Here is a 72,089-nt window from a genome sequence, read left to right as displayed (position 1 = left end):
GATCTGGATTTGGAACAGAATAGCTTCTGGGCTGTCACCCGAGTGTTTTCCAAACTTCGACATGTATTCAACTTCCTCCTGCAATATGAAGCGGGGAGCCAAATGTGAAATATTTTGAGGCTGTGCTCCAATGCTACTTTATACATTAGAGTTGTGGATATCACCCCCTCCCCCATTCCACTTACAAGGTAATGTGTGAGGTCAGTGTTCTGTGCACATATCTGTCTACATTCAATGCACATGCCTCACAAATTGATTCTTCTCCCTCACAAGCGATGGTGTAAATCAGTTGCCAAGAGCCAGGCTAATGCAGCACTCATGCTACTAGCCCTGTCCTCGTCCTGGGGTGGGGGATGGGCGCTGTGCATCAATTTCCCCTACTACCCTCTGAAGCCAACTGTGCCTGCCAAAAATAAGTCCCTGAGGGCTGTTCAGCCTCCAGGGATATATTTTTGGGAGTCACAGTCAGCTTCAGAGTGAAGGGAAGATTAACAAAAATCACCCCTTCCCCATAACATATGCATGACATTGCTGTGTTAGCACTTTGTTAGCCAATGGCTGATATAAGCAACTTGCTTGCAGGAAAACTTTCTGCAGCAAATTGCTTGCAGGAAAACTTTCTGCGGGCACAAAGTTGTTGCGCAAGCTGGTTGCACTAAGGCTGGAGCTTGGATTCCAGACTAGTGTTGGGCTACTGCAAGCATGCTTGCAATTGTACAAAAGTTGTGAAAGTGCAGCATGCCTCATTTATTTCAGTGGGAATGTTTGTGCAAGAGTGCTATAGAGCTATAGCACAATAGCACTCCAGCCCAATCACCAGTTTTAGTGCAACTAAGTTTATTTCTTGTGGCACTGAGAATTGGCTCATTCCACAAACATTTCATTGCTCTGCATGTTGACCACTATGTATAAGCTTAAATATGGAGTGCATGCCACACACCTTTCCGTATATGGTGGGGCACCACTTGTTTATCTGCAATGCAAAGAGGATCCCCACCTAGGTTAGCATTAAGAGCCATATTAGGAGCTTATAAAATCATTAAGCTGGATAGAACGGATCCTTCGAAGTATCTACCTGGTCAGCGACTCATGCTTTAGTGCTCAAGAGAAAGATGAGACTGCAGGAAGCTGCTAGGGAAAAAAATGGATGAGCCCCAATTATTTATTGATATGTTACAAAAATAACTCATAGATATTATCTTGAAATGTCTAAAACTATGAACGAAAATAAAATAAAATAAAATAAGAGCTTCTTTATGGAGAGCAGTTTTACATAAATTTATTTCATGCATCTCTATTTGCCAGTATTCTAAAGATCCTGCAAAAGCTAGTTAGTAAGCTGCCCAAACATTCAAGGAATCAATAAATTATGATAAAACAAAACAACAAAAAAAGAATATTGGCCCATAGAAAGCTATAATTCAAACTTGGAGTCAGGCAATAGACAAATCTTGATTTATTTGTCTATCTGAGTTTAGCTATAATTAAGAATAATGGTTCTGCTCCTAGAAATTAGAAGATCTAAGGTGACATTGGGAGGAAAGAGGAAACCTTTGGAATAACACGATCATTCCTGTAAAGATTTTACACAGTGACATGTGTGTTTGGTTGCTATGTACAGCTGTGAAGTGTGGGATTCTAATCAGAAAATAATGTGTACATGTGGCTTCCCAACTCACTCCAGTCATCTGTTCCTTACTGGCCCAGCGGTTTAGCCTCAGAGGACATGAAGTTGGTCTAACAATTACCCCCAGGTGCTCAAATACTCACCTAGCTGGAGAATATTTCTTTTATTGGGGCTGCTTCAATTGTATTACACTATTGTACCTGCAAGTAATATGGATGTTGGCTGCGCGGGCAGGCACAGTACCCAGCCATTCACTCCCACATTCCCAAAAAAATAATTGGGGTCAAGTGTCCACTCAGATTCAGTCTTCTGGAATGGGCCAAAGAAGAGGATGGTTCTACTTCTGCGGCTGCTAACACTGGTACTTTCTTCCTCTTCTAGTCTGGGCATGTTTCCTTCTGATTGAGCCAGCCCAAATAAGAAGATGTCACATGGTCCTAGCAGCTGTGGCATCTCACAGTAAACGGAATACTACATGAAAACAGTAAAAATATCCATGGTTAGTATGGGGGGGAAATGTTTTCCCCCGCTGATTGATGACTGATTCTTGCTTTCATAAACCAAGTCAGATTGAATAATATTGTTCTATATTGCATGACATGTCTTGCAAACAATGCACCTTAAAACAAAATAGACATTTTTTAATAATAATAATAATAATAATAATAATAATAATAATAATAATAATGGAAACAGTTGGTTCTTCAAGGGCTTTCTGTAGATAGATATACAAAATGTGAGGGATAATGCTCAGAGTATATGTTTTCACACAGAGGCTGCATCCGCACGTAACATGGAACCACAGTTGAATAGGCCTGCAGTTCTGCGGATGTTATGTCCGAATGTGGGGAACCAGAGTTGGGTGTGGTGACGAAACTGAGAGTTCAGAATTAGAACTCCAATCTGAACCCTCAGGTTGTAGTGAGTTTCATTACCACAACCCAAGGTTCCAGGCAGCCTGTGCTACATCCGAATTTAGAACTTCAGGCTGCTGCCTTTGGAACCGGAGTAGAGGGAGGAAGCTCCTCCTTCAACTGTGGCTTGATTGGCTGTGTGGGCTGTACTTGAGTAAAGAAGGAAGCCCACACAGCTATCTCACTGACTGCAGAGAGACTGATCTCCTGAACATCCAAATTTGGATGGGAGAGCAGGGGGAGGGGGGTGCAGAACCATGGGTACATTGGACCCACGGATCTGCATTACATGCGAATGTGGCCAAAAGAACCCATCCCAGTTTCTATCTTGACATCTCCTGTTAAAGGGTCTCAGAGTTGTACTTATAGTTGGACAAACTGGAAAGGGGAGAAAAATGTCCCTGGACCACTGAAGGAGGGTAGCCCACCAGCTGGGCATCAGCTTGCTCTTTGCTCCCCCTCCCAGCAATCTGCAGTCAGTGGGAGGGACTGGGACCCATCTTCAGTTTTTGTCCCAGAGCCTACTCCAACCTTGCTATCCTCCTCAGTTGGATATTCAAATTCATACTTATAGTAAAGTGTCCTTCATACATTACAGACATGTAATCATTTCCTGTCCCTTCCCATAGCAACCCCCTGAAAAGCCTCTCTTGATGTTTGTGGGGGGCTGAGAACTGGGTCAGATGTGGGGTACCTGGAGGTGCTGCGGAAGGAGGGACAGGGAAGTTCCCTTCCATGTGCTATTCTCAGTATCCAACCCTAAATTTCTAGGCTTCCCTGCTCTTCCTTAAAATAAAGCAAAATATAGATGAGGTTACTTATGCACTTTAGAGTAAGGAAAACTATTTCTTCTAATATCATGTTGTGCTGTAATAATAAATAACCTAAACAAATGGGAAAGACGTCCTCATGTTGTAGGTTTAGCAGGAAAGCATATGCAGAAAGGAAAAACATAGTGAGGCTACTCACACAATGGGGCGAAATCGGCCTAGCGGAAGCTAGCCCGCTTTCACCCCATCATGTGAACCACTGGGATTGGCTGCGACCCAGTGGTTCCTAGGTGGGTAATCCACCTAACTACCCCTGCCCTAAAACCAGGTTTGCGGAGTGAGTGCTCTGCAAACCTGGTTTTAAAGATCATGAGTTGCCGTGGCACAGCTCCGTGCTGCAGTTACTCACTAGTAGACCCCTGGAGGGGAGGCGAAAAGCTGCCTCCTGGCTCTGGGGCTCTCCCCAGTATGCCCTGTGCACTTGCACAGGGCATACTGGGGCTTCCAGGGGCCGCGCAGCCCCTGAGCTCCCCAGCCCCCGCCCACTCGGTCATGGAACCGGCAACCGTGTGGGCGGCCGATCCGGCCATCCAGGGCTTCCGCCCTGATTGTCTGCAGGGAGAGCAGGCTAAGCCTCTTAGTATCTTGTGCAGATACTGCTGCACAAACTGGGTTTCACTGATCGTGAGACCCGGCTCATAGGCTGATGCTAACCAAAATGTCTGTCATTCTTGAAGAACAAATTGTATCCGTCTAACTTGAATTGGAATCATATGAAAACTAACAATAGGTGTAGGAGCTCTGAATGGAGATTCCTCCAGCCAAAAAGACTGCCTCATTCATTCCAATGCAGGGGCCCGGTCCCCAAATCTATTGCATGTGGCTGTGCAGAGCTGCTTCTTCACTTAAGGGAGTGAGGCAAAACATACGTGCTGAAACCCTGTGTGTGTGCACTGGATCAGGAGGCATGTTGCCTTAAGAATAATTCCGCAGACTTTCGCACACTGCTATGGCCAGCTAATGCAAATCAGTGAACGATAGGATTTCAGTTTTGTTGGAAGGAATTAGTCTGCCAAGCAACGGGGTGCAAAGCCTTTCCTAGAATAATAATAACTTTTTAAAAGATATTGCTGTATTCAGGGTGACATCTGTTAGCAAATTATTATCTACTGCAGTGCTTTCTTTTAGACCACTTGGGACACACTTGCTGGATTATTTCATCATTTACATAGTTTCTGTTTATAATGGCCAACACAACATTAAGCCACCTACCACTCTGCTAGAATTCCTTGTTACTTGATCGGTTTCCAAGGAGATAACTTTTGGCATATTATACCCCAGATCAAGTTTATGACCCCTTTTTACCTACACTTCATTAGAACATATTACACCAACTACATATCAGCAAGAGAAATAATGGAGGTCAGGTCCAGGAAATTATGTAACTAATATGAGAACTAGAGGGAATGCAGATGGAAAGGATACATTCAAGTGACCTGCTGAGAGAATAATCTTTCTGTTATAAAAATTATCCTTAGCAAAGTAACTCAGAAAGGCTTTAAATTCTGATTTCCAAATATGCTAAGAATATCATTTCCCCAAATGGCTCAGTTTCCAAAAAAGCAAAACAGATGATATGGCACCAAACGCTAATCAACTTGTAATGTCAACTGGTAATCCGAGTGCTATTTATATTCCAAAAATTGTATCCTTAGTGGGTTTTTAAAGAAATAAAATATCTTCATCAGGGCTCCGTGGGCAGCATCCTTCTCCACACTAGTCTCAAAGAGGACTAGTCATGTGTTTTAACTAATCTGAAAATGACAACAATAATTTGAAAACTACAGTTAGTAACTGCAACAGCTCTTAGGCAACTCTTATCATTTAATGGGATTAAAGAGGACACATTCCTTGTATTTCATGTCCATTGGCTTGCACTCCCTAAATTAATTTTGGAAAGGGAAAACTGAATGCTCACTCAATTCAGTGGGTACAGTCCAGAGAAAATTAGACATGCTTAAATTCTATCAAAAACAATGGGATATAGGTGCACAGTTATGTACTTTTAAAGAAATGTGTGGCAGTTCATAAGTTTCACAGTATCATTGCAAGATGTGTATTGTGGCGGGGAGGGGGGTAGCATAGTGCTGAGATAGGAGATAGTGTCACCTGACCAACAGGGGTGTTAGTGGCGCAGCAGGGAAATGCTTGACTAACAAGCGGAAGGATGCCGGTTCAAATCCCCGCTGGTACTATATCGGGCAGCAGCGATATAGAAAGATGCTGAAAGGCATCAGCTCATACTGCATGGGAGGAGGCAATGGTAACCCCCTCCTGTATTCTACCAAAGAAAACCACAGGGTTCTGTGGGCGCCAGGAGTCAAAATCAACATGACTGCACACTTAAATACTTTACTTTATATTTGTTAAAGAGAGAGAAAGATGTTTTGAGAGGAATGACAACAGCAGCCTACAGCGACAGAGCTCAAGAACTCAGTAGGTATATTTTCACAGAAGCATTTCATGTTCCTGGTTCTAGAAATGCAAGAAACAGAAAGAGCAGCTGCATCTGGAAAGCAGGCTACCAATGCACTCACTGGATGCACCCCTTGGACATCTGCAAATTTGTTATTTGACTGAAAATGGCAATGAATTTTCCTCTGTGCAGTTTGGAACCTTTCCAAATCCCCCTCCCCACACACACACATTCATCAGGACTTCCAGACTGAACTATTTATTCCACTGTGGCAGCATTCAGCAGAGAACATTTACTAGGGGAACTGGCTCTTACTAATTCGTTGCATTTGCTCCAGTTGGGATTTTTCATTGTGTGAACCAGTTCTGTGCCCTGAGCCAGAATCATGCTATTCTTTAGAGTAGATGTAGCTTGCTTATTTCTTTCTTTACTTCATTTATATCTCACCTTTCCTGAAACTCAAAGCATTGTGCATGGAGTTCCAGGCAGACAGCCACACATCCAGGTTCTGACCAGAGTCCAGATTTGATTAGCTTTAGGAAGGTGGTTGTATCATGTGCCTTCAAACCACACCTACGGACCCTGTAGTTTGCATAGTAGTTTACTATGTTTACTATGTAAACTACTGATAGCTATGGGTATGACTTTGTAACAGCAAGAATCCTGAAACAATCTTAAATACATGTAGGGGGCGGCCTGTTTTCAGCCACTTCAGAGTTTAAAATTGCACTTTAGGGTTATTCAAGACACTGAAAAAGTGAAATACACATAGATGATGAAGGGGCTGCCAATCTAGTAACAGCCTCTCTTGTCTGCCTAAGGCACAGTTAAGAGGATTAGTTTGTGGACTGTGAATTCACGTGTTTACTTTGGCTATTATTGACTGAAGATCAAATTGACTGAAGATCATTCCCAACAGAGAGCTGGCAGGAGACACCAGTATGAGGAGAACTGAGTTTGTGCTTTAAGGGTTATCTAAAATTTAAGGATCGTTACAATCTCTTTAACATTCTTAGAGGCAGCCAAACAAAATTTAAATTCAAAGGAAGGTTGTGCCTTGCATCCAATGAAGTGGAAAACAAATAGAGATGTTATTCCATAGAGTTTATACCATGAAAGCCACATGATCTTTAAAATAATTTTGATGGAGATCCCCAGGCTGAATGATGAGGAACAAAGCCTGATATGTGACATGCTACCCTTTCTCTCTCCACAGTAAACTAATATATGGACTATACATTTATCTTTTCTGTATCAAAGGGCATGATACCAGAGCTGTTGAAAACTCTCCTGATCTCTTTACCAGCTTTGGCTGGCTATTTTTCTTATGGGTCTCCACATTCCAGTAGACTAATCTACTACCATTTTAGGATCACTTTTTTGTCTTGTTCATTAATTTTCCTCTTTTCCATAACACTTTCTCTCAATGTGGGGTGGGGATTTATTGGCCCCAGTTAAGGAGTGGGGCACCACTTATATTTATATTTATAGATGTTCACCAAAAAAAGTGTAACCTAAAAAGCAATGTGTGAATGCAACAAACACATTTCATATGCAAACATGTGTGATATGCATCTGTAAACATGCAGATCATGCTCCTTGAGGACCCAGGGTTGGTTTGGCTCCCTGCTGAGTGTACATGCTGTCAAACCCAGAACTCTGAAACAGACTGTATTTCATGGATCTTCTGCTTTGTCATTCAAAGTAGTGGCACTGACTCTTTGAGATGGAGTAAGATCTAAATAGAAAACAATATTATATCACCATTGACATTGTATCGTCGTCATCCTCATGGAGCAGTTGGGGGGGAATGAACAATGTGTGCCCAAGGGAGCCGACTTAGAGGTAGGAACATGAAATTGCTCTGTCTTGTCCCCATTCTCAGACACCTCCCATAATGATTTATGTAGAGAAGAGGCTCAGATTCCTTAAGCAAGCATAAGAACATAAGAACAGCGCTGCTGCATCAGGCTCAAGGCCCCTCTAGTCCAGCATCCTGTTTCACACCATGGCCCACCAGATGCCGCTGGAAGCCACAGGCAGGAGTTGAGGGCTAAAGAGTAAAATTCTGATTCTTTGACTGTCTCTCTTAGTCTCCTGTTCCTTAAATCCAGCCTGCTGTTTGCTCCTGTCTCTGTAAGAAATGCGTTCCTTTCTATTGTGTTAGCAGACTGTGAGGCTCTACACACAATCTGTATTCTACCAAAGAAATCTGTGTGTAGAGCCCGCTCTTCCCACAGATGAGCAGGGAGTCGTCCCTGGGTGGCTGGATCGGCCGCCCACACGATTACCAGCTCAGTGATGAAGCCAGTAGGGGCAGTGGGGATCGGAGGCCACCTGGCCCCTGGAAGTGCCAGAATGACCCACACAAGTGAGCAGGGCATTCTGGGGAGATCCCCAAGCCCGGGAGGCTTGTTGGAGCCTCCCGGTTGGGGGTCTATTCATGAGTCACCATGGAGCCGTGCTGTGGCATTTCACAGCACATGCCCACGCAGAACTGGGCTGGCCTCCCTTTGCCCAGTTCCCTTAGCCTGGTCATGAGAATAGCCTCTGTGAGTCATCTCTATACTGTAGCTATGATAAGCAGGCTTCCTGCCTTTCGAGTGCCTGAATTCATTGCAGTTGGAACAACCTTTCTTTTGTTTGCTGCAAAAGGCAGCAGCATTGTCACCATGCTTTGCAGAAATTGCCTCTCACTGTTTAATGTTAAAAATCTCACAATGTGTTTAATGTTAAAATCTTGCAGTGAACCTGACCTGTGGCAGAGGCTTGCAGAATTCCTGGAAGGGGGTGGGCAAGGCCAAGCAAGCCAAGCCTTACCCTGTGGTGGAACAGTGCAGGCGGGGGAGTGGCATTCGGCAGAAATTGGGAGTTTACACTGGTGAAAATCCTGGGGCTATTTAAGTCAGTGGAGTGTGCAATCTGACCTTAGAGGCTTCACAGCTCAGGGGCTACATCTCACACTCGCATCTGCTTTGAGGACTTCACAACTTCAAAGGCTGTGCGGCTTAGGGGTGTGAAGTCCACGAAAGGGCCCCGACACTTTGGGCTGGCAATGAGGGACAGGTAACAGCACTACTCAGATGCCACGTTCTGAGCCAGGGTGTGTCGCTCATCAGGATGGGGAAGGCCTACGTGGCTATGTTGTCCAGCCTCAACATAGGTTAGTCCTGCACTGCCTGGGGATGGTTTTTTCCAGCAGCAAAAATCTAGTTTTGAATTTATCAATAAAGTTGTGGCCTTTTCTCCCAAGTCTTACTTTCAGTGTATGTTTTGGGGCACTTTTTTGGTGGTGTGGGGACAAAGAAGGAGGAAACGAAAGAGGGAGAGAGAAAGGGGGGGAGCAAAAAGAAAAGGAGGGGGAAAGAGAATCTGCAAATCTGAGGCTTGTATTGGAAGTAGATGAATTGTGCTCTCTCTCTCTCTCCACACACACACACACACACACACACACACACACACCCATCCACACCCATCCCTTGACTCATTGGAAGAGGTGGCCAGCTGCTGCCAGCGCAAACACTGAGAGCCAGCATGGTGTAGTGGTTAGAGTGCTGGACTAGGACTGAGGAGACCCGAGTTCAAATCCCCATTCAGCCATGAAACTAGCTGGGTGACTCTGGGCCAGTCACTCTCTCTCAGCCTAACCTACTTCACAGGGTTGTTGTTGTGAAGAGAAACTCAAGTATGTAGTACACCGCTCTGGGCTCCTTGGAGGAAGAGCGGGATATAAATGTAAAAATAACAACACTTCCAAGTCCTCTTGATTTTGAGTCCCAGGCAGGGAGGTTCTCCTCCCTGACCCTGGCCAAGCATGAGCTTGGTGCTTGCGAGTTTGGCCATGCTCCCCTCTATCGTCAGCTGAGCACAAGTCCCCAGCCAAGTGTGAGTCCCTGGCCAAGCATGACTCCTCCCCATCCCTGGCTGGCCACAAGTTGTGGTGGTGGCCACCAACCAGCTGATACTTGGCATTGGGAGTGATGGGTGGCAGGGGTCTCCCATAGAGTGTGTGGGATGATGATGCCTGGACTTGGGTCCTGAGGTCTGGTAAGAATGGTGCCACTGCTTGTTGAACAGGTGCATGCATCTTTGCACTAGGAAGCATTAATCTTCTGTATGAAAAGTGGATGTTCTCTACCACTGAGTTATACCCCCATCAACACAGTGCATACATGTTTTTAGGTCCAACACCTGTGTTCATTAGTCAGGATGTTCGACATAAAAACTGTCTGGAGTTTCTGTCATACCAATATGAAGTCCTCTCTTTTGTCTGTTCTGAATTTATTGTCAGAGCATTTCATTTGATGATCCCAGAATCTAGTATTATGGGAAAGGGAGGAAAACCTCTCTGTCTACTTTTTCCACACCGTGCATAATGTTATAAACCATCCTGTCCTACCCATTTTTGCTCTCTTAAAAACAGCGGAAGATTAAAACCTCAGATATTTTACACTTTTAGTGTAGGGAAGGTGATCCAGCCTCTTCATCATTTTTGCTGCCCTTTTCCAGCTCAGTCATACTGTAGCTCTTTGGAGGATGGTGCCTGACTAGAATGCTACAACATATTCCAAGTACAGCTGCACCAGAGATTTACACTGAGGCATGATGATACTCGCAGTTTTATTTTCAGTCTCGTTCCTAATCACCAGTAGCATGGTATTTGCCTTTTGCACAGCTGCGACATGCTGATTTCATGTTTTCCTTGAGCTAGCCACTGTGACTTCAAAATGGCTTTTCTGGCTGGTTGCTATTGGATCAGACTTCAAGTTTATATGTGGTTATTATGTTTTGCACCAAAACACATCATTTCAGAGTTACTTACATGGAAACCCATTTGCCATTTTGTTGCCTGCTCTGCCAGTTTAGAGAGTTTAGAGAGATTCTTAATCTTTTGGAGTTCTCTGCAGTCTGCTTTTCACCACCCTGATTAACTTGGTATCATCTGCCAATGTGGTCACTTTATTATTTATTTATTAATTTGATTTCTATACCGCCCTTCCAAAAATGGCTCATGGCTCAAAGAATGGCTCAGAGAATTGTCCCTGCTAACTGGGCAAAGAGGCACCTTTTAACGTGGTGATTCTCTTTATTTAGCAGGGGGAGAGTAACTGGCCCCATCCACCCCCAGCACAGTACCTCCAGTGACTGTTGTTGGTGTGTGTCTTATATTTCTTTTTAGAATGTGAGCCCTTTGGGGACAGGGAGCCATCTTATTTGTTTATTTCTCTTTGTAAACCACCCTGAGCCATTTTTGGAAGGGCGGTATAGAAATCAAATTATTATTATTATTATTATTATTATTATTATTATTATATAACAAACAAATAAGATGGAACCCTGTCCCCAAAGGGCTCACGTTCTAAAAAGAAACATAAGATAGACACCAGCAACAGTCACTGGAGGTACTGTGCTGGGGTGGATAGGGCCAATTACTCTCCACCTGCTAAATAAAAAGAACCACCACTTTAAAAGGTGCCTCTTTGCCAAGCTAGATCTATACTTTAGATCTTTTATCCTTTAGATCCTTTATATATATAAAGTATATATCTAAAGATCTATACTTTAAATCTTTTATCCTTGATACCAGGGCATCCTTGGGAGACACATTTGGTTGGTTGCATGCTTCCAGTATAAGAACTGTCATTTTATTCCTATTCTCAGCTCCCAGTTCTTTAATGATTACTAAGCCATAATTGGACCCTGTTCTCTTAAACCATTACTGCTAAGACATAGGAGCCTTTGGTGAGGGACTTTATCAAAGGTTTTTTTGAAGTTCAAGTATATAAAGTCCATCAGGCAAGAGCCTTTACCATCCCTACCTGGCAATACTAGGGATTGAACCTGGGACTTTCTGATTCAAAGCAGATGCTCCGCCACGGAGCTATGACCCCATCCTACCAGATCATTCCCATCAACATGTTTCCCATGCAGAGAATTCCAAATGATTTCCAAGAACTTGCCTTTGAATAATCTATGCTGATCCTCCCCCCGCCCAAAAGCAGTATATAAATATTTGCTGTATTCGTATTCATATGCCTGAGCCCTGCTCCCCAATCTGAGACCCCTGATCTGTCCCCATTCTGAAACCCCTCATACTTAGCACACACACACACACGCACACACACACACACACACACACACTTATGTATGTGTGTATATATGTTTGTGTATGTATATATGTAGATAGATAGATATAGATATAGATATATACACATTTATCAGTAATGATTTTGTCAATGTATCCCACCAAAACCAGATTTCAAATTAAGAGACTTTAATTTTCTGGATCTCCATGGATCTTTTAATATTTTTTTGGATGTGTGCTATCTAGACATGCTGGCTTGCTAATTTTTATATCAGACATTTGCTCAAAATCTTTGAGGCGGTTCCCACGATCAGTGGGAGCCGCCTGGGGCGGATTTGTGGGGAGAGTGGGCTTAGTCATGAAGCTGGTAGGGGCTGGGGAGTTGGTGGTCTCCTTGTGAGTTGCTGCGCTTCGAAGCCACGCCGCAGGAACTCATGATTGCAAAAACCGAGTTTGCGGAGTGCTTGCTCTGCAAACCTGGTTTAAGCACTGGGCTACTTAAGCGGGTGACCCGCTTAAGAACCACCGGGCTCACAGCCGAGCCTGGTGGTTCTCACAATGGTAGAAAATCAGGCTAGCGGAGGCTAGCCCGATTTTCTACCATCGTGTGAATAGCCTCTCTATCTCATATAACCTCTATTTCACTCAGACACTCCTCTGTCCCTGAAAAAATGGTCTTAGATATGGGTCATCTTCTGCACATCTTCTGCAGTGAAGACCAATGCAAAGTATTCATTCATCTTCTCTGCAGTCTCCTGAGGCGACATTTGCCATAACTGACAGTTTGCATCCTCCTCTATCTTCTCTTGATACAAAGGGCCTGATTAAGCACAATTATTTTTTTTGACCCAACAGTTTCAAGTTTAAATCAACCCATCGTGACCTAACATCAGAAACATCCATTTCCCAAAAGCTTTTGCCTTGTTCAGACCTTGCTTTTGATCCTAGTGCAGCATTCCCAACCTTATGTTTATTCTCCTCGACAAATACAGGAAAAAGCTCTCTTGCTCCCTTTGACCTTTCTGCTCGACAACTGACAATTACCTTCCTTAGCCCAAAGGGCTAAGGGGCATTAGGGAATTTAAAGAGGAGCCTTGTTTGGGAAACGTGGCCCTCCATCCAGAGCTTAGCAGCTGCATTTAGTGTCACCAAATATTTATTTATATTATATAAAATTGAAAAAGTGAAGGAGCATGTGTCGTAAGCGGCAACCACATTCTGCTTGTTCCAAACTCCACTAATATAAATATTTTAGAATGTCAGCGTTCATGTGTATGCTAGGGCTAAGGCTCCTGGACAGTCAATCATTATAGTGAAGGTTTTAACCTAACAAAAAAATATATCAAACTGCTTTCTTATACATTGAAGCACCCCATTTATAGAACAGCCTCCCCAGAGAGCCTCACCTGGCATCATCACTTTGTTCTTTTAGACAAAATACCTTTCTGCTTACCCAGGCCTTAAAAAAAATTAAAATTGTTTTTGTATTGTAAGTTTTTAAAAAATGTGTTTTAAATTGTACTTTTTATTCAAGTGTTATTTTTATTATTTTACTTTGGGAGCTGCCCAAGGAACAATTGTTGTGGGACAGCCAACAAATACATTTGATGATGATGATGATGATGATGATGATGATGATGATGATGGTGAAATGAACTATGTATATTGTTGTATTCTATCTAGTAATCTTTTATGCTTTGCTGTTGAGAAGTTTGTCCCAGTGGGGATCCTGTAGAGAGTGTAGGGGTGGAGTCAGAAAGGAAAAGGGAGGGAAAGGAGAAGGAGAAAATAGAGTTGTTTTTGAATAAACTCTTAATTAATATAAGATTACTTTGTGTTTATGAGGAAAGCAGCTATCAGACATGTACCTTTGTCCATTCCATTTATTGAGCTCAGTCTATGATAAAATGGGGAAACCTGTGGAAGCGCTGCTTACGCAATCCTTATTTTGTACAGCCACAGTACTGCCTTTGAAGGATGCAGCCATCCTACAGTGCCGTGTTATGTACCAGTCAATAATATGCTCCATATTAAGTCTAGTTTAACCCCCTGTGTCCTGTCTTATCAATGCTAGATGAAATCAGACTTTCTGGAACAGGCACAATGAAATCCATCTTTTAGAAATATTGCACACCAAAAAGTAAATGTTATTATTTTACATCTGGGGTAGGGTTTTCAATGCACAAAGAAAATTAATCCATGAGAAAACACTGCCCACTATACTAAGTAAGTATGAAGTTCTGCCTACTACTTAACAATAAAATAACCCTGGTTTTTTGTATGTTTGTAACTGAGTAAGAGGGAACAACTTGGTTATGCACCTCTAATGCACCTCTTTGAAACTAATGCACCTCTTTGAAATATTTGAAAATGAGAAATTGGGAAAGAGTCTGTGTCATGCTTCGGAGTGTTTTAAAGTGTCCCTATGTGACTACTGAACATCATGTAAAACCACTTTGACTCTTGAACTGCCATGATTCTCAAACATGACCTGATGTGACCTTTCTACTGATGCGACACTACTGATATCAATTAGGTTCTCATACGTTTTTGATATCGTTGCATTTCTTTCTCTCTTTCTTTCTTTCTCTCTGTCTTTCTGCTAAGATTTCCTGTCAATTGTTAAAACTCCTACTTTATGCGCTGTTCTTTATTGGGATTCACTTGGAATTCAACACCATGAAGGAAGACAGAGTGAGGTGTTTTGAAATGTGTGTGATACCTTTTGGACAATTTGCTTTTAAAAGTGTTCTTTTTCCAGCAAGAGTTGAGAAAATTCAGTCTGAAATAATTTTAAAGGTTCATAAAATGCTGTAAGCTTGCATTCTCTGTCTCTATAAAGCCCCGGGTTTTATTTAACATAAATTCAGCAAATTCTCTAATGAAGCCACAGTGAAATCACATGAGATATTCTTTAATTTTTTGTTTCTGTGTGAAATATAATAGTCTAAGACTAGTTTAGTCAGACTGAACATTATCTGCAACCTGTCCATTTTAGACAGTGCATTTACCACATGATAATGTTCAGCCATTTTCAAATGCTACAGTTTCTTTCCATGCTCAAATTCCCAGGAGTGGCTGAAATTTCTGTCATTCCTAAAGAGACATCTGCTCTGCTTTACTTTGGCATATAATATCCACTTTCCACCTATACCCTTGCTTTATTTAACCTTCAGAGACAAATTAAAATTATTGGAACTTTGATGTCTGTCAATAATCAGGGGCGGCGAGGAGCGGGGGTGGATCTATGTAGCCAGAATATTTAGTTCTAGTTTTTTCAGACATGTGAATAGATTCATGGCCTTTAGCTTTATGTTAATCTACAAATATTTTTTTAAAAAAATTAAAAAAGAATTTTTTATATTTTAAGCAAAGAAAGTAGTGCATGTCATCCAGTGAAGTACTCAGATACAGGCCATTCTTAAAAATCTAGTAGTCACACATATTGGCCACCATGGGAAGTTTCTCTAAATAACTTCTGTTCTTCTGGCATATACTTTCTAGCTTCTCTTGGCATCACCATTGCAATGCCACTACCTACCCTTCATATGAATTCTACAAACGGCCCTTGAATGCATTTTCCTGCTCATCATATATTCAGGAAATGATTTATTTATTTTTTTGTTGCACTAATTTTGCTACCCAGTGAGTGGTCTGGGAGCATCCAGTGGTGTTTCATTGGGTATGGAGCTAATTTGTGCTTGGACAGGAAACAACTGGACAGTCTATATAGGCTGCTTTGAGGAAATGAAGGGTCTTAATACTGTATAATACATCTACCACTGTATTACATCTACCAATATGTACCAGGCTTTAAAAAGCTATTATAGAACTAGAAACAAGATAGTTGGAGGAATGTACCTATGTACACATATATGATATAATGCCTCTCCCCTCTAAATCTTTTTCAAATATTTGAAGCATCAAGGGCTGACTGTTTTTCAATGCTATTGTCTTTCAAGGAGGTTAGTGCTCAGATTAATGGCTCTCCAATGATCAACGGCAGGTGAAGACCTCTGTGTGCCTATGGCTGGTTGGGAGGAAAGGCCGTCACCTAGCAAACCTCCGACCCCTGCATCCACTACACTGGTGCTACCAGACCCGTTCTCAGCTGAGCCTTCAGCACTGGCTCCGATAGGTGAGAGAGATGGTGAACCTGCAAGAGATGGGGTGGTCCCTTGGCCTATGTACCCTTGGTCCATGTCGCCTTTTGGAGGTTGGGGCTACAGCCCCTTTTGACCTGCAACAACACACTCTTGGGCTGCTAGGGCAAGAATGTTGGACTGCTGGGCATCCAGGGTGGGCCTCTGTCCACACAAGGAGTAGCTGAAAAGGTTTGGAAAGGCATAGCTCCACAGGGTACCATGTGCGGAGGGTGGAGGGGAAGGACTACAGGGGTGGAGGGCAGATATCCCAAGGGTGTGGTTCCATCACCCAAGCATTCACCCTACAGGGCTTTGGGTCTTCCACTTGGGAATCACATGTTGCCAGCCACAAAGGAGAAGATATTAAGAGGTGAATGTGTGGATATGTTTAGTTTATTATTTTGCGAACCTGAGGTAAAACACAAAGAGAGTGACTCTGGTAAGGAGCAGGAAGTTTCCAAGCACAAGTCTGTGGAACGAACATAGAACAACTGGCTTGCCCCAGTCCAATTAAGCTAGAGGTTTTGTCCAGGCTGCTTACAAGCTACCCAGATTACCAAGTGGTTGGTTACTTGTTGCAGGGTTTTATGGAAGGTTTCAAGATTCCATCGTCTTCATGGTATTGTCCTTGTTTCAGGAGGAGGAATTTTCTAAACAACCTTTCCTCTCGTTTGAAGTTATAGGCATGGGCATTGCCTCAGAGTTGTGGGAGGAGGGAAGTATAGTCACTCCAGTCCTTCACCTATCAGCGGGAGCCAAAAGTCTGAGCTCCGCTCTGGGAGTCCACCAAACCAACAAACCCCATCCCTGCTGATCCTCTCATCTTTGGCAGCCCCTACCTTAAATAAAGCCCTACATTTAGGACACACCTCCCCTGTTCCAGCTTGCTCTTTCTTCCCTGGCCAGGCAGGTGGATTGGCCACTCAATCCCTGGCCTCCAAAGGAGATTTGTTCTCCAACTCCACCCCATTCATCAGCGTTTCTACACCCATTTGCAGCTGTGGAGCTGATATCATAGCTATTCCATCTCCACCATTCTGCTGCCTCCTGGGCTGCACCCGCCCATTCCCCCAGCAGCCGTTGGCTGCATCTCTGAGCCCTTCCTGACTCCTGAAAGGTAATTACTGGGGTTGTCCTGGCGACTGGAGCCCTCTGCTTCTCTCAGCACACTGCTGTTTGACTGGGTAAACAACTAGGGATGTGCAAAAAATTTCGGGCACAGAACGATCTGTGCCCGAAACGAACAATTTCGGGTTATTCGGGGCTGAAACGAATCACCCCCGATGTCCCCCAATATTTTTCGGGCACGAGCCGAATCACCCGAATTTCGGACCTGAAAAATTCAGGTGATTCGGTTCATAGTTGATTTTTGGTGATTTTTTTAAAGTTTTAGTGACTTTGGGGCAGTTCGGGGGCATAGCATGGGACCTGGGCAAAAGGAGTGGGGTGGGGTGGTAGTGCCTAATGGGTGCAGGCTACCACCCCAATTTCAGGGGGAGTGGGCAAAGGGCTGATTTTTGGTAAATTTCTGAAATTTTCATGTCTTTGGGGCAGATTGGGGTATATTGGGGCAGAAAGTGGGGCCTGGGGCAGAATAGTGGGGTGGGGTGGTAGTGCCCCAAAATTGCTACCACTCCAATTTCAGGGGATTTGGACAAAGGGGTGATTTTTTGAGAATTTTTCAAGTTTTAGTGACTTTGGGGCAGTTTGGGGGCAGAAAGTGGATCTGCCCCAAAAGAGTGGGGTGGGGTGGTAGTCCCTAATGGGTGGAGGCTACCACCCCAATTTTAGGGGGATTGGGCAGAGGGCCGATTTTTTGAGAATTTTTGAAGTTTGGGTGTCTTTGGGGCAGATTGGGGGCAGAAAGTGGATCTGCCCCAAAGGAGTGGGGTGGGCTGGTAGATAGTGTCTAATGGGTGGAGGCTACCACCCATCCCCAATTTAAGAGTGATTGGCCAGGGGGTGAATTTTGGTGAATTTATTTTTATGAGGTTTGTCTTCATAAGGTGAAGTGTGCTAAATTGATTACTTCCTCATATTATTCATAGTAAAAGAAAGTGTGAAAAAGTGAAAGTGGGGTCATGAGAGTTGTTTAATTGAAAAAAATCTCATTTGCTATGATAGAATGAGAATTCACACCTCAGAAAAAACTTTTGAGCCAGAAGTGATGCCAATATTGAGCCAGAAGTGATGCCACAGGCCATGTGGAGGCCCAGCAGGCCATTGACGCATCCCTGGTCCCCAGTACCAGGGCTGTTTATGCAAATAAAGTAGCCTCTTTCTGTTCATTTAGATGGCATGTTCGCCTTCCTGACACCTGGCCCATTCCCCTTGACCATCTAATGCAGTTTCTGGTACACCTACACTCCTCAGGTACAGGACCTACAGTCTTGGTACAGATACAGTCTAGGACCTATACTGTGCAGGTCCAAGACTGACCAGACAGGTAAGGGTCAGGAGATTACACTAGCTGCAGCAGGCAACAGCACCTTGTGCCTGGTCTGGGCTTTGCGGCATTATATGGGGTTACAGCTTCCCCCTGGAGGATGCCTGTTTGTGCATGCAAACAGCATGCTCCTGATGCAATATCAGATGTGGGCTGTTTTGCACAAGGCACTTATTAGACTGAGTGAACTGGCCCACCTGCTTAGCCTGCACTGATTTCAGATTGGAGCTGCAACTGCTGCCCATCAGATGGGCTTAAGCGATGCTGAAATTAAGCACATAGGATGATGGAAGTCCATGGTGTTTTTGCGTTATGTGCAAAATTGCATTATGTGCAAAATTTATGTGCAGAAAGCTGTTGTGTTGCCCCTGGCCTGTTGCTAAGTGTTCAACTTTTCTTGTTCTTTTGGCAGGTGCTGGTGGAGCCGCAGCTCCTGTGCGTGTGCTGATATGTGGCCATTCCATTGTTTTCTGGGCCTTCAAATGAGCCAGCACCTCACAGATGGGCAGTTTGGGGAAGCTTGCCAGTGTCCGCTGGTTGGGAAAACGGGGTATGCGGTGGAGCCAGTTGATTCCAGCCCTGTGTGTATATTTAGCAGCTAGTCCCCCTCCTGAGAGTTTGGTTATACATTTGGGCAAAAATGATTTAGGTAACTGAACTGGGGTTTCACTGCTTCAACAAGCCATGGCTGATTTTGCTACTATTGGTTGTTGTATTTCTAGTTATTATTTGGATGGACTGGCTTCAGCAGAGTGTTTGGAGTGGGGTACAAAATTTGCAGTGGGTGGGGTGGAAAGGGCCTGGCTGAAGGTAAACATCTCTATGGGCAAGAAGGTGGTTACGCTTGAGAGCATGTTTATCTCGCAACCAGGAATCGTGCATTCCTCTCCCAGTTTTTACTGGGCTGACAGAGTTCATCTATCCGAGGCAAAGTGTGGCCCATATTTGGCCAATTTGGGGTGAGGACTTGTTGAAGCATTGGGTGGGGGTAGGAAGGCCAAGCTAGGCTGACCTCCCTCTGTGGCAGGCACAGTGCAGGCTGGGAGAAGGGTTTTGAGTTTGGTGAGCACCCTTGGGCAGTTGGAAAGGATGGACTGGTCAATCATTCCTCAGAGACTTCACGGCTCAGGGACTTTGATTCACCATGACACAAACGTCCACAAACCTTAAAGGCTGTGGGGTATGAAGCCCTAGAAATTGCTCTGACCCTTTGGGTTGACAATGATAGAGATGAAGCAGGTTGTACTGCTTCTGTCCTTGAGCCAGGTTATGTCACACATGCAAGGCACGGGGAAGGACACAGAAGTCTGAACCTGGCCTTTGTCAGACCCGCACTGTTGGCGGGTGGAGATTATACCGCTCCGAGTTCGCTAATTTGATCATCAATAAAGTTGTGGCCCTCTTAACCAAACCTAATTGTGTTTGTATCTTACTTATGGCTGGGGTGTGGGGGCAATTCACACTTGTCCATTTACACCTGAAGGGGAAAACAACCATTAACATTACTTACTTCACTATACCGTTAACAGACCTTACTTCACTATAACCTTTGAGTAGACTTTATTTTCTCTTTTAAAGTATGTTTATTTGTTCATTTCGCCCCTTTGCATATGGCATGTTTGCTCAATTATTTGTGCGTTTAGGAGTCATTTTCAGAAGATGAAAACAAACAAAAACCTTCAGTGTGCTTTCAAGGCTCTTTGGCAGCCTTTTACTGCCAACCTATCACCATCATAGACCAACTATTCAGTAGTTGCAGTAGTATCTTACGGTCAAGGTCAAAGTTAATTCCCAGTAAAAACAAACAGATCTCATTTCCAAGGGAGATGCCGAAAGTTACAGATTGTTGTCCTGATCCAGCAAATGTGATTGGCCTGCAGAATCAGGTTCAGGTACATATTAAGAAATATGGTGGTGTCAGGGCTTAAAGAGGTAGTAGGGAATCACTGCAGAACATGAATAAGGTAGTCTAAGATGCCTGAAGCTATTTAATTGTTACTTCTTAGTGAAGAAGTGGACAAAATACTGTCTGCACACTTTCCCTCATAAAGTTTTTTTTAAGCTAGATTTACTTTTTTAAAATGAAAGCTGAACATCCAAAGAAGGGATAACATTTTGAGAAGGAAGCCAGCTCTCCCAAAACCCAGTTTTTGCAGATATGGAGCCCCTGAGAGAGAAATTCAATATGCAACCATATATTTTACATATGGTACTCTTATTATCAAGCAAATGTGTATCCTCTCCTTTTTTTTAATAGTTCAGGATACATGGGACTAAACCATTTTATGCTCACAACAACTATGTGCAGGAGGTTAGACTGAAAAAGAGCAACTTGCCCAAGGCCTCCCTTGAGCTTCATAGCTGAGCTGTGACTGGAAGCCAGTTTTCATCACAACTGCTAGTAGTCCAGAATGCTATCCTTTCTTGCACACTGGCTCTTGCTCCATGCTTCTCTTCTCTTCTCTTCTCTTCTCTTTTCTCTTCTCTTCTCTTCTCTTCTCTTCTCTTCTCTTCTCTTCTCTTCTCTTCTCTTCATGTCCTCAGAGCTGGCAGTGCTACTAAACTGATTTATGAGGAAAATTCTTATATTATGTATGTATGTATATATGTATTTATTTATTTATTTTTACATTTCCTCCAAGGAGCTCAGAATGGTGTACATGATTATTGCCATGCTCAGACTTAACACAGAAGTTACGTTCCATGCCCCGCTCCCCCATCCACGTTTGGACGTTGGGGAGCGGGGCCTCTCTGCAGTCAGAGACTGAAGAGAGGTGGGGGAGCTGGCTGTGTGGGCTTCCTTTTTTCCTGGAGGACAGCCTGCACAGCCAATAGCCGCTGGAACAAGGAAGGAGCTTCCTCCCTCAACTCTGCTTACAGAGAAGGCTAACAGCAATGCCAAAGTTCGGATGTAATGCTGGCACCACCAGACCAGAGGTTGGGATAAGGAAACTTAGAGATAACCAAAGGTGACAAATGTAGTTTGGGGAGGGAAACCATGGGTCCATTTTTTCATTAACTGCAGTTCACCACATTTGGACATTCAGCTAGTAAAAGCGGAGGTGAGGGGACCTCTGGTTTCATGTTATGCCTGAACCCGGACTACGTTTTTCTCACAACCACAGTGTGAGGAAGGTTAAGATGAGAGATAAGTGACTGGTCCAGAGCCACACAGGGAGTTTCATGGCTGAATGAGGATTTGAGCTCAGGTCTACTCTAACTCTACACCACACTGTTTCTATTCTTTCTGCTGAGAGAGAATCTCTGGTTTGAGTCCCATAGGCTTAGAAAAAGCTTGGCAAAATGGTGGGAGAAATGACAACACAAATGTCTGACTTCCATATACAAACTGCTATCTGATTTCCCCTTGCCACCACCAGCTCTTATCGAGCCTGTATTCCTCTTTTGTAAAGCCCCAGAGGCTGTTTTCACAAGCAACCAAGCCTCGGCTTGGCTGCCTGCGAGAACTGCCAGGAACCAAGTGGATCCTGGTGGTGCTGTGTTGCCAAATGCAATGCTGAAGCCCAGCTCTTAGCCTGGGTCAACCCAGGCTCCAGGATAGTGTGTCAGCATGGGCTGCTTGCAACCCACACTGACAAAGAGATGTGCACCTAGAGTGCTGGTCTTCCAGGGGAATCTCCCAATGAACCACGCTCGTTGCGCAGTGCATTGAGGGATTCCCCCTGGCCTCCAGAATGCCGCACCGGTCATCACTGTGGCAATCATGTGCATGGCAGCTGAGGCCAGTCCAGATCATCTGTGGGGAAGGTAGGCTTTCCCCCTGCCCACCTGCTTGCCTGCATGATCATGTGAAAGGCCCTCCAGTTCTCTTCAGTTCAAGTCAGAAGCTACAGGAACATAGGAAGCTGCCATATACGGAGTCTCTCTCAGCCTTATCTTGGAGATGCCAGGGAGGGAATTTGAAACCTAGATGCTCTTCCCAGAGCACCTCCATCCCCCGAGGGGAATATTACCTGCATGGTGATATGATGATAAAACCAAGGCAAGAAGGGTTTATTTTGGTTGTTGTTGGTTCTTCTGGTGGTATTAGCTTGCCAATTTATTTCAATAACAGTTTAGCCAATGAAGCCACAACAAGAGGGTGAACTTTCAATCTAATTTGGCAAGCATTACACTGACTCCAGTGTAATGCTTCACATCAACATACCAATTTCCAATTGTCATTGTAACAATAATACTACATGTGTTGGTGCCTCTGTCTTTTGAATAAGTGTCTTCTTCAACTTTCCCTGCTGTGATACCCAGATGCACAAAATATAAGCTTTTGAAAAGAATATCAGTTCTAAACAGAGGAGGAAGGAATGCATCCACTTACTGGACACTTGGAAAGAATGGTAAAACTCCCATAGAAAAACCATAGAAGAAGTTGCCTTCATTTTATGCAGATGTTTCTTTTATGCTGCAGACAAAAATCCTTTTGTGTAAAACGCTACCCTTCTGAGTCTGCAGTCTAGTATGATGCATTTTTCTTTTACTGTAAGCAACTGCTTGACATAATAATTTAAAAGGTAGAGCTCTTGATCATCCATTGAGACTGCTGCAACACTCAAATAGTGTCGTGGTGGTGGTGGTGGTGGTGGTGTGGCTTCAGCCTTTCCCCTTTGATGCACAACAGCCTCCAGTGAGAACTGAGGTCTCCGTGTCAACAGCCATGGAGGTCCAGTTCACAGAATTGCTTCCTCTCATAAAAGGAGAGGGAAAATGATATAAACTGGGTTTCTGTGTGATTAGCTGTGGGGCAGAGTGGAGTCCACAAGAGACTATCTGCATAGTGGAAGGGAGAGGCTTGAACAGCTGGCTGAATATGTGATCTGGTGCCAGTCAAATCACATGAACAGCCTAGTCTGGATGGAGGACAGAAGTTAATGCTTCATGACAGAGTCAGATTACTGTGAGTTTCCCACTGGAATGGCAGCTGGAATTACCTCCTCCTGAAGTCACTGGAATTATATTGGCATAGATGGTCACAACATTACTTTTTATACCTTATGGGTGTGACAAATCCTTTTGTTCACTTCTGTGTACTTGGCCCATCAAAATGTTCTCCCTCAGAATTTGTTTATTTGCTGTTATTTTCATTTTAAGTCTCCTAGAATTGCTTTGTCAGAATTATTGGATAGTTACTCTTCCCAACTTTGTATTCCTTCCCTGCAATCATACCTACATATAAAATGGTATTTTCCACAGCAAGTAACATTATAAATTTATAGAGGCTATTCTCATGACCAGCAAAAATCGGGCTAGGAGAGCCTAGCCCGATATTTGCTGGTCATTTAAACCACCAGGCTTGCAGGCAGGCTCGGTGGTTTACAAGTGGAGAACCCACTTAATTGCCCCTGCCCTTAACCGAGGTTAGCAGAGCAAGCGCTCCACTAACCCCATCTTTGTGCTTGTGTGTTGCTGCGGCAACTCATGAGTAGACACACACACACCCCGACCAGGAGGCTAAAAAGCAGCCTCCCAGCTTGGGGGTCTCTCCAGTATGCCCTGTGCACTCGCGCAGGGCATGCTGGAGCTTCCGGGGGCTGTTTGGCCCCCGATCCCCACAGCCCCCCCCGGCTCCATAACGGATCCAGCAGTTGGGTGGGCAGCTGCTGCGGCTGCGCAGGGCTGCTTCCCTGCTCATCTGTGGGGAGAGAGGGCTTAGCTAAGCCCACTCTGCCCCCAAACCCCATCCAGGCTCTTCTCACCGATCATGAGAAGAGCCTCATAATGTTGAATGGAGAGTTTCTTACCCAAGAAGTCTGCTGACTCAAATTATCTTTTTTTTCCCCTCCAGAAAACACCAAGTTAAGTATATTTATTTGAGGAGTGCTAGCAATTGTAAAATACTAAACCAGGAATAAAAGTGCAGCAGTCTGCATGCATAATTCAGTTAGAAGAATCCACTGTGACAGACACATGATCTGCCTCTTCTATTATGCAAAACTATGCTTTAAATGATTATAAATCCCCGTGAAACTCACTGAAAAGAGCACAAAATGCAAGTGACAGGAATCAGTATGCATCTAATTGACATTTTGGACTTATTTATTGTAAAAAAAAAATTGCAAGTACTAGGCACTGGAGGAGGCAAAGGACAGATCAGAGGCTCTGCGAGCTACTATAGTATTTTGTAGAAGGGAAGCCAGGACTGGAGGACTTGGGGAAAGATAGGAAAATCTGTGAGTGCAGTTGATCATACAACTGCCTCAGATATAACTGCCTCAGTCAGCCTACACTCCATCTAACAGGCCATATATCACTGCATATTTGCCTACAATTCCACCCAATTCAAATAGGTTTTGCCTTAAGCATTACCACCATGCATTATCATAGCCCCTGCTGGAAGTTTCATCAAGTCTATCATTCTTTTTCTCACAGTTGTCAACCAGATGCCTCTGGGAAGACCATAAGCAGGGCAAAAATGCAATTGCACTCTCCTGCTGTTGCTCCTCTGGTATTCAGAGCCAGTGAAAATGGAGGTTCCACATAGTCATGACTAACTGCCAGTGAAAGACAAAATTAATGAAAGAAAGAGCTGTAATTGAGGATGTGCTCGAACTTCTTGATCACCTGGTACCTCTTTTCTGCACCTTTTCCAATTCTACAATGGGCTGGTTCCAGTGTATAGAAAATGCTGAGTCATCCCTGCTGAGCTGCCTGGGTGGGCTTCTCCTAGAACTATTCTGTATTACTGTTAGATTCAAAATGCTGCCGCCGCCACCCCCTTTGTCTACAGAAACTCTCTGGGTGGGATAACTCAGAGAAAACTCTCTCTTAATTTTGCTATTGGACAAGTACAAAAATCTTCCATGTGTACACCTACACATGGTGAGAAAACTGATAGATGCTGAGCTCCTGAGGATGTGTTTGCACCAGAGAAATTCCCCTTCTTCTATTGAGTTAAAAACCCACTCTGAGAGGCATGCAAAAAGATTGGTTTTTTAAAAAACAAACAAACCCAAAACAGAAAGAATTTTTTATTCAAAAGGCTACAAAAATAGGCTGTCTTAAGCTTCAGTTTTAGGTTGCATTTAATAACACTTAAATGGCTACAGCATCTTTTCCAATTTCCAAAGACTGTTTCCATATGAGGCTTTCTCAGCTTTTATATACAGTTAAAAACACTCAGTAGGTTACAAGAATACTTCAAAAGCACCCCAAATGATTCTGGGGAGGCACACTTTAAAAATCTTGGTTACTCAGTTGCAAAGAACAGATATTTAGGAAAATACAAAAGCACTCCCCCCACCAAGAAATATAAGTTTCTAATGCAAAGTCTGACTAAACAAATTCTTCCCTAGACTAAACTCCTTGAAGCCATAAGCCCTGCCTCCTTCCCTTGAACTCACCAAAGTCCAGATGAGTATCAAGCCTCCTGTAATTCTGTCTTCCCAAGTTTTACAGTCACCCTCCTGCAGCAAAACTCCATTGCCACATATCCTCTATGCCCCTCCAGCCAGGCTTCTCTCACAAAGAACTTGCTTCTTTCTTCCAGAATCCCAGCAACAGCCCTCCAGGTCCCACCCACCTGGTGTACTGATTGGGTTATCTCTGTAGGTCACCAGCCTGTCAATTAAGACAAGACAAGCGTTCACTTACAGTTAACTCTTTAGAGGGAGGGGAGACTGGTCATTACACAGTGATACATCCAAACTGGCCCAACTAGAGCAAGGGGAGAATAGAACTTCCTATACCAAGTCCAGAGTCAGCAGGTTGCCCAGCAAGGGAGTGCCACCCCATCTGCTTGCCCTGCCAGTCCACTGCTCCTCTTCCTTGTCATTGCCACTGCAAGGAGGCCATACTGTAGAATTCCTAATAAAAAGAGGTGGGGCAAACCACATACAGTGGACTGGGCCCATAAAATTCATTACTGCTGGCCCTTCTACATAAGAGCACATGGTTGGAGACATGTACAAATACATTCCCCTCTCACTCTTGGCATGTCTTTCCCCTTCTAATTGCATGTGGGTTGGGGTGAGGAGTGTCCAAACTGTGGCATTTTTCTCAAAATCCACTCAACTGGACTCTCTCTGCTTACTCTCTGAGAAGTTAAAAGTGTTATATAGTATTTAGATTGCACATGAGGGGGTGGTTGGATGAACCTTCCCCATGCAATTAGGAGAAGCGGGAAAGTATGCTGGGATGGGGAATGGGGTGCGCATGTATATACCTCTAATTATGTATGTGTGAGTCCAGTTCATTTGTATCATAGGAACCAGCTCAATGTATTTTTTGAGATGGGGAGACCAGAAATTTCAACCACGTTAGTATAATTAAGGCATTTGTTGGGTTTTTTTTGCTCATTCATCTATTCGTTTCCCATTTTTATGAGAAAGCTACTACCACCAGCACGGCTTCTCCTGCCCCTGACCACAGTTTTCCAAACAATCTGCTTGAAATTTCTGGTCTCCCCATCTCAAAAAATACATTGAGCTGGTTTGGATGGTACAGCTGATCTGGACTCACCCACACATAATTAGGAGGCTATACGTGCACACCCCTTCCCCCATCCCAGCATACTTTCCTGCTCATCCACAACTGGGGGATTCCCCATGATCTGGGTGCTTTAGGCACCCAGCTCTGTGTCTGCTTGGGTTGCCTGCAGCCCAAGTAGATATACGACTGAGGACTGGGGTAAAAGAGTACACACCCCTTAGCTCAGTAAAGACCGCCCCCCCGGGGGGGACCCCAGGCTATCTGGCAAGGCAGCACCGGGCTCAACCCTGATCGCAGCACTTCACATAAGGAGCCCTACCCAGGTAGGGCAGCGATAACCTGGGTAGGGCTGCTCATGTAAACAGCCTTTATATGTTGTAATATTAACTGGCAGTGCCCTTCCCTAGTTCAAGATTTTTCTGTAATATCTATTAATAAGTTGACTTCCATTCAGCAAAGGACCCTAGCAACAGCAAAGAAAAATGCATGGCTTGCAGGTTCAGCCCACTGTATCAGTTGATTGTGGCTGGAGGATTAGTAAGTAATTGCCCCTGGAATGAACTGCTCCACAACAGTTTGTGTGTCTTTAATTATTGGGTTCTTCTCTTTTTCTTCTTCTCTTTTTTAAAATTTCCTTTTAAACTAGCAAAATAGAGCAAAAAAAGATATGTCAGCCCTGTCGGGTCCTCACAGCTTCTCCATATCTTGTCCTCAGTAAATGAAAGAGAAGCTCAGAGAGGGTGGTTTTGAACTGAAAAAAGACCAGAGGGGAAAGAGGGAAGAAAGACCAAAATGAAAGAAGGGAAAGCAGCCTCTCTTTACTCCCATGATCCCAAGCTGCAGTCGTCAATAGGGCTAATGGGAGTCCAGAAACAGCTGGTGGGCCAAAATTGCATCCCTGTCTGATACTTTATGGATACAATAGATTCTGCAACATCAATGAACTCTCCTCAAAATTTGAGACACTTTCACATCAACTGTACAGTCGGATGTCATCTGTGATGTTATTCAAATGCGACTCAATAGCATGGCATGGGTTTCATTTCATATGGCCTCTGCCTTATCTATATTATGTCATATATCTAATCCTTATATGTGCTGTATATATCAAAATGATTACAGTTCTCTAAACATCAAGCTTCTCTGTCTCTTCTATTTTTCTGTAGATTTCCTTATTCAGCAAAATCGCCGTAGGAGAATCCCAAGAGTGTAGCATTTATTGTGCAATTGAGAGAGCTCTCAGACTGGCATGGGAGCAAGGCACCGAACATACATGGGGTTAAGGTCTGCAACTCGGCAGGGTATTTCCTGCTATTGGGTAGTATTGAAGAAATTTGTGTTGTTGTACTGCAATCAGCAGGGAATATTGTGTTGTTTTTCAAGGGATTGCTAAACCAGATGTTGAACGGAAGTTGAGCCGGAGGTTTTAGCTTACTGCAGGCGGGTAAACTCCTTTCTAATGAATGATAGGATCTTTTTTCAGCCTATTCATTTTTTTTACTGCTGTTAAGCTTACAGTGGAATCTATTTGATGAAATAGAGGCCCTCTTCATATTCACAATCACCTCTCAGCAACTGGTCTCAGATCTAAATCCAAATATCTTGAGAAAGAAAAGAATATACTTGAAAACTATGTGGGCTAAGATCCCTGACTACAAACTGTATAGGAAATTAAAAACTATAAAATCAATCATCGATAAACTTTAAATTTAAGAAGGACTCGAGGACTGTACTGGGGGGGAAAAAAAGCTTCAGGGTGAACCCAGTATGTACGTTTCCAATGCACATTATTAAGAAGAAAATAGACATAACATTATCATGGACCTGAGAGAGAGAGCACATTAAAACTAGTCTACCATATCCTCAGTTAGAAACCTGCATAGCGTCCCCTCTCATCCATCCCTGGTTATAGTGTGGGCTTGTGCTATATGCTATTTGGGGGGGGGCGGGTCGGAATTTTTACCCTTGACAGATTGGCTTTGGTCGGGGGCCTTTTTTGCCTACCTCACACTGTAGGCCTTAGTTAATTAAGCTGGGTTCCCTTAGTCACAACGGCAGGTACAGTGCAGTTTCGTGGGTAATAGATTTCTGGTGATCACCTTTCAGGCATGCTTTTGGCATAAGGGGAGGTCATTGCCAGTCCCTAGAGACTTTCTGGGTCAGGGAGTGCTGGTTTCTGCCTTACTCCAACCTGCTAAGCAACTCAACACCCTCTACTAAGGCTTTCCGACTTGGGGATGGTGAGTCCTCCAGCAGGTGTCTGCACATTAGGTGGGCTAAGATGAGCAGCAGGTGGCCCTAGGCCTGATGCTGCCTGGAGCAGAGGTGTTTCACCCTAGGTGCTAGGTTGGTTGACTCACACAGAAGCAGCGAGTCTTGTGAACCGCACTGTTAGTGGGTGGAGCACCAATCCCCCCCCCTTGTTGATTAAAATTAATAAAATTGTGGCCCCATTTTACTCCACAATTATGTCTTGTTTGTTTCTTGCAAAAAACAGTTACAATTGTGTTCATCAAAACACAATTAACAGGAACATACCATTACTTACTATTTTGTTTCTAAAGAAGTATTCTGTGGCATCCCCTTTTCTGCATCCATGAGAACTAAACTTATTCTAGATAAAATCCAGGACTTTATAATAGTATATAATTATAACATAATAGTCAACATAATAATCTTTTAAGACTCTATAAAGAACCATCAAGCACATATCAGTATTTCAAGTGTTGTCTGCCTTCGCCTTCTGATATAGATTGTGATCCCAATCCAGAGGCCCAAGGCAGCAGCAGGAGACTATATGGTATGTTTCTACCCACAGCCACAATCCAGCATAGATGCAATAGTTCACAATGAAATGAATGGATGTCAGCATGCCCAAACTGTGCTGATTGTGGCCCGTGTGTAGGAAGTGCCTCATGCACACAAGTTTTTATGCATGGGGCTCCCAATGGGATAAAGCTTGGTATCCTTTTCCTCAAATATTCTTTATTCTCACAGACAGCAGCAGGACTCTGGATGCTTGGTAGGACAGATCCACCTACAGAAATCTGCTTCTGTATACAGAATTCATTTATGAATGAGATGGCCTGTTATCATGATCAAGAATTGGAGGGTAGGAGGCAGTAAAGCCAGCTATTGCTGGTCATGAGAACCCTTGGGACTCCTGCCAAGCCAGCCCATTCAATTCTGGGTAGCCTGACGTTTCTACCTAGGTACTAACTGAGTTTGGAAGAGAATAGCAGCTGTCCAACGTTAGAGTGTGGTCATGTGTGGAAAATGCTACTTAAAAATCATCCCAGATACCAGTAGCCATGTTTATCATAGACTTCTGCATCTAGAGGGGCAATTCAGAGGAGAGCTGTTGCTGTACTTCCTCTCTACTGCGAATACAATGTATGTTGGGATACTTGGAGGACCCAGCTCCATTTTTAAAAGAATGGCTCCCATGGCTGCACGGAATGTCTAGGTGGTGTATTCACAGAGCCTATCTGAGGCGCTAATTGTCTGTGCAATTCAAGGTAAGTGTTCTTTCCTCCCCCAAACCACCCCCCATATGATTGTGTGTATGACTTAAGAGAGTTTCATAAAATGACCTCCAGTTTCCATTTCACTGAAGACCTCCACTTTACATATTTATCCATCTAGAATTAGATTAAGCAACCAGACAGACAGACACAGAAGAGGCTCATTTTCCAAAGAGTTTTGAAAGAGCTCTACCTATATATCTTAACAATATATCTGTCAGGGATGAATTAAATATTCAAAATCAGACCACAATGCAAAGAGTGGCTATGCATTACTTTGGAAGTCTCTAACTTGGAAGCCTCTGTGTCTAACTTCCCAGAAAACAAATATCAGCTGAACTTCATTGCCTTTTAAAGAGCAGGTTGATGTGCCTGGTGCAAATCTGCAGAAAATGCAAAGTATAAATAAATGCTATTCACATGAGCAACCTAGTCCAGGCTGGGGCAGCCCAGCCTAGGCTAGGCTGCTTGAGTGCAGTGCCAGGATATGCACGGATCCCGGTGCTGCCTTCCTGCCTAACCACACGTTAAACCCCGGCCATTAGCCAGGGTACCAGAGTGTCTGGGGTCATTTGTAGCCAGGGTCATCTGGGTCTAGAGTGCCCAACTCATGGGACTATCCCCAAATGCTTGTCGTGCAGTGCATTGTGGGATATCTGGAGGCTGGGATGCATTGTCCTGGCTTCCAGAGATTTGCATTGCCAGGAGCAGTGCAGATCACGTGAGCACATGGTGGTGCACCCGCAAAGACCCATCAAAATTGTCTGGGGAGAAGATAGGTGGATCCCTGCCTTCTCCCCACCCACCGCCGCAATCCCTGCCCTGGCGGGGATCATGTGTGCATAACTTTATACTGTAAGTTTGCTTCCATCGAAAAGTCTGTCTTCAGCATCCCAGCTGCTGGTAGCCATCCACCCCGCCCCTCTCATATGCACAGTAGTGTCTACTTTGAATACAGTAAGTATGTGTGCCACAAATACAAGGGAAATGTTATTTTAAATATTTTATATGATCATATTGTCACATTTGCAAAGAAGACATCAAGATGGCTGTAAACCACTCTTTTTTTGTTCAGATATTCCTGATAACCGATGCCTCTGTTAATAAAATGTCAATCTCTTCATGAACCAAGTTAAATAAAAAGTAACAGTCATACTGTATTAGAAAGAAGGTGCAATCATTTGACACTCCATATTTCTAGCAATATAAACTTGGATGAATAGGAAAGAATTTGAAAGTCTTCTCAGATCTTCAGACAACAAACAGATCCTTCACACAGCCAAGGACTGGGAGTTCTTGCACAAACAAAGGCATGCAGGAGAGCTTTTGATGGGGTGCTCATAAGGGATGGAAAAGTGGTTTCATGGAAATTGGCTTCTAGGTAGAAGATAAAGAGCAAAATCTGGAGCATGAACTTCTAAAAGGGACGACTTGGCAAAAACTATTGTGGGACCTCTGTTCTAGATACCCACTTCTTAAGAAGAAGAGCTACTGTCTAATTCACAATAATGTCAAACCTTTACATGGTTAAACAAATCCCAACTAATGAATGTTTTCAGCCTTATCAATACAAAAACTGATGATGTACTTTCCTATCATGAAAGTAAGAGTGAATTCTCCAAATGTGTAAGACTGTGGATTTACTTTTTGACTTGGTGGAGAAGCCTAGATGGACCATCTGCTCCGCAATTAATATTTCTTTACTAGAGTATTTTAGCAATAAATGGCCAACTGATGAATTAGTAAATTCAATACTTTGGTCTTCCCAAAGAGGGCACTAGAATTCCACAAAAGAGTCCAACTGGTCTTGTGGAGATCATAACAGAAGCATTTAAAATCTCCAAAGAGGAATCTGTCTTAGCACATCTACCTCAGGAAAAGGGGAATTATTACACTTAATTAAAGTACATTGACACCATATGTGACCCCGCCTCTCCCATTTGGCTTTATTAATGATGTCAAATTGAAGGCTTGTAAAGCCTTAAAAAAAAAACCTGAACAGTAACTATTATGATAATTGTGGCTTCTCTGGAAATAGTGGCTTATCTAAACACAAATATGATTATGTTTTTGATCATTCTGAAGTAAAAAACAAACCCAAGCATTAACAAACATTTAATCAGCAGTGACAATTTTGTTATCCACACACTTTTTGAATTGTAGAGGTCAATACATTATGTAGAAATCCTCAGACAACCAAAGCATTTACAGTGAGCATGCAAAGGACGGGGAGCAGGAGAGCAGGAGACGTCACCTCTCAGGTGCTTACTTGTCTAGACTTGAGTAATACTAAACAATAGCCCTCTTCAGACATTATAAGTGCAAGTGTTCCTTACACTTTCAACAACAAAATTAGGGAGGAAGTCCTGTCCTGCTGCTGTCACTCACCTCCTCCCACCGGATGCACGCACTTATGACATTGTTTTTATGAAGGGGGACCTGCCATAAGCATGTTCATTGGCGATTCCATGAGCAGGTAATGCACATCCCCCTTTGGACAAATGATGTTGTAAGTGTGTGCGCCAAGCAGGAGGGGATGAGTGACAGTGGTGGGGTGGAACTTTCTCGCTGCTTTTGCAGTTGTAAGCATAAGCACTGCTTGGGCTTATAATATCTGAAGAGGGCTAATGTGTCCTAAGCAGTGATCAGCAGTACCATGATGGATGACTCAGAAGTGATCCCAAAGGCATAAGAACATAAGAACAGCCCTGCTGGATCAGGCCCAAGGCCCATCTAGTCCAGCATCCTGTTTCACATAGTGACCCACCAGATGCTACTGGAAGCCACAGGCAGGAGTTGAGGGCTTGCCCTCTCTCCTGCTGTTACTCCCCTGCAACTGGTACTCAGAGGCATCCTACCTTTGAGGCTCAAGGTGGCCTACAGCCCTCTGACTAGTAGCCATTGATAGACCTCTCCTCCATGAAGTCATCCAAACCCTTCTTAAAGCCATTCAGGTTTTTGGCTGTCACCACATCTTGTGGCAGAGAATTCCACAAGTGGGTTATGCGTTGTGTGAAAAAGTACTTCCATTTGTTGGTCCTAGATTTCCTGGCAATCACTTTCATGGGATGACCCCTGGTTCTAGTCTTATGGGAGAGGGAGAAGAATTTCTCTCTCTCCACTTTCTCCACACCATGCATGATTTTATAGACCTCTATCATGTCTCCCCGCAGTCGTCTTTTTTCTAAACTAAAAAACCCCAGGTGTTGTAGTCTTGCCTCATAAGAAAGGTGTTCTAGACCCCTGATCATCTTGGTTGCCCTCTTCTGCGCCTTCTCCAGTTCAACAATGTCCTTTTTAAGATGTGGTGACCAGAATTGTACACTGTACTCCAAGTGTGGTCGCACCATAGTTTTGTATAAGGGCACTATAATATTAGCCACTTTATTTTCAGTCCCCTTCCTAATGATCCCTAGCATGGAATTGGCCTTTTTCACAGCTGCCGCACATTGAGTCGACACTTTCAACGAGCTGTCCACCACAACCCCAAGATCCCTCTCCTGGTCCATCACCGACACCCGAGAAGGATATCTGCTGCCGCCACACCACTTTTCCAAGCATGACACTCACTCTAGCAAAGGCCGGGTTTCTCAGTGCAGGAGAAGTAATCCGAATGCCCCTCCCCCTAGTCAAGCTCAGCATGAGCACTGATGCTAACACCAGCTCAAGCGCTAGAACCACTCAAGGCAAGGCCCATGCACTGCTGGCCATGCCACCAGATGCTGGCCACACTCCTGAGACTGATGGCAGCATCAGGGGCAGGGCCAGCACCACCTTTCCTGCATGCTTGCTCCACCCTTCTCTGTCACAAGGATGCATTTTAAATGGCTGATTGTCAACAAGGAAGAAAGAAGGTCTTTTCTTACCTCCCTCACTGCTGAACCTGCAGTTTAAAATTCATCCCAGGGATGGGGAAGGGCAAAAGAGGCTTGCAAGGGAGGTGGGCTGGGCTACCCTAGCTCCCTGATGACAGCACCATGTTGGTTAGTGTGTTTGTACTTGGAAAAAGCTCATCTCTCACTGCTGTCACACAGGTGAACCTCATTCTTTTAGAGTCATTCTTTTAGGAAGGAGACAAACAAGGAGGATGAATGAGTCACTTTCAATAGTAGTTTGTGACATGTATGTTTGTGGTGCAAGCGATTAACACATCTATATAAAGGTAAAGTGTGCCGTCAAATTTTTATGTATGCTTTAAAAAAAATAATAATTAGATCTGTTTTTATATTTTAGCATATTTTAATTGTGTAGTTTTTATAGTCTTGTTTTAACTTTTTCTATGTGAACCGCCTTGTGATTATTTTAATGAAAGCCGGTATATAAATTTAACAATAAATAATAATTCTTTAAAAGTCAATTTCAACTCCTAGCGCCCACAGAGCCCCGTGGTGTTCTTTGGTAGAATACAGGAGGGGTTACCATTGCCTCCTCCTGCACAGTATGAGATGATGCCTTTCAGCATCTTCCAATCAGCATCTTCTCCCCGATATAGTACCAGCGGGGATTCAAACCGGCAACCTTCTGCTTGTTAGTCAAGCACTTCCCCGCTGCGCCACTTAAGGTGACAACACATCCATATATGGCCCTTTATTTCTTATCCCTTCGTTACAGGATGACACTCACAGCAGAATGCTCCATCCTTCAGCCTCGTGCTGGGGGATGGGTCTTTGTCCCACCACTTAGACTGACAGCTGCAGGGAGTGCCCTGATTGGACAGTGATTGCAAGGGAGGCAGGGTTTGCGTGCTGTGGAGGCTGTCCTATGCCTCCCCTCTTCAGTTTGCTTCTGTTTGGCTTTGGGAAACGCAGCTCTCGTCACTCCTTCCCAGCTACATGGCCAAAGTAGGGCCAAAGAGAAGCAGTTTGCATGGATGGCGAGCAGTGTGGGAACTGGAGGTGGAAGGCTGGGTGCTGCGGGGATCTCCATGGCTCTTGCCGTGGTCCCTGTTGGGAGGAGTCGGAGGAGAAGGGCCAGGCGTGGCCAGGATCCCAGCGGCTCTTGAGGCGGTGATTTGACCATCTGAAGGTTCTGTCCCAGGATGGAGAGGGGACATTTTGGGGGCCTGTAGGGGAGGAGAAGGGCTGGGCGTGGCCAAGATCCCAGAGGTCCACGCCACAGCAATTTTGCCATGTGGGCACTTCTACCCTAGGCAGGAAGGGAGTGTTTGGGCCTGTTTGCAGGAGGGTGGCCAGAGTAGCATTGTGGGCCTCCTTTCCTGAGACTCACCCTCTTTTTTCCATTATTGGGTGCTTGTTAGTGCTTGTTACTGGGCGGGGGGTGGGGGCGTTGTCCTTGGCAATTACAGCCAGGATGTTTGTTTGCAGTAGTGGCCCTATTGGATATAGCTCTGCTTGGCTAGCTTGCTGCAGCTGCATTCAAGGGGGACGGTGGTGTTAGAGGCATACCTGGTGCTATTGCCATGCCTCTCAAGAAAGCCCTGGGTAAACAAGGGGGCCACCCCATTAAAAACCTAAGGAGTCCCCTCCCTCAGTCATCATCATCATCATCAGAGGAGGAGGATGATATGGATGATATGGTGCAAATGAGGTGAGATGTATCACAAGGCACAGCACCAATGCCAGCCAGGACAGAGGGAGGTTGCCCATGGGGGTGGTCCCATCCCCACAACATTCACCTTATGGGGCTCGGGGTCTTCCACTGGGGGAACACTTACTGCCAGCTATGAAGGAGAAGATTTTGAAGGGAGAATATGTAGATATTTTTAGTTTGCTGTTTAGGAAGACTGAGATGAAGCAGGAGGGTGATTCCAATGAGGAGCAGGAGATTCCCAAGCATAAACCAGTGGACTGGACCTGGAATTATTGGCTTTGGGAGTTCAGCATTTATGTGGGGGTGGTTCTCAAAGCTCAGCCGGCTAGGGGCCCTGCCTTGGTTAAGTACATGGACATTATTCATTGGGCTGTCATGGACTTTGTGGGCACCTCATTTTAGGATGAGGGCCACTTTAGATGCCCCACGTGACAAGCTGTGGTTACTTATCATATCACCTTTACACCTAGTGGACAGCGATAGGGCTGACAGTGGCCATCTGATGTCCGTTCCATCAGGTTCCTCCAATGCCTCAGGGGCAGGCCAGCTGTGGGTTCAACCCCACCTAGTCTTCTGGGAGTTCAGTAGTGGGGGTCGCTGTACCAGGTTGCCCTGCAGGTTCTGGCATGCATGCAGTTTCTGAGGCACCAAACACCCCAGTTCTTCTGGTAACAGGGGAAAAGGCTGGAACACTCGATTCAGGAATCAGCAACCTAACCAAAGGAAGGTAACCCCCACTCCCCTGCCCCTGAAAACAGTCCCAGCCAAATTAAATTGAAGGTTTTGGCTCAGCTTTTGGCAGATTACCTGGATTGCCGGGCTGCTGTTTATTTGTTGAAGGGTTTGGGGGAGGGTTTCAGGATTCCTTCATCCTCATGGCATGAAGCAGGTTTTGCCCATAACTTTTGCCTAGTATTAGGCATGGAGGAGGTTTTGCACAGGAAGATAGCTAAGGAGATACCAGCAGGCTGAGTAATGGGCCCCTTTGACTCTCCCCCACTTCCTCACTTGCACCATTGGGGGTAGTACCCAAGAAGACCCTGGGTGAATTTTGCCTGATTCACCACCTATCCTACCCCAAGGGTTCATCTGTGAATGATGGCATCCCCAATCAACTTTGCTCAGTGTGCTACACCTCCTTTGGTGAAGCTTTGAGGGGATATGGCCCTTGGGCCCTCTTTGCAAAGTGTGACATTGAATCTGCCTTCTGACTGTTGCCTGTCCACCTGCTAGATTTTGACCTATTAGGCTTTGGCTTTGAGGGGAAGTTTTACTTCGACAGGGCACTCCCCGTGGGATGCTCTGTTTCTGTGCTGCTTTTGAAGCATTTATTACCTTTTTGGAGTGGGCATTGAGGAGGAGGGCAGATTGCACATTTGCTAGATGACTTCTTTTTTGTTAGGCCCTGTGCCTCTGGCTGGTGTCACTGGCTGCTTGATAATTTCATCATGCTGAATGAGGAGTTGGGTGTTCCATTGGCCAAAGGTAAGACTGAAGGGCCATCTACATGACTGTCGTTCTTGAGCATTGAGTTGGACACGGTCGTGGGATACAGTCACCTTCCTGAAGAAACTCAGACTACTCAGGGAGCTTATTGGGGCCTTGGAGTCAGCTAGGAAGACCACCCTCAGGGAGTTACAAGTAGTCACTGGACATCTTAATTTTGCTTGCAGGGTGGTAGCTCCAGACAGGACTTTTCTAAGATGACTCTGTAACACTGTGGCAGGAGTCAAGACGCCTCATTGCAGGGTGCAGGTTACTGAGGGCATGTGCGCAGACCTGACAGTGTGGGCGGTATTCTTGTGGGACTTTAATGGGGTTTCCTTCTGGCACACAGATTATCTGTTGGAGGCTGAGTTCCAGGTGCATTCTGATGTGGCTGGGGGCCTCAGTTCTGGAGTATATTTCGGGGAAAATTGTGCTCCACCCGATGACCCTTAAGATGGACAGAGAAGGGGATTATGAGAGATCTTACATTCTTTTAGAATTCCCATTGTTGTGGCTGTGCACCTCAGTTTCGTGACTCTATAGTTCACTTTTGATGTGACAATCAGGCAGTGGTGTAGGTTGTGAACTCTCAAACCTCCCGTTAAGCTAGGTTCATGGGGCTCCTGCATCCCTTTGTTCTCCAGTACCTGCAGTTTAACATCCTGTTTGTAGTGCATCATATGCTAGGCTTCCAGAATGAAGTAGCCAATGCCCTATCTCATTTCCAGGTAGCAAGGTTTGGAGAGTTAGCTCCTGAGGCCAATTTGGAACCAGAAATGCTACTGGAGGCTCTGTGGAGGCTTGGTGGATAGAAGCCCATTGGGCTATTGATGTGTCCTTGGCGCCCAGTACCAGGGCTAGTTACTCCAGTAAGGTAGCCTCTTTCCATACATTTAGGGAGCATCAAGGTCTCCATGACACCTGGCCCACCCCCCACCCCCGACCATCTAATGCAGTATTTGGTATACCTGCACTCCTCTGGATGGCTACTTAGCCACTCTGTCCTGTGAAATCTCAGGCCCAGGGGGTACAGGATGGTACTGGAGATGGCAGGGTCAGGTGCATGCTGGAGGGGTGGGCTAGGCTGTCAGATCTTGGCTGTTGGGCCAAGATCTGAGGCAGCCCATTATCTTGGACCTTTTGGAGGCTTTCCTGCAGCAGTTGAACCCCCTTTGTAACTCTTCATGGGAGGTTGGGCTCTTTCATGAGGCAGTTACAGTGTGATATTTTGGGGCCTTCAGGCCAGCTGAATGTATGACTGAAGAGGCCACAACTGTGAAGGAATGCACATACAAAAGGTATCTGAATTTGTGGCACCATAGAGATGCCAAAATGATATGTCAGGCTGAAAAATTGGATTTGGTAAAGGATCTAAAAATAGTCCCCTGCATCACTGAATCAAAGTGTGCATGCTGTATAAGAGCAAAGGCAACATGACCTGCTTTTCTTCCATGCAAAGAAAGAGAAACACAGCATCCTTTGGATCTGATTCATAGTGACATTGGTGAACCAATGCAAGTTAATACCTCAGGAGGGAATAAATATGTTCTTACTTTCTTTGATGACTATTCTAGATACACATATACATACTTGTGAAAAGGGACAAGTACTAGAAAGACTAAAAGAATATGTTGCAAGAGTGAGCAACAAGTTTGGGAGAAAGCCACAGATCCTCCGCACTGACAATGGTGGTGAATATACTGGGCATGATGTCATAAGATCCCTAAAGGAGGAGGGCACTGAACACCAAAAGACTGTTTCTTATACTCTGGAGTGAAATGGAGTGGTAGAAAGAAAGAATCGCTCTCTTATGGAAATAATGAGATGCATGCTTGTAGATGCTGGTTTGGCTACTAAATTTTGGGGAGAGGCAGTGATGACTGCTACTTACCTGCAAAACAGATTGCCAACAAAGGCCACAGGAAGTTATGGCATGGCAACAAGCCCACTTTGAGTCATATAAGAGAGTTTGGATCTAAAGCAATCACCAAAAGTCAAAAGGACCAAACTCAACTGTAGATCTGAGAAAGGAATACTTGTTGATTATTCCATACAATGTATAGGATTTTAGATCTTGCCACATAAACAATTAAAATATGCAATATAGCATACTTCCATGAAAATGAAAAACCAACCACTAGTGAACTGCCAAACTTAGAGCCCAGTTTTCAGTTGGTGAAAGAATCAAGGCAATATGACTAAAAGGAAGGATCCACTGTAGGTTTTTCACCTGGCAGCGATTCAGCAGAAGAGAATGCTAATGATGAACAAAGGGTGTGGCATTCAACATGACAAAATAAAGGAGTTCCACCTAAGAAACCTTCCTACATTGCAAAGGGAGAAAGGTTTCAAGCACCAAGCATGTGGAAAGAAATTGACAACTAACCTGCAACTGAAGCACAAAACTGGAAGGAAGCTGTAAAAGAAGAAATTGAATCATTGCACAAATATAACACATGGACACTCATAGAGCTAGTTGAGGGAGGAAAGAAAGACTGTGGGATGCAAGTGGATTTTTAAAATTAAGCAAAATGCAGAATGAGATGTCCAGCGTTACAAAGCGAGACTGATGGCAAAGGGATTCTTGCAAATATATGTTGAAGATTTGACGAGACATTTGCGCCCATTGTAATACACACCTCAGTAAGGACACTCCTAAGCATTGCAGCAGCAAAGAAAATGCAAATGGAACAAACAGATGTGAAAAATTCATTTCGTCATGGAGACATCAAAGAAGATATTTATATTGAGCAGCCTCCAGGATTTGTGGAACCTGGTAAAGAAAAACTTGTATGTAAGCTACAGAAAAGTATTTATGGACTAAAGCAGGCTACAAGAGCCTGGAATGTCAAATTAAACCAGTTGCTAGGGATTTACCCAAGGAAAGGCTGACCCTTGCTTGTACTCAAGGTTCAAAGACAACCGATGGGCCTACATAATTTATTCTGTTTATGTTCTGATAATTTGTTATGAAAATAGAGAGGACAGCCTTGAAATAATGAATCACCTGAATTGTGAGATAGAAGTAAAACAACTTTGGCCTGTTTCCACACTATCTTGGGATACACATAGAGAGAGAAGAAGATGGAAGCTATTTGCTTAACCAAAACCAGAACGTAAATGACTTACTAGAGTATTTGGGACTCACAGAGGCCAAAGAAACAAGTACATCTATGGAAATAGGTTATCTAAAATAGAAGGAGGGAATGAACTTCTGTCAGACAACTGTGAGTACTGAAGACAGCGATTGGAAAGCTTTTATATGTAGCTATGATAACAAGACCGGATATAGCTGCATCTGTAGGAATCTTGTGTAGGAAAGTAAGCACACCCAGCAAGGGTGACTGGACTGCAGTAAACAGACTAGGCAGGTACCTAAAAGGGACAGTCTATTTAAAATTAAAGTTCCCTGCTAGTAGTGGACCCAAATTGGTAGGTTATATGGATGTAGACAGGGCTGAGGATCAAACAGACCAGAAGTCAACCAGTGGTTATGTATTTTTTTATGGTGTTGGAACAGTCAGTTGTTGTAGTTGCAAGCAATCAATAGTTGCTATCTCATTTACTGAGGCAGAATATGTATCTGCCACTCAAGCATGTCAAGAGGTGACATGGCTGCACAAGCTAATGTTGGATTTCAAAATTTTCAGTGTTAGAACCAAAAAACCCTGCTGCATCCTGTTCTCACAAATGGAGAAAACTAAATTTAGAACAAAAAATATTATTTGCGGGATGCACAAGAAAAAGAACTTGTAAAATTGATGTATTTGTCCAAGTGAACAAATGGCAGCAGATGTGCTAACTAAGCTGTTGCCCAGGAATCATTTCAAAACCTTGAGAGAGAAATTGGGACTTATAGACAGCAGAATGAGCCAATGAGAAGGAGTGTTGGAGCTAAGACCCTGGCAGCATCAGCTCTCAGCTCCACTGGGGTGTGTGTGTTAGGGTCATGGATAAAAGTGCTGGATTCCTCCCCCTTTCTTCTTCCATTGTTAGTCTCCATTTTGTCTCTTCAGAAATGGCTGTTTGTTTTGGTCTCTCTCTTCATCCATGAGCTACAACTGAAATTATGCTGCAGGCTTTTTTACATCCATTTGTAACCTTTTCTTTAAATAAATCCTTGTAGTTCTTCAATACTAAAGAACTGTCTCAAGACCTCTTGCTTTGCTAGCTTCTCACCAAACTGGTTTTGTTTTGCTATTTGGGGACTGAACTGCCATTCTTCCCCTACACAAACACCCTTTGGTAGGCCACCTCCAGCCCCAGAGACAAGAAGCCTCTATATACCAGTTGCAGGGGAGAAACAGCAGGAAAGAGGGCATGCCCTCACCTCTTGCCTGTGAGCTTCTCAGAGGCACCTGGTGGGCCACTGTGGGAAACAGGATGCTGAACTAGATAGGCCTTGGGTACAATCCAGCAGGGCTGCACTTACATTCTTATATTAATACTAGTATTTTTAAGCCCGTTAAAATAACGGGCGCTAGTACCGTTCCCCCCCAGTCCTTCTCCCTCTCTCTCGCCCTCCTTTCCTTCTTTTTCTTTTTCTCTCTCTTTCATTCCTTCCTTTTCTCTCTCTCTCTCTCCTTTCTTCCCCCTCGTCTCCTTCCCTTTTTATTAAAAGGAATAGGAAAGAGGTTACAGGGTGAGGGTCCATTTCTGCATCAGAGCATTAGCATATGGATTTGAAGTCTGTTGTCTATTTAATGCCTATTTAATTTAATTATTATTTCATTGCTTTAGGTTTATATATGCTCCCTTTTCACCCTACCAAGGGCTCCCAAGACAATTTGCATTACATGAAAAAATGAGTCAAATAAATCCAAAGATCAAGACAATGCAGTTTTTAAAAAAGTGCAGTCAGAAAAAGTGCAGTGCAGTCAAAAAAAGTGGGAGAAGGCATACATGTATACAAATATATTCTAATCTGGCAAGCAGCAAATGACTTAAAGCAGTATATTTGGACTTATTACTTTAGCCCCACTGAAGATTCAGGGACTAAACCAAATTAAGCTAACATGGAATATTAAAGCACACCCTACAGTTCAGTGGGACTGAACTGGTTTAAGACCTGGTATGCTTGCCCGTCTGCCTCCGAGGGGGGGACGGGGAGGGAAGGAGGGGAGTCGCTGGGGCGCCTTCGCGGCTGCTCTCTCGGGCGCCCGTTAAAATAAGGGTCCCCAGGCTGGACCTGTCCTAACCTGAGAGCTCAGCGCAGGGAGACACAACACCTTGCTAGCCATGTGGGGCAGAGACACGGAGCCGGAGCCCACTCGCCTGGCTTCTTGGCAGCAGCACGGGCAAGAACGCGAGGCTGGCGGGCATGGCGAGGCGGCGGGATGTTCCAGGGCCGCTGTTGTTGCTGCTGACGGTGCCGCCGCCAGCTCAGGCTTGGGCCAGAAGCGGCAGCTCTTCTTGGGGCTCAGCGGTGGCGCTGTGAGGGGGTGCAGCGCGGCCGAAGGAGCCACAGCCATCCGGCAGCGCATCCTCCTCCTCTCCCGGCGGTGGGCGAAGAAGGGCAACGGCAACCGCCATGGAGGCGTCGTCGTCCGCAGAGTTCTGTGGCCCACCGTCTGCCTCCGAGGGGGGGGGAGGAGGGGAGTCGCTGGGGCGCCTTCGCGGCTGCTCTCATGGGTGCCCATTAAAATGAGGGTTTATTTTATTTAACTCTGCAGCCGCTGCTCATGTTTTAGCTCGCCTGGCTTCCTTCCCCCAGTCCCCGCTTCTTCTTCCCTCCCGCCTCCCAGAGTGCCGCCCAGAGTTTCGTCCCCGCTGGCCAGATTGCTGCCTGCCCGGCCCCGGTGTCCTCTTCCCCCGCCGCCTCTTCCCTCCCGCCGTCTTTGGCGTTGCGGCCAGGCCTCGGCCGGCTTCCCCCGCCTCTTCTACCCGCCCGGCTTCGTGGCTGCCGCTTCTCCTCAGCCGCCGCTTCTTCCCCCGGCCATTATGGCCGCCTGGTCGCCATGGTTGTGTCTCACTCGGCGCGTTCTGGCCCCGCCAGAAGCGGCCGCCCCGAAGAAGCCGGGTAAGCGGCGGCGGCCAGGCCTCTGCCATGGCTCCGCCGCCTCCTCGGCCAGTGTCCCCCGCCGCCGCTTACCCGGCTTCTTCGGGGCGGCCGCTTCTGGCCGCCCAAGATGGCCACCGGGTGCCGGTGGTCGTGTCTCCCTTGCCCTGTTCTGCGCCTGCGCTTCGCGCAGGCGCAGAACAGGGCAGGGAGGCACGGACACACGCTTGGTGTCCGTCCACGGACGGACACCAAGCGTTTTATTAGAGAGGACAAAAATTTCAAGGCACAGTAGAACTCCTGTCCTCTATTTCAGATTTAAACTGTGTTTAAAACTAACTGTGCAGTAGTTTTAAACTGTGTGTTTCAGTGAAATCCAAAGGTTCCTTGTAAGTTTCAATGAGACTGTTCTCACAAACAGCCTAGCCTTTGCCAGGCTGCTTATGTGGAGCACCAGGATCTACATAGATCCCACCCAGCCTAACCCCACTTCTGAGTCTGGCTCTTAGTTGAGATTAAGGGAGCAAGTGCTGTCTTAACCTGGCTGCTGGCCTTGTGTGTCTCCTCAGCTCCATGGAGCTGAGGAGACACAGAGATGGGTGCCTAGAGCACCCGTCTGATGGGGAAATTCCCTGAGGCATCACAATGGTCACACAGTGCCTTGTGGGATATGCTGAGGCAGGGATAACGAGTCCCGGCCTCTATTTACTCATGCTGCCAGCAGCGCAGGTCATGTGCGTGTGCAGCTTGCAGGGACCACACACAATCATCTGAGGAAGGTAGGTTGAACCCTGCCATCCCCACCACCTGCCCACCTGCCCGCCTGCCCACATGCGCAGTGATGTGTATAGCCCCTGTGTTACTCAGTGAGAGTCTTGTGTAGGGGCTTAAAAAGTGGCACATGTGTTGAATAAATAGATAATAAAGACAATCAGTTTTGAAAGGAACACTTTCCTTTTAAAAAAATAATTAATAATATTTTTTATTACTAGAAAATGGTAGAAAAACAAATGAGTATAGATTACCAGCTTTCCTGAAAGTTAGTTTGTCTGCCACTGCTGATATCCTCCTGGAATGGGCAATCACAAGGGGAGTGTTCTAAGATGTATTCTTAGTTTGTGTGGGTCCCAGTGAAACTCAACACCCCTGGCCAGAACATGCCCCTAAACTCTCTGCAGTACACAGGACTTTCCTATCAGATATGCAGGGATTCTTCAACAGAAAAAATGAAGTAGAAATGGTCCCCTGTAGGAAAGCACCACTCTGTTAAATCTTGAAACCCCATAAATTAAATGTTGACATTATTCCACTTACACTGTGATGGGCAATCATATCTGACATAGATGTCCATAGGCCAGCGTTTGTAGGCAAATGAAGTTAAAAGCCTCACTAGAAGTGAAGGACATCACTAGTTTGTAACCTATCTTTCTTCTTTTAAAATTTATATTGGTGCTACTGTTTTTTATTTCCCAAAACTTGGCAGACATACAAACCATTCAAGTTTGGCCTTTGCTAAAATTTTCAGAGAGAGTGGTGGCAAGGGTTAATATTATACCTGCCACAACATTCCACCAGGGATATCTCAATGGTTTTCCACTGCCACTGGAAATAATGACTCACAGCTGCAGGAACTTGCGCTAACACTTGATATTCCCGTGTCAAGTAAACCTGTGTCACCACTGCACACTTACAATTAGCTAACACCATACTCTGTCTAAGACCCCCAGTTAAAGATTTTAACCACAAGCTGATGTTTTTGCTTTTGCTGTTTCAGAAAGAGTTTTATCTTTAAAAAAGAAAGAAAGAAAAACCTCATGAAAAGGGCTCCTTGGTGAGTAATAATGCATTTAACTAGCAAACTTGGGTCATATGTTTGTGAAAAGTAAGAAACTGATACTATCGGTGGGATGCCTCAATTCTGTAGCGGTTTCACACTCCATTTTAAAATGGAAATTATAATCACTGGGGTTTAAAAATGGAAACTCCATCCAAATACATGTTTGCACCTTTTCAGCATTCATTTTAGTTAATGATGGTTTGGCTGTTTTGATAAGGAGACATGTTTTAAAGAATTAAAATAGAATTTCAGCATATTTTAAATGAATGGATGGATGAATTAATTAATTAAATCCAAAACAAACACACTTGGAATTAATTTCCTGTAGAATCTTCTTTGGTATTCCAGTTCTATGTGGGTAAATTCAGTCAAAAACTGGAAAACACTCAAACATCTTATTCACAACAACCCAAGACTGGGCTTTGGGAGATGGGGAGTTAGCTAGAGGGATGGATGCCTAGTATGTTTTGATCACACTACAGCAATGCTTAGTCATTGACAGAGGCCATGAAAAGCAGAGGGGTGGGGCTATAGCTGATTGTAGCAAGCACTCCCTTAACCCCGTTTTCCAGGGGTCAGAAGGGAAGGTGGTACAACAGCTCTTTGATGTACGGACCCTGTAACATCCTCTTTGCAAGTTACTTGGCTCTCTGCTTGACCCTCACGGATATATTCCTGTATGCAAAAAGGACTTTTGTGGGAAGGGGAGAGAAGTTAAAATCATCTCTCCCTCCCTCCTGATCTGCCTATCCAGTGCTGTGAAGCACACAGTTAGTTTAGTCACTCCTTGTAAGCATGGAGCTCCTGCTTTGCCCTTGTAAGGCCGCATAGCGTGTCAACTACTGAAATTAATAAGACCTAAGTTTTATTTATTATTATTTGTTTTTCATATTTTTATACCACCTAATATGTACATCTCTAGGAGGTGTACACAACTTAAAACAATATACAAAGTCACAGTTTAAAATCCACAGAACACAATAAAACAATAATAAAACAGTTATTAAAACAAATTATTAAAATTAATTCTAATTAAAAGCCTGCAAAAAGAGGTGAGTCTTGAGGGTCTTCCTGAAATTCATGAGAAGAACTGCATATGGAAAAGAGGTCTGGTCTCCTGTGTCTTTAACAGAAGAGGGAATTTCAGCAGCTGTAGCTTTTCTTCCCCTGCATGACAAGCTGCACCTACTGAAATTCCCAGTTCTTTGCATCTCTTAAAGGTACAGGAGATCTGTTCTCTTTTCTATAGGGCAGCCCTAGTCATGACTAACTAGTCTCATTGATTTCAAGAGTGCTTAGTCATGTCTAATTTAGTCTGGATATTACACGGTATTTACTTTATGGCCACATTCTCATGTAACATGGAACTGCGGGTCCAGTGGACCAGTGGTTCTGCTCCCCACCCTGCTCTTCTGTCTGAATTCAGATGTAATGGAGAACACTGCAGAGAGGAAAAGGAACTGGCTGTTCAGGCTTCCTTCTGGCATGAAGGACAGCCCACATAGCCAATCATGGCTGGAGAGAGGGAGGAACTTCCTCCCAGTTGAAGGTAACAGCCTGTGGTTCCAAATTTTGGAGCCTGGACCTAAAGGCCTTTGGAGGTCCATTCCCCAGCCACAGCAAATTAAGCATCCTCCTCCTCCTACACACACACACTCACCATGGCACATGGTAATGGTAAGAGTGCCTCTGCAACCCAAGGGTTCAGATTGGAGTTTTAAAAACTCAGGTTGGTTGCCTCGTGGAACTGGAGTTTCCTGCACTGAGATATAATGGTAAGAAATCCTCTGCCCCTTGAAACTCTAGTTCTGCATTACGTGTGAATGCAGCCACTGTCTTTCTTTTTCTGACACTATCAGAAAAGCAATGAGAGGGTTTCATTTTATCTGAATGACATAGTAGCCCTGTTCAGGTCTTCAGAGAGAATACTGCCAAACATGCTTACAGGGCTGGAAGTGGGTCAGATGTCCTGCCTCCAGCCCATCACTCACTGTCCTGACAAATGCTTACAGTGATTGCCTCTTCGGAGTGAGGGAGCATCAAAGTGAGTAAATACAGTGCTGTGACCATGACAACCTCAACATTCAGTCCACCCATATGGATTATCAGCTGTCCATGCCCATGCACCCCATCATGCAGTTGAAAATGCAACTTATTGAGCATTTGCAGTCATGCACAAAGTAATTTATTTGCAATCAAAAAAGATCAGCAGCAGCATTCACATGACCAATCTGAGACAGATTGATGCGGCTGTATCTCAGCATAATTTGAACGAAAGCTGCCACTTTCAAAGGATCCACAGGTTATGTAAAAGATAGTCTATATAGGGTTAAGAAGACATTTTCCTCCCATGTCAGATTTTACCCTGCCTCCTCTCAAATTGCCTTCCCTCTGAGGTCTATAGCATTGGTCAATGTTTCATTTTTGGTCAGGTGATTTAGTTTAACTAAATGTAAATAGTCTCTGTCCTTTAGAATTTTGGCCTCTCCTGTCCTCGTCACTCTATCAGCTAGGATGTACCCCCATAATAATTCAGTCAGAACAATGATCCAAACAGCCCAGTACCCTGAGTGACAGCAGTTCCAGCACCTACTAATGAAGACATTTAACTGGAGAGTAAAGTTTATATCTTCTACATGCAAAGCATATGCTGTTCCACCACTGAGCAATGGCCACTCCCCAAACTGTATGAGGAGAGTTGGTCTTATGGTAGCAAGCATGACTTGTCCCCTTAGTTAAGCAGGGTCTGTCCTGGTTGCAGATGAATGGGAGACTAGAAGTGTGAGCACTAAGATGTTCCCCGCAGGGGATGGAGCCAGTCTGGGAAGAGCAGAAGGTTCCAAGTTCCCTCCCTGGCAGCATCTCCAAAATAGGGCTGAGAGACATTCCTGTCTGCAACCTTGGAGAAGCCGCTGCCAGTCTGTGAAGATGATACCGAGCTAGATAGACCAATGGTCTGACTCAGCTTCCTATGTCCCTATTCTTCTATTGTATTTTTCTTGCCTATTAGGAATGTTTGGTTAGGAGCCTACTGAATGACCTATGAACTCATACCCTATGCTTAGAATTATGGCTGTCTTCTAAGGCCAGAATAGATGTGATGGAAGGAAACCCATATGTCAAGATAGGTTACTGAAGAATTCCTACGGAGCAAGGGTGAAGTGGGTGAAAATTTAAAGCATGACAAGAGTAGGTTGGAGGAGGAGCTGAAACCTTTCCCATTTCTGTCCCCCAGCCCCAGTGGAGTTCTGTGACTGGAAGTAAACACTTCCAGGAGAAAAATAGAAAAGGGGAGAGGGGAAATTGGGAAGAACAGTACATGGAGAGGAAGGGTCAGCTTCCACTTCCTACCCACCCATGCTGCAGTTTATATCTCCCTAGCTTTGTAGGAATGCAGCATAAACCTGGTTGGGTCATACTACATCAAATCTACTTTCAGCCTAAGTGTTTCTGAATTGGAAATAGAACTGCAAACCTCAATAAACAGGTCAGCAATCAAAAGGGGGTATGGTTCAACTTGGGCTCCCATCAGTTGACTATGACATGGGCCACTATGATCTGCCATGCACCATTTATAAACTATTAAAAATGATGAAGGAGGAAGTTTGATCTTTGAACTGCAGGAAATAGTCATAGGGGCATAGTTGGAAAAAGGAAAACGTTGCCAAAATGTATTAGTCTGAGGTAAAGTTTCACGGAATCCTCACACAGTTGCAGACTGCCTGTTCTCCAAACACTTACATGCAGTTTGGAACCTATAAGCTGTGCAATTATTGCTGTAGTGTTTTAAACACACACGCACACCTCAAAACAAGGAATCCTTGAAGTAGTTTCCAGAGCTATCACAGTTAGTTCTGTGATACTGTAAGATAGCAGACTAAATACAACATTGTATACAAGTGGGCACATTCATGTAGGTTGATTGAGTGGGGACAATTTGCATCAGTTGACAAGAGGACCAAACTGTTAAGAGGAAATTTACATTCTTCTTCTCAGAATGTGAGGACCACTGCTCATGCTCATGTTTTAATGTGGTGACGCCATTATGCGGTCGCATTTCCTCCTGTCACAATTGGTGCATTCCATGTTTCTCATGCTATGGAAAACATACACTGAACTCTCCATTGTGGTCTTCACTTATGCTCACAACCTTTAGGGGAGATAGATAGATAGATAGATATTCAATTCCACCAGCTAAACAGTACAGCAAATTGCAAAAACAAGAGAGAGATATACAGAAGACATGCTTGGTAATTATTGATCCCAGAGCACAAATCATTATATTCATTATTTGTTGCATTTGTATCTTTGTCCCCAGCCCCAAGCCCCAAGAAGACACTGACATCGAAATAGTGGGTATAAAGGGCCACAATTCCATTAATCAGATTAATTTGAGTAAGCAGACTGTAGGAGGGTAAGCACTCCACCACCCACCACCCCCGGACAGTGCGGGCCTGAAAAGACAGGATTCAGACTTCACAGTCCTTCCCTGTGCCTTGCATGGGCGATACACCCTGACTCCGAAAGTAAGCAGGTAAAAACCCGCTCCTTTCCCTTCATAGTCAACCCCCAGCAGGGGTTGTCAACTCAACTCAACTCATAGTCAACTCAACACTTCTAGGCCTTCACATACCCTGGGCCGCTCAGCCCTAGGATTTGTGAAGACCCCGCCCCCATCAAGGTCCCTGGCCAATATGGCATCTGCTAGGGCCTGTGCTAGGGATGGGGCTGGGACAAATCACCCTCCCTACTGCACAAGGCCTTGGGAGGAGCATTCCTCCAAGGATTCCTGCCATTTGTGGGATCTTGGATGGTATCCCTTTTACCTAGCCCAGATTAACATCTTCAAAACTCTCAACAAAAAGACCTTTTTATTGTGCACACAAAGAAAAACTAAAAGGTGGTAAACATAAAAACATAAGACGTTTCGGTGTGACACACCATCCTCAGTTTAAGTAAAACAAATGAGGACAGATTAAAACCTCAATTCCGCAGCTGTTAAATTAAACTGAGGACAGTGTGTTACACCAAAACGTCTTATGTTTACCATAACATCTTTTTATTTTTTACCAACTTTTAGTTTTTCTTTGTGCATGCCATAAAAAGGTCTTTTTGTCGAGAGGTTGGAGTTAATATGTGCATTGCATCACCAACATATTGACTTACCTTCAAAAACAAAATTACCTTAAGCACCTTTAGCCCAACCAGTGGGCCTAAATGCAGGTTTTTTGGAAGTTTATCATCTTATCTTATTGAATAAGATTACTTTGCTTAAAGGCTCAGCAGAATTGACAGTTATCTTCTCTACTAACAGTACACTCCTATATGACCTCAAACACTGCTGAGATCTTCTGAGAACATCTGCAATTCTACTTTTAGGATGGTTCATAGAATGTGAAGTAGTGCCTATATCACTGTAGTTCATCATTGCAATGCCTTCCTTTGAGAGCCCTGTTTTATTCCATCTTTTTTAGTTTTAGGAAAGGCCCTTAGATACAAGCATAAGAACATAAGAACAGTTATGCTGGATCAGGCTAAAGGCCCATCTTCTAGTCCAGCATCCTGTTTCACTCAGTGGCTCACCAGATGCTGCTGGGAGCCTACAGGCAGGAGTTGAGGGCATGCCCTCTCTCCTGCTGTTACTCCCTTGCAACTGGTACTCAGAGGCATCCTGCCTTTGAGGCTGGAGGTGGCCTATAGACTAGTAGCTGTTGATAGACCTCTCCTCCATGAAGTTATCATAATCCTTCTTAAAGCTATCCAGATTTTTGGCTGTCACTACCTCTTGTGGCAGAGAATTCCACAAGGTGATTATGCGTTGTGTGAAAAAGTACTTACGTTTGTTGGTCCTAAATTTCCCGGCAGTCAATTTCATGGGATGACCCCTGGTTCTGGTGTTATGGGAGAGGGAGAAGAATTTCTCTCTATCCACTTTCTCCACACCATGCATGATGTTATAGACCTCTATCATGTCTCCCCGCAGTCATCTTTTTTCTAAACTAAAAAGCCCCAGGTGTTGTAGCCTTGCCTCATAAGAAAGGTGCTCTAGGCCCCTGATCATCATGGTTGCCCCCTTCTGCACCTTCTCCAGTTCTACAATGTCCTTCTTTAGATGTGGTGACCAGAATTGTATGCAGTAATCCAAGTGTGGCCACACCATAGTTTTGTATAAGGGCTTTATTTTTATTTTATTTATTGTTACATTTATACCCCACCTTTCATTAATAAAATCTCAAGGCAGCTCACAATAAAATTTAAAAAAACAATTATAAAAATGACACATTAAAAATTGAGCTGAAACGTATAAAAACAAATCTGATTAAAAATAATAATAATACATTAAAACATAAGCATTAAAACAGTACAAAATACAAGAAGCAGCAGTGGAGACAATCATATAAAAGCCTGGGTAAAAAACCACGATTTGACATGCTTTCTAAAAACTATGATGGAGACTGAGGACTGAGGATACCCACCGGGAAAGCATTCCAGAATCTGGGGGCAGCAACAGAGAAGGCCCTGTCCTGAGTGCATGACAACCTAGCTTCCCTCATTGTCGGCACCTGGAGCAGAGCTCCCTCAGATGACCTCGTCAAGCAGGCAGTAACCCTTGGGAGCAGGCGATCCCTCAGATACCCCGAGCCCAAACCATTAAGGGCTTTAAAGGTCAAAACCAGCACCTTGAATTGGACCCGGAAACGAACTGGCAGCCAGTGCAATTCTTTCAGAATGGGTGTGATGTCCTCCCACCAGGCAGCTCCAGATAAAACCCTAGCTGCCGCATTTTGCACTAGCTGCAGTTTCTGGATATTCTTCAAGGGCAGCCCCATGTAGAACGTGTTACAGTAATCCAGCCATGATCTGACTAAGGCATGGGTAACTGTGGCCAGATCTGACTTCTTGAGAAAGGGACGCAGCTGGTGCACTAGCCGAAGCTGTGCCAAGTCACCCCTGGCCATCACCTCCACCTGAGTTTCCAAAAGCAGAGCCAGGTCCAGTAGTACCCTCAAGCTGCGTACTTGCTCCTTCAATGGGAGTGCAACTCCATCCAGAACCGGTAAAATCTCCTCATCCCGATTGGCTCTCCTACTGACCAACAGTACCTCCGTCTTGTCCGGATTAAATTTCAGTTTTTTAGCCCACATCCAACCCATCAAGGCCTCCAGCCCCCGATTCAGGACATCCACAGCCTCCCTAAGATCAGGTGACAAGGAGAGATAGAGCTGAGTGTCATCTGCATATTGCTGACAACTCAGTCCAAGTCCCCGGATGACCTCTCCCAGCAGTTTCATGTAGATGTTAAACAGCATGGGGGATAAGACCAAACCCTGCAGGACCCCACAGGCCAATGACCATGGAACCAAGCAGTAGTCTCCCAGCACCACCTCCTGGATCCTCCCCCCAAGAAAGGGCTGGAACCACTGCAACACAGTACCTCTAATTCCCATACTCGGGAGGCAGCCTAGAAGGATACCATGGTTGATTGTATCGAACGCCGCCGAGAGGTCCAGCAGAACTAACAGGGATGCAATCTTCCCATCTAGTTCCAGGTGTAGGTCATCCACCAGAACGACCAAGACAGTCTCAGTCCAATATCTGGGGCACAAGCAAGATTGAAAAGCGTCCAGATAATCCGTATCATCCAAGACCCTCTGCAGCTGGGACGCCACCACATGCTCAATCACCTTGTCTATAATTGTCCAGGTTGGAGGGATCAAAGGAGGGCTTTTTAAATAATGGTCTTACCACTGCCTCCTTGAGGCATGGTGGCATCCTGCCCTCACTTAATGGGGCATTAATAATCACCTCCAACCATCTACCTGTACCCTCCCTGGCAGCTTTTATTAGCCACTAGTATTTTTAAGCCCGTTATGATAACGGGCGCTAGCTTTCTATCCCGTCTTTTCTGTCTCTCTCTCTTTCTGTCTCTTTTTTCCCCCCTTGTCCCCTCTCTCTTTTTGTTTTTTGTTTTGTTGTTGTTCTCTGTTTTTGTTCTTCCTTATTTTGCTTTTACTTTTTTGGGGGGGGGGGTGGATGAATAACGGCCAAAATGGCCCATGAGAAGGTGGCCGCCCCTGCCTATCGCCCTCCCGCGCACCCAGCTGCCGGAGCCCACCTTACCCGCTCCAGCCCGAAGGAGAAGAGAGGAACTCGGGAACAGAGCTATTCTCTGTGTTAAGCTGCTGCCCATACTGTCGCAATGGACGCAATAGGCGTCCTTTGCGTCCATAGCGGCAGTTTGAGCAGTGACTTAGCACAGAGAGGAGCTCTGCTCGTGAGCTCCTCTCTTTTCCCTCGGGCTGGAGCGGGTAAGGTGGTCTTCGACAGATGGGAGGGCAATAGGCGGGGGCGGCAACCTTCTCATGGGCCATTTTGGCCCTTAATCTTTTTTGGGGGGGAGCAGGGAAGGTGATTTTGGGCAGCTGGGAGGGCGGGTGAGCAGGCGGCGGCGGCTGTGAGCGGGCGGGAGCCTCGTTGGCGGCTTTGCCGCCACCTCGCCCAGCTTCATTTTGGGCAGCTGGGAGGGCGGGTGAGCAGGCGGCGGCGACGGCTGTGAGCGGGCGGGGGCCTCGTTGGCGGCTTCGCCGCCACCTCGCCCAGCTTCCCTGTCCCCCGTCTCGGTCTTCCCCCGCCGCCATTGCCCTCGCCTTTTTCAGGGCGGCCGCTTCTGGTTGCCTCGGCCTCCTCTCGCCGTGCCGCAGCTCATGGCTGAGGCGGCGGCTCCGCCGCCGCCTCGGCCACTTTCCCCCGCCGCCACACACCGGCTAATGGCCGCCCGTGGCTGTGGGACACTGGTGTCTGAGGTCCTGTGTCCCTTGGGCTCTTCTGGGCCTGCGCTTCGCGCAGGCCCAGAACAGCCCAGGGAGGCAGGGACGCAGATCCCCAACGTTCCAAAGCCACGGCCACTCACTTAGCCTTTTATTATATAGGATGAAGGGGAAGAGTCAAGTGCACATGATGTTGCCCACACACTGCCCAGGATCTTGTCCGCATCCTCAGGCCGCACCAACTGAAAAGAATCCAATACAATGGAACCAGATGGTACCAGAGGCATGTCTGCCCGAACTGCCAAAACTGGAGTCGAAATCAGCACGGATGCGAGTGACTTTATCCACAAAGTGAACATAAGAACATAAGAACAGCCCTGCTGGATCAGGCCCAAGGCCCATCTAGTCCAGCATCCTGTTTCTCACAGTGGCCCACCAGATGCCGCTGGAAGCCACAGACAGGAGTTGAGGGCGTGCCCTCTCTCATGCCATTACTCCCCTGCAACTGGTACTCAGAGGCATCCTGCCTTTGAGGCTGGAGGTGGCCCACAGCCCTCCGACTAGTAGCCATTGATAGACCTCTCCTCCATGAAGTCATCCAAACCCCTCTTAAAGCCATCCAGGTTGTTGGCTGTCACCACATCCTGTGGCAGAGAGTTCCACAAGTGGATCACGCGTTGTGTGAAAAAGTACTTACGTTTGTTGGTCTAGACCTCCTAGCAATCAATTTCATGGAGTGACCCCTGGTTCTAGGGTTGTGTGAGAGGGAAAAGAATTTCTCTCTCTCCACTTTCTCCACACCATGCATGATTTTATAGACCTCTATCATGTCTCCCCACAGTCGTCTTTTTTCTAAACTAAAAAGTCCCAGGTGTTGTAGTCTTGCCTCATAAGAAAGGTGCTCTAGGCCCCTGATCATCATGGTTGCCCTCTTCTGTACCTTCTCCACTTCTACAATGTCCTTTTTAAGATATGGTGACCAGAATTGTACACAGTACTCCAAGTGTGGTCGCACCATAGTTTTGTATAAGGGCATTATAATGTTAGCCATTTTATTTTCAATCCCCTTCCTAATGATCTCTAGCATGGAATTTGCCTTTTTCACAGCTGCCGCACATTGAGTCGACACTTTCAACGAGCTGTCCACTACGACCCCAAGATCCCTCTCCTGGTCCGTCACCAACAGCTCTGATCCCATCAGCATATACTTGAAGTTGGGGTTTTTCGTCCCAATGTGCATCACTTTACACTTGCTAACACTGAACCGCATTTGCCATTTTGTCTCCCACTCCCCCAGTTTGGAGAGATCCTTTTGGAGCTGCTCACAATCCATTTTGGATTTCACTACCCGGAAGAGTTTGGTATCATCTGCAAATTTGGCCACATCGCTGCTTACCCCTACTTCTAGATCATTTATGAATCAATTAAATAGCACCGGTCCCAGTACAGATCCCTGGGGGACCCCACTTCTTACTTCCCTCCATTGTGAAAACTCTCCATTTATACCTACCCTCTGTTTCCTGTCTTTCAACCAGTTAGCAATCCACACATGTACTTGTCCCCTTATCCCATGACTGCTAAGTTTCCTCAGTAGTCTTTGATGAGGAACTTTGTCAAAAGCTTTTTGGAAGTCCAGGTAGACTATGTCAACTGGATGGATCACCTTGATCCACACACTTGTTGACTCTCTCAAAGAAGTCCAAAAGGTTGGTGAGGCAAGATCTACCTTTACAGAAGCCATGCTGGCTCACTCCCAGCAAGGCCTGTTCTTCTAGGTGCTTTACAATTTTATCCTTGAGGATGCTTTCCATCAATTTGCCTGGAACGGACTTTAGGCTAACCGGCCTGTAATTTCCCGGATCGCCCCTGGATCCCTTTTTGAAAATTGGTGTTACATTTGCTACTCTCCAGTCCTCTGGTACAGAGATCGATTTCAGGGATAAGTTAAATATTTTAGCAAGGAATTTGGCAATTTCACATTTGAGTTCTTTGAGGACTCTTGGATGGATGCCATCCGGCCCTGGTGATTTGTTAGCTTTCAGTTTTTCCAGACAGTTTAGAACATCATCCCTTGTCACTTCTATCTGACTCAGCTCTCTAGCCTCCATCCCTAAAAAGCCTGGTTCAGGAACAGGTATATGCTCAGTATCCTCTGCCGTGATGACAGATGCAAAGAACTCATTGAGCTTCTCTGCAACCTCCTTATCCTCCTTAATAATCCCTTTCACTCCCACATTGTCTAATGGTCCAATTGCCTCCCTGGCAGGTTTCCTGCTTCTGATGTACTTAAAGAAGTTTTTTTTATTCCCCTTGATACTTTTGGCTAAATGTTCCTCAAACTCTCTTTTTGCCTCCCTTATTGTCACCTTGCATTTCTTTTGCCAGAGTTTGTGTTCCTTTCTGTTCTCTTCGTTTGGACAGGCCTTCCAATTTCGGAAGGAAGTCTTCTTCCCTTTTATGGCTTCCTTGATGGTAGCCATGCTGGCATCCTCCTGGACTTAGTGGTACCTTTCCTCCTTTTGGGTATACAATCCAACTGGGCTTCTAGTATTGTGGTTTTGAGTAAACTCCATGCACTCTGGAGCGAAGTGACTCTCCTGATTTCCCCCCTCAGCTTTCTTTTCACCATACTCCTCATTTTGGAGAAGTTTCCTCTTCTGAAATTCAAAATGTCTGTGTTAGACGTCCTTGGTGATTCCCTCCCCGCATGTATGTTGAATTTGATGGCACTGTGGTCACTGTTCACTAAAGGGTCGATGACACTGACATCATGCTCCAGGTCCTGGGTGCCATTCAGAATTAAGTCCAAGGTCGCCTTCTCTCTGGTTGGTTCCATGACCAACTGTTCTAGGGCACAGTCATTTAGCATATCTAGAAATTTGATCTCTTTGTCCTGACTTGAATGTGAATTTACCCAGTCTATGTGTGGGTAATTGAAATCACCCATAATTACAGCCCTGCCTCTCCTTGACGCCTCCCTGATTTCCTCCTGCAACTCCCAGTCACTGTTGGCATTATGATCCGGAGGGCGATAGCACGTCCCCAGTAGCACGTTCCCTTTCCGGCCTTGTATAGTCACCCACAGGGTTTCTGTGGAGGACTCCAGTCCACCTAGGTTTTCTAGCTTGTTAGATTCTATCCCTTCTTTAACATACAGTGCTACTCCTCCTCCAAGGCGCCCTCCCTGTCCTTTCTATAGAGTTTATACCCAGGGATAACAGTGTCCCACTGGTTCTCAAAGTTCCACCATGTTTCTGTTATGCCCACTATATCTATTTCTGCGTTAGCCACCAAGCACTCCAGCTCACCCATCTTGGTTTGGAGGCTTCTGGCATTGGCATATAAGCACCTATACACTGAATCTCTCCCCTGATGTATGCTATTCTTTTGACTCTTTGACCTGCTGTCACAGGCTCCCGTCTGCTCTTTATGCGGTTCTGCTCTGTCCCCTTCTGTTTTATCTGAATTCTTTGCAGCCTCACACTTTAAAGGATGGCTTTTGCCAAACGGGATACTGCCCAGCTCCCATCGACTGTTCCTCAGGTATCATTTTAAAAGCTGCTCTGCAACCTTTTTGATTTTAAGCACCATCAGTCTGGTTCCATCTTGGTTCAAGTGCAGCCCGTCCCTTTTGTACAGGCCTTGCTTGCCCCAAAATGTGTCCCAGTGCCTAACAAATCTAAACCCCTCCTCCCAGAACCATCTCATCCATGCAGTGAAACCCCTCAGCTCTGCCTGTCTCACTGTACTTGCGTGTGGAACAGGTAGCATTTCTGAGAATGCTACCTTGGGGGTCCTGGACTTCAAATGCTACCTATCAGCCTAAATTTGGCTTCCAGGACTTCCCGACTGCATTTCCCCACATTGTTGGTGCTGACGTGCACCACGACAGCTGTCTCCTCCCCAGCACTACCTAGAAGCCTGCCTAGATGCTGAGTAATGTCCGCAACCTTCGCACCAAGTGGCACGCAAACTGATCACAGCGGGCTGTAGATGATTCCTCCCCCATTATCTGGGGGGATGTGTGGAGCAATGTCTTTGCTACACAGAACAGCTCTGCTGGTCTGCACTGAGCAGACGCAATGGGGGCGGAGAAAAAACGTTTCTTCGCCACCCCCACCGCCATGGAGTAGTCCCTAAAATGGGCTCTAGCCTGTGTTCATTCGGATTCATCTTGACTCTTCCTCCAGCGTCATTCCAGCCATCGCCCGAGGTGTTTCAATGCCTTAAGCTCCAAGGAAAACCAAGGAGCAGATTGGGCTCCACCAAGCCGGAGAGGGCGTTTAGGAGCAACCATGTCAACAGCCTGGGTCATCTCTCCATTCCAGAGATCAAACAGGTCCTCAACAGGGTCACCAGCTCTAGAAACTGGAAACTCACCGAGGGCGATCTGGAATCCAAACGGATCCATAAGCCTCCGGGGGCAGACCATCCTAATCGGTCCACCACCCCTGCAGAGGGCAGACAGAGCAGTCAAACCAAACCTCACCAGATGATGATCCATCCATGACAAGGGAGTTGTCTCAAATTCCCCCACCTCCAGATCATTTATTTCCCAATCGGCAAAAACCAGATCCAGAGTATGTCCTGCCACGTGGGTAGGGCCCGATACCCACTGAGACAGGTCCATGGTTGCCATGGAGGCCATGAAATCCTGAGCCGCATCCACTAGCGGGGCCTCAGTGTGGACATTGAAATCTCCCAAAACAATAAGCTTGGGGGAGCCCAAGGCCACCTCCGAGACCACCCCCGCCAGCTCAGGTAGGGAGACTGAAGTGCAGCTGGGTGGTCAGTACACCAGCAGAATTCCCAATCTATCTCGGAAGCCCACCCTCAAGGACAAACACTCAAAATTCTGAGATTGCCTGACCGGGCATCTGGAAATGGGGAGGCTCTCTCGATAGATAACTGCATTGCCCCCTCCCCGACCTTCAAGGCAGGGCTGTTGCATGATCTGGAAATCTGGAGGACAGAGCTGAGAGAGACCAACCCCACCCGGCTCATCTAACCAGGTCTCCGTCACACATACCAGGTCAGCATGCTCATCCACAATCAAATCGTGGATGGGAGATGTTTTTGCATTGACTGACCTGGGATTCAGCAGCAGCACCCTAATCCTCGAGGGATTGTTCTCTTTATAATATTAGCAGTGTTATTTTCAATCCCCTAGGAGCATGCTGCTGCTGTTGGTTTTAAATTGAGCTTTTATTCCCCCCCCCCCCGATTTCAGTTGCTTAATTGTGTGTGCATGTTTGTTTTACTTAGTACATTGTATTGTGAATATGGTAAAGTGAAGAACATTTTAAAAGTGCTGGATATTTAGAACTGCTGGGAAAACAGTCTGCTATTACACTAGATCTGGGGAGTGTTGCCAAGCAGTTCCATTATCAGGAGACTCATGTTCAAATGCTCAAATTGGCTGAACCTCATCTTTGGCCAGTCACTGGAGCTATTCAGATGATCGAGCAGGGGAGCGAATAGGAGGGCGGGGAGAAGGCTGCACAGTCCTTACCTTCCCCCAAGACAAACAAATGATCCCTGCTGAGAATGCTCACCTTTCTCCCACAAGACCTGATCTCTGGAGGCCAGGATGACACATCCTGGCCTCCAGGCATCCCACAATGCACTGCACATTAAGCATGGTGCATTGGGGGATTCCCACAGGAGGTAGGTTCATCTCTGTGTCTCCTCAGGCTGAATTGCAATTGTAATACCAGTTGCAGGGGGAGCAACAGCAGGAGAGGGGGGCATCCCTTCATCCCTTCATCTCTTGCCTGGGGGCTTCCCAGAGACACCTGGTGGGCCACTATGTGAAACAGGATGTTGGGCTGGCTGGACCTTGGGCCTGATCCAACAGAGCTGTTCTTATGTTCTTATGACTTATAGCCTGATTCTAAGCATGGTTTCTCACAAGTAGGTCCCATTAATTTCACTGAGATTTTCTTCCTGGTGTGTAGAACCAAAGCCCCTAATTACTGCGCACAAACTGCTTTGTTTCAGAGCCAACCCAGAAAGGGATTTAGGCAGAATATTTTCTGCCATGTGGCTCAAAAACTATAATTTTGAGTTGCTCCACAGACTTCGTACCTGAAATCCCTTTTCTTCAAACTGAAAACATTGATGGTCTGATGATGCATCATTCTCACTCTATGAATTGATTTTCCTTTTTTATTACTAAAAAGATATCTAAACTTTGCTGCTTTTCTGAAGGAAGCAGGAGGCAGGAGTGCAGTGCAGTAGTGTAGTTCTTATACACTACTAATTAGCATTAGTAGTGTACAGGGACTAAAAGGCTGAGGCTTGTACTAGTGCACATGCACTAACAGGCATTAATGTAGTTACACCCATGTATATGACTCATATATGCATATTATTATTATTATTATTATTATTATTATTATTATTAATAATAATAATTCAATTTCTATACCACCCTTCCAAAAATGGCTCAGGGCGGTTTACACAAAGAAATAATAAATAAATAAGATGGCTCCCTGTCCGCAAAGGGCTCACAATCTAAAAAGAAACATAAGGTAGAAACCAGCAACAGTCACTGGAGGTACTGTGCTGGGGGTGGATAGGGCTAGTTACTCTCCCCCTGCTAAACAAAAGAGAATCACCACATTAAAAGGTGCCTCTTTGCCAAGTCAGCAGGGGTTAATATTGCATTCATAGGAGATTCGTCCTATTTTACAGCTGAGAAAAACGAGGCAGAGCAGTAAATAACTAGCCTAAGATCAGTCATGAGTCTCTGACAGAGGATATGTACACAGAAATAATAGTTAATAAATAATAGAGTGCCAATAATACAGTGCTTGTGATATGAGTGCTCTCCCCCCACCGAGAAATTGCAACCTTTTGCTTTGATACTGTACATTCTGATGAAATCACCAATATTCAACTACAACCTCTCTTTGGCAACGGTACCTTCCCAACATTCCTCTAAAGAGTTGCTCACAAAGGGGTAAAGTTTTTGCTCAGAGACCTTGAGGCTGTTCTCACCAGCAGCTAAGACTGGGTGAAGGAAGCCAAGCCCAGGCTTTGCTGCCTGTAAGAACCACAGGGAGGCACGCAGCTTCTGGTGGCACCTTAGGACACAGGAACATAGGAAGCTGCCATATACTGAGTCAGACCATAGGTCTATCTAGCTCAGTATTGCCTACACAGACTGGCAGTGGCTTCTCCAAAGTTGCAGGCAGGAATCTCTCTCAGCCCTATCTTGGAGAGGCCAGGGAAGGAACTTGGAACCTAGATGCTCTTCCAAGAGCAGCTCCATCCCCTGAGGGGAATATCTTACAGTGCTCACACATCTAGTCTCCCTTTCATATGCAACCAGGGTGGACCCTGCTTAGCAAAGGGGACGAGCCATGCTTGTTACCACAAGACCAGCTCTCCTCCCACGGCAAACCCGCCTAGGGAGCCTGAGTGCTCCCTTAGCCACATTTCCCTGATCATGTGCCCGTCCTGGCTGCTTGCCACCAGTGCTGAAGCACTGATGGGCACCCGTTCATCACTGGGGAGACCCCCACAATGTGCACACTCGTACTTCCTGGGGCAGCAGCAGACCATCTGGGCACACGATTGGCGTGCCCAGATGGTCCTTGGAGATCATCTGTGAGGAAGGTGGGCTTCTGTAGCCTTCCCTACCATCTGCCACTCTGCCCGCCTAGTCATGAGAACGACCTCTTTGTAATATACATTTCTATGTTCCTCCCCACAAGAACTCTGATTGGAAGGGAGATGAACTAATTGCAGGATACTTTGAGCAGCTGCAAGCCTGAGGAATTGAAGCAGAGATGTCAGATACATAACTGCTCCCCCTGCCCCCACAGCGTTTTCCATACAGGGTTCAGGAAACACTGTATTGGACACTGCTAATATTAGAAATGTTTCATTACAAAGTTACACTATAAACAAACATTGCTGATATGGACTATGTCAAATTGGATCCAGTTATCGTTTGGATTGCACAGCCCTATTGTTTATACATCTTGTTTGTTTGTTTGTTTGATTGATTGATTGATTGTTATTTCTCTATGTAAACTGCTTTCGAAACATTTGTTGAAAAGTGGTATATAAATATTTGTTGATGTTGTAAACAAGAAAAAGGTACCACTCTTTTTAGACTACTTCCTTAGATACGCCCCCTCTGAAATGCAACACATTTTATATGCCTTCCATGCAATACTTTCCTCTCCCATTTTTGTCCCCAATTGAAATATTGGTGAAAATGGGGGAGGGGATCCGATCCAGTCCTAGTTGGAAAGCACACCCCCTGCCATTTGAAACAATTACTTCAGCAACACAGCAAATGCAATATTTTGCAAAGGAGAAATAAGCAGGACAAAGATCACTAACAACATCACCCTAAACATATTTATTGAGAAGTAAGTCCCACTAAGCTCACACCAAGGAGGAAATGTGCTTTAAAGACTGCACCCTGTATTTGTGTGTATTTCAGGTGAGCAGTTTTCAATTTGTTACGCAGATCCTACAGTTTCCCATGTATGGCTAGTTATTAATTTTGACTGGTTTAAGCAGCTGTCCAAAGCAAGCACACATTGTTTAGATGTTGGTTATAATGGCATATTAGATACCTGTTTCCAAAGATGCCCTAAATGCCTTTCAATTACAATATTATCTTTCCTCATGCCATCTATGTGAGAGAGAGTTCAGATGAATATTATTGCCATATTGCAGATGGCAAATTTAGAAGGAATGACTCATACAAGGCTACAATTCCTAATCCTGGTTTAGCTGTGAGTCTCTCAGCTGCCCATTCTGTGTCCTACCCGGTCATGTCAATGCATTATTGAACCCATGGAGCCATTTCTATTTGTAATCCAGACTCCTTTATTCCATAGACCACTCTGAGCGAGAGTGGGGAGCCACCTTCCCTAGAAAATTAATACAGAATTCTCAGTTTGGCTCTTAAATGTCAAGAGAGAGGTTAAAAATGTGTATATACAAACACAAATCACTAGGTGAAGAATATTACAGATCAAAAGAAGCAAGATGTTTTTGGGGTCCTTTCTCCTCAAATGATGTGTATGTCCCTGGTGAAAAATGACCTCAATGAGCCTCACGGTATTAATTTAATGACATGCTTCTTTGCAGTGGTTGTTTATAATTATAGGATCAGAGATGGAACATATACAAATTTGGATATATTTTAAGGAAGTCGAGTTGACTTTTATTTATAGAAAGTAAGTTGCTTTCTCCCAGCAGAGCAATGAAAACACCTTTGAAAACTATTTTTTCCTCTTAAGTATGGGTTCCTTCCCTGGTGTAATTGCAATCAAGGAAATGTAATTACATCTTGCATTTTACAAGCCAAATATTTGAATTCATGCTAATATATTTGTGCTCTGGTTTATGGTAAATGTGGCTTGTGTACAAAACACTTTGCTTTTGGAAAAGCTAGTCTAAAATGAAATAGAAAGTGTATATATTCTGCTAGTCACATGCAAGAGATGAGAATTTAAATTGGGAAAGGGAGCACCACTGGGAAAATTAAATTAAATATTTGAGAAGAAAAATAAAATATTTGCAAACCAATGGCTCACATTTGCATTAAACAGACATTCATGCCAATGGAAGAAATTGACTCATCTCAACAATATGGATTACACATATTACCTTTATCTCGACAATATGGATTACACGTTACCTTTTCCAGCCAGAAAGTGTTTAAATCTGACTCCAGATTTAACACTACTTCATAGTTGAATGGTGGCAACAGACTAACAAAAGACCTGTGAATGATGCCACCAAGGCTGATTACTCTTGGCAGAAGCAACTATGGTTGTAATGTTAGTTAGTTCAGCAGATTAAAACTTGGCTGTCAATGGCTGCTTCCTGACTGACATCAGGCTGACATCCGGCTGGACCAGCTGAAGAAGCCTCAGCTGCAAAAGGTTCCTATAAATATCAGATAATAATACCAGACCAGCATAATTTGAAGTAGGGATGTGTGAAACGTTTTGGGCACAGAACAATCTGTGCCTGAAACGACCAATTTCGGGTGATTCGGAGCCGAACCGAATCACCCCCGACGAGTTCTGATAAATTTCGGACCCGAAACGAATCACCCCTGTTTCAGGTCTGAATTTTTTGGGTGTTTCGGGTCTCCATTTTGTGCCCCAGAAAAGTGCCAGCCTTGTCTTCTTCTTCCCCCTCCATTTTCAGTTTGACGTCTCTTTGAATTTCCCACCTTTTTGCCTCCATTGATTTCAATGCAGAAATTGCTTTCCTTTCAATTTAATTGAAAAGGTCCTGGGGCCAAAAGAGTGGGGTGGGGTGGTAGTGCCCAACGGGTGGAGGCTACTACCCCAATTAGAGTGATTGGGCAGAGGGCTGATATTTGGTGATTTTTTGAGAGTTTTAGTGTCTATGGGGCAGATTGGGGGCAGAAAGTGGGATCTGGGGCAGAAGAGTGGGGTGGGGTGGTAGTGCCCAATGGGTGGAGGCTACCACCCAAATTCCAGGGGGATTGGGCAGAGGGCTGTTTTTTGGTGAATTTCTGAAGTTTAAGCGTTTTTAAGGTTTCCCCCCTTTAGGTATAATCGCTTCACGTCGGGGGGAAAGGGGGGGCCTAGAGTGGGGTGGGGTTGGTGGTGGTGCGGGGTAGGGGCAAGGAAGCTACCTGAATTTTTTCAAAGGATTTAGGCAGAGGGCAGATTTTTGGTGATTTCATTTGTTGGAGTTTTGTTGCTTCTGAGTGTGGATTCTGTGATAGCAAATGAGATTTTCAATGACACACCATGAATCCACTCTCATCTGCTATCATAGAATCTAAACCTTAAAGACATGTGAACTTCAACCTTTCACCAAAAATCAGCCCTCTGCCCAAATCCTTTGAAAAAATTCAGGTAGCTTCCTTGCCCCTACCCGGCACTACCACCAACCCCACACCGCTCTAGGCCACCCCTTTCCCCCCCAACGTGAAGCGATACACCCTCCATTCTACCTAATGGGGGGAAACCTTAAAAATGCGTAAACTTCAGAAATTCACCAAAAATCAGCCCTCCGACCAATCACTCTGCAATTGGGCTGGTAGCCTCCACCCATTAGGCACTACCACCCCACCCCACTCTTCTGGCCCAGATCCCACTTTCTGCCCCTGATCTGCCCCAAAGACACTAAAACTTCCAAAATTTTCCCAAAAATCAGCCCTTTGCCCAATCCCCCTGAAATTTGGATGGTAGCCTCCACCCATTGGGCACTACCACCCCACCCCACTCTTTTGGCCCCAGGACCCATTTTTCTAATCCAAATCAATTTACATTCGGATTCAGATTCGGATTAATTTGGCTCTGAACCGAATCGGGGGTGATTCAGGTGGGCAAAATTCAGGCACAGAACAGAACAGGGGTGTTTCGGTTCGGGTCCGAACTGAAACACTGAAAATCCAAATTGCACACCCCTAATTTGAAGTTCCTTTGGATGTGTTTGTTAAAAACAAGTGGGTAGATTAGCCATTTTATAGCAGCTTAACACGGTACAAAAGAGTAAAGAAGCACAAGCGACTCATACTCCTTTTGATACTTCCATTATAACGTGGGAAGTGGAACTCACAGATTTGTCATCTAAGTATATGTTCTAAGTATATGTAGACGGGTTATAGGGCCTTGGAATTGTATAGGTAGGGTATTGGTGTATGTTTGGAGGGAGGCAATTACTTCTCTGGTGGGCTCATTGTTCAGTCCAGCTTCTATGACTGGCAGAAGAGCTGCTAGATGAAGGAGGCCTGGCTTGACAGCTTCAAAGTGCTGCCTTTCCGCCCAGCCAATTTCAGGTGGGAGGGTCCTCTCTGACACATTGCCCCCCTTATATGCCTTCTGACACACTACCCCCACAGCAACCAGTTCCCTGAACATGACATGCAATTCCTGGAGCATGGCAAAGCAGAATGTTGCCAATTGGCTATTATATTTACAAATTAGGGATCAACTATTGCAAGCGTTCCTACCCTTGGGACCACAGATGTTGTTGGACTATAACTCCCATCATCCCCTGTCACGATGGCCTTCAACCATTGTGGAGTTGTAGTCTAGCAACAACTCTAGGGCCCAACTTTGGGAACCCCTGACCTGTTGTATGACTGGGGCTTCTGTGCTTGAATTTTCAAATGTACATGGTAGTTATGTGGGGTGTCAGAACTGCGATGCATGAGGAAAGGAACTTTAACTCTTGCCCTGACTTTAACTTAACTTTAGTCCCAACCTCCCTCCCCCCTTCCCTCCCTCCCTCCCTCCCTCCCTCCCTCCCTCTCTCTCTCTTTCTCTCACACACACTTGTAATTTGTCCTAGAAATATATGAAACTGTCTTATATTGAGGTCATTCATGTGACCAAACATGGAGAGGAGTTTGGGGAAAGGAAGGATCCTATCTGTGTTCCCCCAGATGTTCGAGGCATCTTTGGGGTTCCACCATTTGCATGCCCACACACCCAGCTTAGCGGTGGATGCTCAAAGTGGTATCAGGAGAAGGAGGTCCTCCCACATCCCACAATGCACTGTGCGGGCAGCAAAGAGGAAGCTTGCTGCAGTGCAGCAAGGCTCCTCTCCCCGGCCGGGCTGTACTCAGGGCTCTATAGCCACCACTCCTGGCAGTCATTTCCAGAGCCCGAGTGCTGCAGTCAACTGAAAAGAGAGGTAGAAGGGACTCATTTATTTATTTATTTATTTATTTATTTATTTATTTATTTATTTATTTATTTAACTACATTTTATACAGCCCCATCCAAAGGCTCTGAGCAGTGCACAAGTAAAAAAACAAAAACACCTTTGAAAACAAACTGCTTAGAACAATATAAAAACAAATTAAAAACAATTCCAAACTATTTTAAACCAATCACAAATACTTAAGAACAAAAGTGGGATCAGGAGACCTCACTTTTTGTCTGAGTAGTGGCTCTGGTCTGTAGCTGCTGGATCAGGAGGCCTCGTGGTCACCCAGATGACACTTGCTGCTTGGGTAAACTCCTTCCTACCCAAGCAGCCTGTGTTGTGTAAACAACTTCATTGAGTCAGACCATTGATTCATATACTTGTATTGTCTACATGGACTGGCAATAGCTCTCCTGGGTTTCAGACAGAAATCTCCAGCCCTACCAGTTATGCTGGAGGCTGAACTTTCTGCATGCCAATCATATGCTCTTCCACTGGACTACCATCCCTCCCACAAGGATAAAAGAGCTGATTAGGACCAATGGCAGTCCCCCCCCCCCACAAGTCAGATAGCAAGGAGGAGTTGTGGACTTAAAACAAACCTGTATCAGAGACTCTGTGAGAAGGCTCTCACGATCACAGAGACCCGCCTCCATAGGGTTTGTGGAGAGAGCGGGCTAAGCCTGCTTTCCCCGCAGATGAGCAGGGTGGGAGCCCTGGTCGGCTGGATCGGCCACCCACACAACTGCCGGCTCCATTATGGAGCCGGCAGGGGCTGGGACGATTGGGGGCCGCATGGCCCCCAGAAGCTCCAGTATGCCCTGCACAAGCGCGCAGGGCATACTGGAGAGACCCCCCGAGCTGGGAGGCTGCTTTTAAGCCTCCTGGTCAGGGGTCTCCTCGTGAGTACCTGTTGCGCACAGCTGCACCGCGGCTACTCACAATTTTAAAAAACGTGTTTGGAGAGCACTCGCTTCGCAAACCCGGTTTAAGGGGCAGGTTACTTGAGTGGGTTACCTGCTCAGGAACCACTGGGCTCGCAGCTGAGCCTGGTGATTCACAGGGACTGCAAACATCGGGCTAGACTCCCTTAGCCCGATTTTTGCAGTCCGTGTGAATAGCCTATGGGGCTATTCTGACGATCAGCAAAAATTGGGCTAGCCTCCGCTAGCCCGATTTTTGCCAGTTGTCAGAACCACCGGGCTCAGCTGCAAGCCCAGTGGTTCTGGAGCGGGTAACCCGCTCAAGAACCCCTGCCCCCAAACCAGGTTTGCAGAGCGAGCGCTGGTTTTTAGAATTGTGAGTAGCCACAGTGCGGCTTCGCGCCACATCTACTCATAAGTACACCCCCTGAGGGGAGGCAAAAAGCTGCCTCCCAGCTCCGGGGGTCTCCCCAGTATGCCCTGTGCGCTTGCGCAGGGCATACTAGGGCTTCTGGGGCCCACGTGGCCCCCAAGTTCCCCAGCCCCCACAGGCTCTGTCTCGGAGCTGGCAATCATGTGGGCAGCCAATCCAGCCACCCAGGACTCCCTCCCCACTTGTGAGTGGGGAGAGCGGGCTTAGCCAGATCTTCCCACTCACCGCCCCAAACCGGGTCTCACAGATCATGAGACCTGGTCGTGTGTGTGTGTATGCACACACACACATCGGGGGAGAGATTAAAGACCAGGATTCTGTGTGGTGGTGGTTTATATTTGAAAAATCAAGCATGAAGACCCCAATCATGCAATGGGCAAATTATCTAGTTTGCCCCAAGAAACTGTCTGTGAGACACATTGAAGCTATTCAGACGAGCAAGAAATAGGGTTACCCCCGAAAGGAGATAGAACCCTATTTTTACCTCATAGCAAACAGACAGGCACATGCTGCAGACCCAGCACGGAGTGTGAGCAACACAGGATTAACATTTTGAGGTTCCCTCCAGCCCCAGGTAGCATTGTTGGTCCTCCAGCCACGCCCATGAGGAGCAGTTCCCTGTTCCCTGAGTGGACGGGGCAAGCACGTGACCCGAGGAGACCACTCAGAGGGCTCCAAGCTGCAGTCCCGCTCTGCTGCTCCCTGATTGGTAGCCTCAGTTAACCCTTTCCTGGCAACTGCAGCACTGTCAAAGGCATTGAACTCCGTCCCAATGCCCAAAACACCCTGCTCACAACAAGGCAGGAGAGAGAAGAGAGCCGCTGCCGCTGCCAGCAGAGGAAAAGCCAACATGAATACACACAAACCCCAACACACACCCCAGATCCAGGAGGGACACAGCAGATGCCCCCTGGAGCAATTGCCAGATGCTGATGAGAGCAGCTGCCAGATGCCCCACAACTAGCCCAGGCACTAAGCTGGTGGCAAGGGCCATGAGATGTGTCTCCTACCACCCCTGTCCAGTTGCCCCCCTGATCACAGTGGATGGGTAGACAAGCAGGCAATGGGGAGTGTGCACCTGCCCTCCTTGCCACATGTGCCACCACCCCTTTTACTCTTGCTGTGGCAGCCCCCGTAGCCCCATCCCACCGTACAACAGCATGGCTTGGGAAGGCAGAAGGGGGAACCTGCCCCGCCCCCTCACCCTCCCCACAGCTGTGGCCTCCGTGCCACCCCCCATCCCACTGTATAGTGTGTGTAGACTGTAAGAACCCCCTTGCCCCCCCCCACTGCCGCCATAGCCAAGTGGCGACTCTGCCTCCCCATCAATCTGCCACTGCCACTCCCTGGCAGCCTCCCAAATAACAGGGAAGTCAATCTGCAACCCATTTTGGTCCTCTGCGCGTGCACAGAGGCCACTCATGTTAACAGGCGAGTGGGTATAGGAGCTGTTCTGCCCACTGCTGAGCCCCCTGCTGCCACCACAAGCCCCCCCGCTGCCGCTGCCATTGCCACCATGAGGCCGAAACACTTTGCAAGTATCCCAGTCACCATGTGCACACCGCCCCCCGCCCACCGGGGCAGTGGCGGGCAGACCAAGAGCAGCTGCTTGGCTGACCCTCCGCCTCCGTGACCCTTGCGTGGACAGTCTGTCAGTCCAGCAGTCACTCCTGTTCCACCACCCCACCACCACGGGAGCCAGCTCCAGCCCTCCCCAAACTCACATGGTGGCTAGAATACTTGCAAAGATCAGCAGTTTGGCTCAGCGGTGGGTGGGTGATGCTGATGCTGAACATCCATCCACCCACCCCATCCACTGGCCATATGCTACGGCCCCACATGTTTGAGGGCCCCACACACTCCCCGCATGAAGCGCATTTCAACCTCCCCTCGCAAGGTGCGAAGGGCTCCCTCTCATGCAGCTGCGAGCTGTGAGGGCAGGAGCACGCGCAGGAAGGAGAGCTCCATCCTCCAGCGGGGTGCCGCAGAACGGCCCTGGTTAGCAGTGGCCAGTTCTGTTGCCACCGCCATGGCCCAGCCTGGAAGCGAGTGAGACAGCGGGCCTAACCTCTGGGAGTCTCTGGAGGTGGGATGTGCAGCGGGCCCGTTGTGCTTCGAGAAGGGGCTCCCCTGCCTGCAGGAAGGCCGGCCAGCCATCCCACTCGCTCCCTGCCTGTTGGAGACGTTGTCGGACCCACCCAGAGCAGCCGCCGTCTGCTTGGGAAGGAGGAGAGCGTTGGCAAGACTGCTGCTGCGCCCTACGCTGCCTTTCCCTGGATTCTGAGCAGGGCAGGGACTTGATTCTTGGGCTGCTCCCTCAGCACCTCTGCTGAGCACATCTCTAGCCCGATTCCCTTTGAACTGGCTCCCAGCAGCAGCAGCAGCAGCTACAGCAGCAACACTCCCTCCCCACCACAGGCACCAGGAAGGGGAGGGCAGCAGCCCGATCACCTGTGCAGTTTCCGCCTGGATAGAGCAAGGGTGCTGGAGATCTGAACTCAGGTCTCCCAAGTCCTAGTCCAGCACTCTAACCACTACACCATGCTGCAGGCAAGGGCAGCTGCAGGCAAGAGCAGGGACCCTCCTGCTCTTGTCCAGTGACTTGCAGGGGACAGGAAGGAGCACAAAAAATCCCCATTCAGCCATGAGACTTGCTGGGTGACTCTGGGCCAGTCACTTCACTCTCAGCCTGACCTACTTCACAGGGTTGTTGCAAGGAGGAACTTGAGTATGTAGTACAGCGCTCTGGGCTCCTTGGAGGAAGAGTGGGATATTCTATATTATTAATTCTTCTAGACAGGCCCTGCGCCCTGCGGGGGGGCTGAAAAGCAGTTTGACAGTTGGATCGGGGGCACTGTGAAACAGCAGGGAGCTCGGAGGCTGGGGGCAGCTTCAGGAGCTGGACAGTTGGCTCTGAGGGCTGCGGGCGGCAGGGAGCAGGGAGCTCGGAGGCTGTCAGGCGAGCAGGCGACAGTCCCTGGCAGTGGCAGGGGGAAGCAAGGACTGCGAGACAGAGATAGAAAGACGGAGGACAGAGAGCACGAGCACGAGACTTGCGGGGGGAGGAGAGACTTGCAGGGGGTGAGCGGGGGTGGCGAGAGCGAGCGAGAGCGTTGCTGGAGTGGCGAGAGACTTGTGGGGGGCGAGCGGGGGTGGCGAGAGCGAGCGAGAGCGTTGCTGGAGTGGCGAGAGACTTGTGGGGGGCGAGCGGGGGTGGCGAGAGCGAGCGAGAGGGTTGTGGGGGTGCAATGCCACAGGCTCAGTGCAAGACCACACAGATGCTCTGTGCAGGGTCAGCTAGTAAAATGTAAAATGAATGAATAGTATGACATGTGTCTGTGCAACTATTCCCCTTAGGGGATAGGGCTGCTACAGGAAGAAGGATTTGAGCTCCCTGCCTGGCATCTCCAGGTCGGGCTGAGCGGGAATCCTGCCTGAGAGCCTCGGGACAGTACTAAGCTGGATGGACTAATGGTCGGACTCAGTGGAAGGCAGCTTCCTATGTTCATATTTTCCCTTGGGCTCATTTGCAAGGTGCCTGCCACTTCAAGGAAGCTCAGTGCTGTTTGCTGGACAGGCTCCCTCCAAGCAAACTTCTGCTGTGCTTTGCAGCTCACTCTGTTATCCAGGCTCTATGGTATCCCCGGGGAGGGAGCCTCAAGCAGCGTCCCACAGCGTTCCGTTCCGTGGCTCCACACGGGCACTGGGAGGGGGTAGGCAACCTCCCCTGCTCGCTGAACCTGGTTTTAGAGGAGGGGCTGGGAACTGGGTGACCCTCTTTTGACAGAGCCCTGTTTGAGAGTTTCCCGAGGTTCCACACGGTAGTGCTAACCCCGCCTTCAGACCTCAAGCCCTGTTTTTGCTGGTCGTGAGAATAGCTTCACTGAATATGTTTCTTCATTGGCATGATGGAGCACAGAGTCATGGCACATGGAAGGAAACTCTCCAATTCTGGCCCATTCCTTTGCTAGTGTGAGCAATCTCCAGCAAA

The sequence above is a fragment of the Hemicordylus capensis genome, chromosome 2 (assembly GCF_027244095.1).
Source record: "Hemicordylus capensis ecotype Gifberg chromosome 2, rHemCap1.1.pri, whole genome shotgun sequence".
NCBI classification, from domain to species: Eukaryota; Metazoa; Chordata; class Lepidosauria; order Squamata; family Cordylidae; genus Hemicordylus; species Hemicordylus capensis.
The sequence above is the reverse complement of the archived record's forward strand: the minus strand, read 5'-3'. Positions refer to the sequence as shown.